The sequence below is a fragment of the Castanea sativa genome, chromosome 7 (genome assembly GCF_040712315.1).
Source record: "Castanea sativa cultivar Marrone di Chiusa Pesio chromosome 7, ASM4071231v1".
Classification (NCBI taxonomy): Eukaryota; Viridiplantae; Streptophyta; class Magnoliopsida; order Fagales; family Fagaceae; genus Castanea; species Castanea sativa.
In genome coordinates this window covers 38,294,256-38,365,712 of record NC_134019.1, presented here as the reverse complement: position 1 = coordinate 38,365,712, position 71,457 = coordinate 38,294,256, and the positions used below count along the sequence as shown (strand labels likewise).

At 35.2% G+C, this 71,457-nt stretch overlaps 6 protein-coding genes across 10 annotated transcripts in view; all 6 read left to right on the top strand.

Moving 5' to 3' along the window:
* Positions 1–22,725: 22,725 nt before the first annotated feature.
* On the top strand, positions 22,726–28,363 carry LOC142642661 (uncharacterized). Of its 2 annotated transcripts, none has more exons than XM_075817058.1 (11): positions 22,726–22,873; positions 23,142–23,233; positions 24,374–24,479; positions 24,985–25,083; positions 25,199–25,264; positions 25,432–25,548; positions 26,081–26,155; positions 26,643–26,745; positions 27,531–27,578; positions 27,697–27,818; positions 27,933–28,363. In XM_075817058.1, the coding sequence occupies exons 1-11, from the start codon at positions 22,802–22,804 to the stop codon at positions 28,029–28,031; spliced, it is 999 nt and encodes a 332-aa protein (XP_075673173.1). In that variant the 5' UTR covers positions 22,726–22,801; the 3' UTR covers positions 28,032–28,363. The 2 variants fall into 2 exon arrangements, with proteins under 2 accessions (XP_075673173.1, XP_075673172.1); XM_075817057.1 differs by having other exon boundaries at positions 27,507–27,578.
* A 1,139-nt stretch (positions 28,364–29,502) lies between these two features.
* LOC142642859 (F-box/LRR-repeat protein At4g14103-like) lies at positions 29,503–31,377 on the top strand. Its single transcript, XM_075817294.1, has 2 exons — positions 29,503–30,639; positions 30,741–31,377. The coding sequence occupies exons 1-2, from the start codon at positions 29,635–29,637 to the stop codon at positions 31,176–31,178; spliced, it is 1,443 nt and encodes a 480-aa protein (XP_075673409.1). The 5' UTR covers positions 29,503–29,634; the 3' UTR covers positions 31,179–31,377.
* A 3,814-nt stretch (positions 31,378–35,191) lies between these two features.
* On the top strand, positions 35,192–43,760 carry LOC142642094 (coatomer subunit alpha-1). Of its 4 annotated transcripts, none has more exons than XR_012845583.1 (5): positions 35,192–35,374; positions 35,693–35,963; positions 38,276–38,770; positions 39,257–42,305; positions 43,525–43,760. XR_012845583.1 is itself a non-coding variant. In XM_075816449.1 (4 exons), exons 2-4 carry the CDS (start codon positions 35,756–35,758, stop codon positions 42,208–42,210), a joined length of 3,657 nt encoding a protein of 1,218 aa, XP_075672564.1. In that variant the 5' UTR covers positions 35,192–35,374; positions 35,693–35,755; the 3' UTR covers positions 42,211–42,607. The 4 variants fall into 4 exon arrangements, 1 of the variants encoding a protein (XP_075672564.1); XR_012845584.1 differs by having other exon boundaries at positions 35,233–35,374; positions 35,668–35,963; XR_012845585.1 differs by having other exon boundaries at positions 35,239–35,374; positions 35,724–35,963.
* Positions 43,761–46,902: 3,142 nt separating this feature from the next.
* LOC142642285 (uncharacterized) lies at positions 46,903–47,874 on the top strand. The gene has a single exon (XM_075816628.1). The coding sequence runs from the start codon at positions 47,037–47,039 to the stop codon at positions 47,661–47,663; it is 627 nt and encodes a 208-aa protein (XP_075672743.1). The 5' UTR covers positions 46,903–47,036; the 3' UTR covers positions 47,664–47,874.
* An 11,567-nt stretch (positions 47,875–59,441) lies between these two features.
* Positions 59,442–61,160, top strand: LOC142644711 (protein SHI RELATED SEQUENCE 3). Its single transcript, XM_075819285.1, has 2 exons — positions 59,442–60,256; positions 60,517–61,160. Exons 1-2 carry the CDS (start codon positions 59,995–59,997, stop codon positions 60,876–60,878), a joined length of 624 nt encoding a protein of 207 aa, XP_075675400.1. The 5' UTR covers positions 59,442–59,994; the 3' UTR covers positions 60,879–61,160.
* Positions 61,161–68,381: 7,221 nt separating this feature from the next.
* LOC142642181 (DNA replication licensing factor MCM4) overlaps positions 68,382–71,457 on the top strand; it is a 5,945-nt gene continuing 2,869 nt past the window's right edge. The window contains exons 1-9 of the mRNA XM_075816536.1: positions 68,382–68,495; positions 68,590–69,288; positions 69,365–69,493; positions 69,603–69,684; positions 70,412–70,544; positions 70,631–70,702; positions 70,790–70,912; positions 71,001–71,114; positions 71,233–71,445. Coding sequence (XP_075672651.1) covers positions 68,462–68,495; positions 68,590–69,288; positions 69,365–69,493; positions 69,603–69,684; positions 70,412–70,544; positions 70,631–70,702; positions 70,790–70,912; positions 71,001–71,114; positions 71,233–71,445 — 1,599 coding nt within the window. The 5' untranslated portion in view covers positions 68,382–68,461. The remainder of the gene's footprint in view (positions 68,496–68,589; positions 69,289–69,364; positions 69,494–69,602; positions 69,685–70,411; positions 70,545–70,630; positions 70,703–70,789; positions 70,913–71,000; positions 71,115–71,232; positions 71,446–71,457) is intronic.

Here is a 71,457-nt window from a genome sequence, read left to right as displayed (position 1 = left end):
TTCTAACCATATAGTTAAATTTTAGAAAATTACTAAGAATATTACAAATTTAACTATATATTACTGCGCACTCTTGGTACGGTGGTCACTTTATAAATATAAATGCTTGTGGGGTGTAGAGGGTAAAGGCGGGGTTCAAGTCTTCAAGAAGGAGTTTCAAATACATATACATTTAGATTATGTTAGAGTAAAAATTCTATCTTGTATATAAAAATAAAAATAAAAACAAATTTAACTACATACTATAGTTTTTTATAAATTGATGTATTATTAATAAGTAAAAAGAGTGATTCAAATATTTGTTTACTATATTGTTTACATGGTACCAATTATAATTTTCTCACATCAATTTATAAATTATTTATAGTAGAATTTTTGTAATAATTTAGCATTTTCTTAAATTTAACGTACCTTTTTCTTATTAGAAACTAGATTGTTATAATGATTTATTTTTACATTTTTTTTAGGTACAAGCAAATTGTATTTTAATTTATCTACATGCAATCAATTATTAACCAATTACTCAAAGGAGATTGTCAGTTTTTTTTTGGGCTGAATAAAGGAGATTGATAGTTAATTCATAATTAACAGTCCCGACTCCCAACTATGTTGTTTTGCAGTAAAGCCAGATTGAAGGCTTTGCTAGGGAAAGTTCACTCTGACATTTTTAAACACAACCTCTTTATTACTACTTTCAGTATTTGTTTGTGATGAGTAATGACCTTATGTCGGTATAAATCACCCGCTTTTTATTTATTTATTTATTTATTATTGTACTTGCATTTCAACCGTTTAAAATACAAATAATTTTTAATTTTTAATTTTTAGCTACTCTTGAAACAGTAAATGTTATTCGCTTATCTCACCATCATAACAAGGTTTACTTATTAAATTTATGATGGAGTCTACCATAAACGTGAAAAAAGTGAGTACCATTTTGTTATATTTCAAGAATATGTAAGTATTTTTCTTGAAACACATGTTGAAATAATTACTTTTAAACACAAATTAGAAAGAATCAATTTAACCAAGAGCCTTGTAACTTGAGGGTCTAGAGAGGTAAGAGTTCAAACTGTCTAGTTAGTAGTATATCTTTAAAAAAAAAAAAATTAATTTCTATTTGTGAGAGTAATAAAGTGATTCCAAAATGCTAGTAATACTTTTCCTTCTCAATAAAAGAGGTTGGCCTTATTATTCTACTCTTGGTGACCAGAATCTACCTTAAAATTCAAGAAATTTGAATAAGTGTGCTTTTGTTTTATAGGTCGGTCCTAGGTCATGATATCAAATCAATCAATTTGAAATAATATAAATTGTGCCGCGTCTTTGGCGTGCTTGAGAATCATTTGAGTAAGCAAGCTGGAAAACAACTACAAAATAATTGGATTTTGAGGTGTTGGATACATAAGTGATTGGAAATATCAAAGGTTCAATAACATTATTATGTAGCAAAAAACTATTGGTTTATTTTGTTGAGTCTATTTTCACCCCCTAAAAGGTAATGTACAAGATTCTAAAAAAAAAAAAAAAAGAAGTAATTTTCAATTATTTAAGGGATATCAAGGTACAACTGATTATTTTTTCCTAGTAACACAATAAACAAAATAAATTAAATTGATAAAAATAAGTAAATCTAAACATGTGAAAGCAAGTACTAACAATAAGAGGACACAAACTTTGAAAATAGAGGAAGACGAAGATAACGGCTAGTTATCAAAGGCTAGTTCTTGATACGATACCGTTTTCACTTAGACAAAACGGTGTCACTTAATTTAATGAGAAACTGAGACAAAACGGTGTCAATTTGTTAAATGAGAAACGAGGTCGTTTTTGTACAGTGTCTTCTTCATTAGTCATCGTTCCAGAATGGCTCTATTTCTTCAAGAGACTAACACTCCAACCGTATCTCTATGGGCAGTTGAGCCACAACTGCCTTCCAACTGTCACTCCTAGTTTTACGGAGCATAATGTGGATCTTGTTAGTTAGTCTGTTATAACAGTTTAGTCTCTAGAAGTTTCTCAGTGTAGAGTAATTATGCTATATATATGAGATGTGGGTCATTGTAAAGTTAAGCTTGTCATTAATACACAAGAGTATTTTCTTTACAAAACTGCTCTCTCATTCTCTCTCCCTCTCACCCTTTGACTCTGTTTGTTGTCTTTTCCGCCATTGTTGTACGTTTTGCAAGCTTCAATTTTTATTCATGGTATCATAGCTAAGATCCATGGCTTCCACAACACCAACTGATGCAACTCAATTTGTACACACAACTCCAATTCAACAAACTACCATACCCTCTACTTCTGCACCTTCAACCTCTACATCTTCAACTACCATGCAATCACCATTACTGCTACTTTCTAATATGTCAAACCTTATGTCAATCAAACTTGACTACACCAACTACATCCCATGGAGGCATCAGTTACTCACCATACTAGAGGCTTACTCATTGATTGAACACATTGATGGCACAGCACTGAAGCCATCACCTTTTGCACTTGATACTGATGGAAATGCAACCTCTGTTGCTAATCCTGAATTTCAAGCTTGGAAGATCAAGGATAGGGCACTCCTTTCCCTGATCAATTCAACCCTTACTCCACAAGTCTTCCCACTGGTTGTTGGTATCACCAGCTCAAGGGAAGTATGGAACACTTTAGAACAAAGGTTCACTTCCACATCACGAGCTAACATTCTAAATCTCAAGCTTGAACTGCAAAGTATCAAGAAAGGTAATGAATCTGTGAATTCATTCCTCCAGAAGATCAAAGTTGCTCGTGATAAACTCCTTGCTGTTGGAGTGATTGTTGACAATGAAAAACTGATCCGCATTGTGCTAAGAGGACTTCCTAGAGAATTTGCACATTTTTGTTCTGCAATTCGTACTAGGAGTGAACCAATCACTTATGAGCAACTAGCTATTATGTTACAGAGTGAAGAACATGCTATGACTGACCACATGGATTCAGTTTCTCACAATCTTGCTATGTTTGCTTCCAATGGAAAGGCAAATGGCAGTACATCAAACCAGTCACAGAATCATGGTTCAAGTCGAGGAAGAGGAAGAAACAATGCTAACAGAGGAAGAGGTGGAGGCAGGTTCAATCATGGTGGAAATCAACAGCATTTTTCACCATAGGCCTCTCACAATTTCTCTTCTCAGTCTCACAATTTCTCTCCTCGGTATCTGACCTCTCAGAATTTTCCTCAACACAACTCTTCTCAAGGATTTAAGCATGAAAGGCCATCATGCCAAATCTGTGGAAAGTCAGGATATCAAGCTTTGGATTGTTTTCACAGGATGGATTTTGCTTATCAAGGCAAAAATCCTCCATTAAAACTTGCTGCTATGGCCAGTGCTTCCAATGCAACTATCACCAACAATCAAGATCCATGGCTTGCTGATTCAGGTACATCTGACCATATCACTGCCAATCTCAATAATCTCTCAGTTCAGTCTCAGTACAAGGGGCCAGAACATGAACTGTTGGGAATGGTCAATCCTTGCCAATTAACCACATAGGTAACACTACCTTACACACAAAATATCATGATTTTACTCTAAAAAATGTCCTTCATGTTCCTAGGATTGCCTTGAACCTACTTTATGTGCACAAATTTTGCCTACATAATAATTGTTCTTGCTACTTTGATGCTAATCAAATCAAAATTCAGGATATTCCTACGGGGAAACTCCTTTACAAGGGCTTGAGTGAGAATGGAGTCTATCCTATCTACTCCAAGCACTTCAAGCACTTTAACAAGTCACCTCCTCCTTTCAATTCTGGTTCATCTCCACAAAAGAGTCATTCTTCAGCTAGTACTTCCTTTCTGTCTAGTTTTCATGTAAATAAGTCAAATAAATGGTTGTTGTGGCACCATAGACTAGGACATCCTAGTGATGCTGTTTTGAACGCAGCTCTATCTTCTATTGGTCATGCTTGTATTTCCAATGCCAATAAAATCTTTCCTCATTGTAAACATTGCTTGAGTGGCAAAATGCATCAGTTTTCTTTTCCTATCTCTGAATTTCAAGCCTCAAAACCTCTTGAATTGGTGCACTCAGATGTTTGGGGTCCTACTCCTGTTACATCTTCCAATGATTTTCAATATTATGTCTTGTTTGTTGATGACTACTCAAAATTTACTTGACTTTACCTTCTTAAACATAAATCTGATGTTTTTGATATTTTCAAGTTCTTTAAATCCACTGTGGAAAATCAGTTAGACTCTAAAATCAAAATCTTGAGAACTGATAATGGTGGTGAGTTTACTTCCAATGCATTTAAGCTTTTTTGTTTAACTCATGGTATTGTCCATCAGTTCTCATGTCCTCACACTTCTCAGCAGAATGGAGTGGCTGAGAGGAAGTATAGACACATAGTGGAGTGTGCACTCACTATGTTATCTCACTCTCAGTTACCTCCATCTTACTAGTCTTATGCTGTGTCCACAGCTGTCCATCTCATTAACAGACTTCCTACTCCCAATCTTAAAAATTCCACTCCTTGGGAGGTTTTGTTTAAGTCCAAACTTGACCTTACCCACTTACGAACCTTTGGTTGCATCTGTTTTCCCTTAATGAGACCATATAATGCACATAAACTTTTACCTCACACTACTTCCTGTATCTTCCTTGGTTATCCTGTTCATACCAAAGGGTATATCTGCCAAGATCCTTTTACTTCTCGGATCTATATCTCAAGAAATGTTCACTTCAATGAAAGTGAATTTCTTTCTCCCCAACCTTTATCCACTGGTCCATCTGCTAACTCCAATTTACACCCTACTCCTTCACCTCAAATTCCCATACCTCTTGTAATACCTCAGTCTACCTCCCAGTCTCCTATGCCCTTAAATGCCCTCTCATCATCTTTATCTGACCAGTCTGCTCCTCCTACTACTTTACCTGCACAGTCTCCATCTACTCAATTTTCATCTCCTTGCACACCTGTTTCTGCTCCTTTATATGATCTGTCCCCATCACCTTTATCTGCTCCTTCTGCTCCTATGCCACATCTTACATCATCCCATCCTACCATTCCCACAGTAGCACAGCCCCAGGCCCCTATTACTGTGAACAATCATCCCATGATCACCAGGTCTAAGGTTGGCATTTTTAGACCCAAGGCTCTTGCTACTATGACTGATGCAGCACCTCATGCCTCTATTTCTAAATCCAAAGTGCAGTGTAGTACCAAACCTACTAAGGCTAGCTCCATTTCTAAACCTGACTACACCCTTACTGAGCCTCCTTCCTACAAAATTGCTGTCCAATTTCCTCAATGGTGCTCAGCAATGGATGATGAGTTTGCAGCACTTAAGAGGCAAGGCACTTGGATTTTGTTACCCTTTTCTCCCACTCACAATTTGGTTGGTTGCAAGTGGGTGTTTAGACTAAAGCATAACAGTGATGGGGTTGATTTTGGGGAAACTTTTAGCCCTGTTATTAAACCTCCTACTGTCAGAATCATCCTTTCCTTGGCTGTTCAGTTCAATTGGCCCCTCAGACAGCTTGATGTGAGTAATGCATTCCTTCATGGCTATCTTCAAGAGGATGTTTATATGGTTCAACCACCTGGTTATGTGGATCTAGCACATCCCAATCATGTTTGTAAACTTCTCAAATCTCTTTATGGCCTTAAACAGGCTCCTAGAGCTTGGTTTGAGAGATTTTCCACTCAACTGCTACATATTGGCTTTCAAGCATCACTTGTTGATTCCTCTTTATTTATTCTCAGACAAGGGCATCGAGTGGTCTACCTTCTTGTCTATGTTGATGACATAGTTATGACTGGGAATGATCCTCATTTCTTATCTGCTTTGATCACTCAGCTCAGCACAACTTTGGAACTTAAGGACTTGGGTCCTCTTTCTTACTTTCTTGGCATTCAAATCTCACGGACTTCCAAGGGTTTGTTCTTATCTCAGGCAAAGTATGCTCAGGATTTATTACTCAAGGTCAATATGGTGTCTTCCAAACCAGCTCGCACTCCTTGTGCTCCTAATTCCAGATTGATACCTACTGAGGGTTCCCTCTTATCTAATCCTCATGAATACAGAAGCTTAGTTGGTTCACTCCATTATTTGACCTTCACCAGACCTGACCTCAGCTTTGCCGTCAGCAAGTATGCCAATTTATGTCTGCTCCTACTGATGTTTATTTAGTTGCTGCTAAACGGATCCTCCGGTATGTTAATGGGACATTGAATCAAGGTGTTTTCCTTCAACCTGGTTCTTTGTCTCTCTCAGCCTTCTCTGATTCAGATTGGGCCGGCGATCCCTTTGACAGGCGATCAATTACTAGCTATATAGTTTACTTGGGTTATAATTCCATTACCTAGTGTGCCAAGAAACAAGAGACTGTGTCCAGATCTTCCACAGAGGCTGAGTACAGGGCCTTAGCCACCACTGCTGCTGAACTCTCTTGGCTTCGCCAAGTGTTGAAAGACTTGGGTATTTTTCTTTCTTTTCCACCCAAGCTTTGGTGTGATAATGTTTCTGCCCTTGCTATTGCCTCCAATCCAGTTTTTCATGCTCGTACAAAGCATGTGGAGGTGGATTACCATTTCGTTCGTGAGAAGGTTCTTCGCAAAGATCTTCTGGTCAAGTACATCTCCACTGGTGATCAGCTTGCTGATGTCTTTACTAAGAGCTTGTCCACCTCTCGTTTCATTTTTCTCAGGTCCAAAATCATGGTGTCTCTTGACCCCATGGTTTTGAGGGGGGATGTGAAAGCAAGTACTAACAATCAGAGGACACAAACTTTGAAAATAGAGGAAGACGAAGATAACGGCTAGTTATCAACGGCTAGTTCTTGATACAATACCGTTTTCACTTAGACAAAACGGTGTCGCTTAGTTTAATGAGAAACTGAGACAAAACGGTGTCAATTTGTTAAATGAGAAACGAGGTCGTTTTGGTACTGTGTCTTCTTCATTAGTCATCGTTCCAGAATGACTCTGTTTCTTCAAGAGACTAACACTCCAACTATATCTCTATGGGCAGTTGAGCCACAACTTCCTTCCAACTGTCACTCCTAGTTTTACGGAGCATAATGTGGATCTTGTTAGTTAGCCTGTTATAATAGTTTAGTCTCTAGAAGTTTCTCAGTGTAGAGTAATTATGCTATTTATATGAGATGTGGGTCATTGTAAGTGAAGCTTGTTATTAATACACAGAAGTATTTTCTTTACAAAACTACTCTCTCACTCTCTCACTCTCTCTCCCTCTCACCCTTTTACTCTGTTTGTTGTCTTTTCCGCCATTGTTGTACGTTTTGCAAGCTTCAATTTTTCTTCAAAACACACATAATTCTTTTTTCTTCTTTGCTAAGACAAAAATCTTAGGATTCATATCTATGGGTGATGACAATAAAGAAATCTCGTTAAAAAATAGAGGAGATTATAGGACATATGTTGATGTTCTAATAGATTAAGTTCAAGAGACTTAACTCAAAATATAATAATATTTGTGCTGCTTAAAACGTATATAAATTATATGTTCTTGTAGTTATTCTTTATTTTCTAACAAGGCTCATGGATTCTTGGCGTGGTAATGTCTTAATGTAGAAATCATGTTTTCCTTATCATTTTTGAAGCAATTGCTTAAAAGAATTATTCCCACCCTTCAACTTAAATATCTTCATTTGCAATAACAAGATTATAAAGAAAGAAAAGTAAAAAAAAAAAAAATATGTATATATATAATTGTATTATATTTTATATTAAAGGTAACATGGATAGTGAAGTATAAAAGAATTAGATGTTGATATACTTGTACATTTACTTACTAATCTTTCCTCTTTCAATCTCATGTTAGATTCTCTATTGAATGATTGCAAGAACTTGATTAAAGCCTTTCTTAACTGCACAATGACTCATATCTTTAGGGAAGTGAATAAATGTGCTGATAAACTTGCTAAAATGGGAGCAATTCATTATTTTGTGTGAACCACTGCCTGTGGTGGATAATCTGTTAACTTTTGATAAAACTGAACTCTTTTGTAATAGATTGGTTGTTGCGTAATGTTATATTATCAGTATGTCTAACCAAAAAAAAAAAAAAAATCGTATTTTAAGATTTTTTTTTTTTTTGGCTGAATTAAGAATTTTTTTTTCTTTTTGCTGAATTAAGAATTTTTACTTATAGAAAGCGGAAACGTATACATGTTACATCCCAAGAGAAGAGAAAAATATTTAGAAATATATATATATATATATATATATTTTGAAAATAATATTTAGAAATATTTAAATTGGTGCATAGGGTATTTTGAAGAATCGTACCTAATAAATAAGGGAGCATTGAAGTTGATGAAAGCTACTTTTTAGTCAAAATTTACGGTTCCGACTCTTGAAATTTATATGAATGAATTGTACTCTAAATGTCTGTGCCATGTTTAGTTTAGACAAGGAAAATCTTGTAACAATTATTACTTCGTGTTAGGTTTATTTTGTTTAAAAAATAAATTATACTGTATAAAATTCAGCTGCAAATTAAAAATAATAATATTTAATATCTTTAATGGATTTTTCAAAGTTGTAATGATTTCGGCACATAGTTTTTGGATGTGAATAACGTGATTCTCGTTTTAAGAGGAGTGAGTCATAAGTAGTACCTCAAATGTTGCACCAAGCTAAATAAAAATGATTTATTGCCGAAAGGTTTTTTCTTTTGGTTTGTTAGGGGAAATTATAGTGCATATGGTTAAGTGTACAAATAGTACACAACTGTAAGTTACAAGAGAACTCTTGATTTTCAATCACGAATTTAAAGTCGAGTTTATTTACAAATTGTAGCTTTAAAGTCGAGTTTATTTATAAATTGTAGCTTTTATAGTCGAGTTCACTTGTAAATTGTAACTTTTATGTACTATGAACACATTAGGGCAGTGATATACTCATATATTGATATTATATTAAGATGATGTGATATATTTTGTAATTTTAGATTATGATAATGTTAGAAAAAATTAAATAAACTAAAAACCTTAATATTACATTATCGTAATGTACATCATAACGAATCAAATACCCCTATTTGTTTTTTTTTTTTTGGAATAAATTATTGTGATATTGGTTCTTATTCAATTGTACAAGTTGATTTGGAATGAATGAAAAGATCATAGGATCTTGGGGTAAAAAAAAAAAAAAAAAAGGATTTGTGAACGAAAGATTGAAAGGAACGTGGAGGTAAATTGCATGATATCAAATAATTCATTTTATCTAGCAAAAGCTTGGTGGCTATTCCTTGTATCATTCATTATTCGTTGACTAATGCACGTTCAAATGAAAAATGTGAAAGCAAGAAAATTGAGAGAGATTTTGATTTGAAGAATCAGGGATGGCCGCCAAAGCTAAACGACAAATAACACTTTTTCAGACCTCGATATGCTTGCTCTTTTTTTTTTTTTTTTGGAGAAGGATATATGATTGATCTTTTTTGGAATAAAAAAAAAAATAAAAGATATGCAAGTTGTCAGCACAGCACAAAAAAGGTAATAAGCAGATAAGAAAGGAACGTTTCAACCATTTTAAATTATTTTATTTTTGTGTATACTGTATAGTTTCGATACTTCTCACATGGATGGGGCTTTGAAGCATATAAAGTAATGATGAAAGCCTCACAAATTAATTGTTTAGAAAAATCATGTGATAAGTAAAGACCATTTCTTCCCAACACTAGTGGGTGGGTGATAGGTGTGTGTTTGAGAAAAGACCATGTGTGAGGAACACATAATTTCATATTTGGACAAAAGTTGGGTGGTGATTAGTATGTGTGTGACTGGCTCTAGGGGTGAGAGAGGATAGGGGGGGTTGTGGAGCAAGCAAGCAAACCAAGGTTGCTTAAGCAATTGCAATAGTTATCAATTTGAAGATTTATAGTTTGTAGTATTGTATAGATGGATTTTGTTAGAAAAGGGTTTAAGTGCAGTGATTAAGATCCATTTAATACTTTATTAAATGAGAAAAGTTAATGAATACTCTAATAAAGGTAGTGGTGGCTCCAAGAGTTTTTTTTTTCAAGTAATTGTTAAGAAACATGAATTAAAAAAAAAAAAAAAGAATTTCATATATTGATAACAATAACTTCTCAAAAAAGAAAAGAAAAGAAGCAAATACATAAAGGTTATAAATAAGCTTTTATTATCAATGTTGCAAGTTATATCTCTTTTAAATTTTAGTTCAATGATTTTTTTAAAACCTTTTTGTTTGAAGTGACCTAATAAATTGTTAAGGTGATCAAAGTTAAACTTTGTTAAGCCTTCAAAATTTAAGGGTGGTCACAATTTTTTTAGGGTAGAAAAATCATAAATTTTTTAAATTTTATATATAATAATTATTCTTTTTAGGTCAGGTGACCACCCTGCCTTCAATGTGGAGTCACCCCTAGGGTATTAGTTTAGAAAATATTTTTAAAAACTTTTTATGGAAAAAATTAATTTTTCTCATAGCTTTTTATAAATTCCATGAAAGTGGTATCAAAACTTTCATAAAATGATATATTAACAAATGCTTTAAGGACACTTGTTAACTATACCCTTCTTTCTATTATGCCAAAAGTCTTATAACTCAACTAATAGCTATTGATGTTTCTAATGAAGATGTTTAATGTTCAAATTCTCCTTCTTAATTATTGAATTATATTTGCACAAAGTTGGTTGGTGATTAGTACGTGTGTCTCTAATTCTAGGAGTGATTGGATTGAGGCAGGAGCAAGCAAACAAGCAAACCAAATTGCTTGAGCAATTGCAATAGTTACCTATTTGAAGATTTGTAGATTTTAATATTGTATATATTGATATTCTTTATGTTCTGCCAAAAGTCTTGCAATTCAATTAATATATATTAATGTTTCTAACGAAGACGTTCAATGTTCAAACTCATCTTCTAAACTATTGAATTATAAATTTATTTATTTATTAGAGATCATAAACACTTTCTTACAGGTGTATGGGTTAATATGGTTAGGCCTAAATAAGGTCATTCATGAGAAGGGCCCCGAAAATCAAACACTAGAATGTTGGCGCTTGGCACTAGTGTACTTTTAATCCATGAAACTGAAAAGTTGTGGCATCAACTTTTGGGGTTGAGCGGGTTTGAATGATATACACTTGATAATATTTAGTGGGTTCCAGTTAACTCAACCGGTAAAATCTTTAATGATTGTGTAAGAGATTTGAAGTTCGATCTCTGTTTATGTTAAAAATTGATTAATATCTTGATCTAATGATAAATAGTTATTATTAATAGTGAATGCCATAGGCGGAAGCTTTCTTGAAAAAAAAAAAAAAAAATTGATAGTGTTTAAAGGGTTACGAGTCGAACAACCCTTTAAACACTCAACCGTATATATAAATGTCTTCGATGAAAATTGAAAGGTAATTCGGCGCGCAGTTGACCGCTGAGCAGTGTTGCGTTAGGGCAATAAAAGATGTGTACGTATGTAATCAATGCGTGCATGCGACAATAACACTCTAAACAATGTGGTTAGCTCTGCTCTCTTAGCTCTAACACAAAGAATAACAATAAATAAAAGGGGTACACTATAGTTTTTGGGGTCCAAAAATCAATGATGATGTTGGTTCATGAATATTTAAGATTGAAATACCAATAGAATAAAATTTCTTCAGCAAACTAGTCAATGGGAAGCCCCATGGGTTGGTGATCGAATTGGTGATACATCCAAAATCACCTTTTTAGCTGCTAGTCGTTTAATCAATAATAATGTCAGCCTAAAAGCTTAGAAACAAATCTTGGTATTATATATGTAACATGCGCTTCAAGTCTCCGTCAATCCCGAACTTTCTCCATCCAAACTAGTTGTAAAACTTACATTCTTTCTGCATTGTATACCAACATGGACCAGCCACCAAAAACCTGTTCGGCTGGTTTGTTTGTGTATAGGGGAATGAACTGGATTATTGTTATAAATTTTGTTTTTTTAGGTGAGGGAGAAGGGTTCGAGGGAATTTTAATAGGAATGAGGGGAGTGGTTACACTTATAGTAAAACAACAATAAAATTCAATTATGCCCTTAAGGTATAAACTTTTATATATGGAGAGAAAGTGAGAGAGAGAGAGAAGTTCAAGTTACACCTAGTGTAATTTCATAAAAATTACATCTTTTTTAAGATCATAAATTTCTCTTTAATCTAACGATTAGAAAACACTCTAGCTAATGTCATAATTATTTCCTAGAAATCAGTGGTTGACATTAACTCTTCCTATTAAAAAGTAGAAAAAAGAAAAGAAAAGAATATCAATTATCTTCAGTACTTATTAAAAAAGACCACCGTATACCCTTAGTGTAATGATCATTCCACAAATATAATTATGTCATAATTATTCCCTAGAAATCAGTGGTTGACATTAACTCTACGTATTAAAGAGTAGGAAAAAAAAAAAAGAATACCAGTTACCTTCAGTACTTTTTAAAAAGAACCACCGCATACCCTTGGTGCAATGGTCACTCTACAAGTATAACTGCTTGTAGGGTGTGGGGGACAAGGGCTGGGGTTCAAGTACTTTTTTAAAAAGGAATCTCCTTTTGTTTTAAAGAGAGACTGCCACATCACCCACTAACTAAATAAAATGTAGGGATTAAAACCCATTACCACTTGCCATTATATATTTAAACCAAAATGATATGTCAAGTTAAAAAAGTACTGGAGGTAAGCCAAAAAAAAAAACACACAGCATTGAACTCTCCCATCTCCATAGTCATCATTTTCTCCTTTCTTTGTCACGTAGGGGTCATCAATGGGCCGAGTCGGGCCGGCCTGACCCATTTTTACTTGGCCCATGGGCACAATGGGCTGGGCATAATGGGCTATTAATTAGTTAACGGGCCAGGTCGGGCTGAGCCGAAAGAGAAAACCTCATCCCATGACCCTGCATATGGGTAATGCCCATTTTGTCTTTAGTGAGGTGGGCTATCGGGTTGAGCCTAATGGGCTACCCATGGGCTTGTGTTAGCATATTATTTTATTATTTTTATAAGGAAAGAATCAATTTTTTATAAGGAAAGAATCAATTTTTTATAAGGGAATAATCAATCTATTTTTTTAAAGGAAAGAATTAAAAATTTTAATACTTAATTAAAAAAATTTTTACATTCAAATCTATTTAATTTTTATTATGTTGATGAAAACCTATTTAATTTTTTTTATTAAGGCTTTAAATAGTTTTTATTTTATCTTTAATAAAAAAAAAAGTCAAATGGTTAATTCAAATTTGCTAGACTACTAGAAAAATATATATTTAGTAAACTAAGTTTAACACAATTACTATGAGTATCTTAGTGGTTGAGGGAGTTCTCTTAAGAAATTCCTTTATAATATCTCAAAATCAATCCTTCATACACTTTCTATATATTTTTGTTATGAATTATGAGTTATTGGACTGGGCCAACGGGTTGGGCAACGGGTTGGGCTACTGGGCTAGCCCACCAGGTACCCATGGGCATAAAAACTAGCCCATGGCCTGACCTATTGGGCTAGTGGGCTACCCATGAGCCTTAATAACAACGGGTCAGGCCGCCCATTAGCCCGTTGGGTCGTCGGGTTTTTGGGTCGGGCTATGGGCCGTGGGCTACTTGATGACCCTTACTGTCACACGTCTTTTTGCTTCTAAGTCTCAACTATTGATTTCTAACTCCATTGTTTCAAGGTACTGGAATTAGTGCTATAACAACATTTTCTTAAGAATCACTCATGGCGAAAGTCAAGATTACTTTAGAGAACAATTGTTGTGGCTGAGTTTTTTCTAAAACCCTCATGACCAATTTCGTTTGAGGCCTACCAAAATAATAGGTCTACGGGTGAAAATGGTTAGAAAAAAAGAAAAAATCATGGCTGAGTCTTTCTAAAACACCCTACGTGATAATGTAATTATGTCTTTCACTTACCTTATCATAATTATTATTTTGAAATTTTCATTTCAAAAAGTAAGGATTACAATGTCAAAAAAGCTGTAGGAATAGACTTGGCCAAGATTGGTTTTGCAATATGAGAAGCCAGATCTACGGGGAAAACTCTTCAATTCAATGAAGCTATTTATGAAAGAGGCTAATGATGAAAAAATAAATCGGCCACAAAGAGTCTTTGCAGCAAGATAGGTAACCAATCTTACTTGGTGGTGCTCAACATAATACCTGGTGGCTCCCTAGAATCATCTATACTCTAGGAGAGAGAGAGAGAGAGAGAGAGAGAGAGAGAGATAGAGAGAGAGAGAGAGAGAGAGAGAGAGAGAGAGAGAGAGAGAGCATGTGTGTGTGTGTATGACACATTTTTGGCAAGGAGAGACTGGTATAGAATGTCATAAATTTAATAAATGAGATGTTGATCACAATATCAGTATTAATGAGTCATTTTTTTTTACTGTTAGATCAACTTAAATCTAATAGTTTATAAATATGTAACTCTAAAGAGTAAAAAACATATTTTCTTGTGTTTATGTTTTTGTTTGTGTTAATTTTATTTAAAGAATATGTTCAAATAATAATTCAAAATTTTATATACCCATTACACTTTCAGTTTTTCATGTTAAGTCTGTAAGGTCACAATTTGCATCCAAACCCACAGTGTGAAGAAGATAGGCCTAAAAAGCCCAATACAATGAAATTTATAGAGAGTGAGCTTGAAATCTAGATTTTAGTGATGTTAGATAACTAAGATGATGAGCTCAATCACAACATTACACGCAAGGAACTGTTTATATAAAATAATTTTATCTTCGAACACAAGCCGATGATGATTTGTAATAACTCTTTTAAAGATAGATTACAAATAAGGATGGTGATGTATACAATGTTTTCTCTCTCTTTCTCTCCCCTTTCTTCTGAGCGTCCTCCTTTCCTTTTATATCATCCACCTTTTTCTAACCCTCTTCCATGTATGGATCAGATTTCTGATTTGGATACTTGTCTCTTCTCCCGCCCCTCAAATATTTAGAGGCAATTATAAGGCTGAACTCTGATACTCAGGCATCACTTCTCCATTAATGTGGCTAGAGAAACAGTTGCAGTGCATTCAATGCGATGGCGGTGGTAACATTTTTATCTTAGATATTTTTCACTGCCCTTCTTCTTATCCTCCATATCTACCATGTATACCCTTATCTATAGGATCTTCTAGAATATTACCTGTGGATGCTAACCAGCTCTTCTCCTACCTCGACTTTACGTAGCCGAGGACATACTCTTCCTCGGACACCTTCTTGGATATACCTGATCAGATATCACTTTTTTAGCTATTAGTATTGCTTATTGGGTTGATATTTTCACATCCTCGGACCATTCAATGTCCTCGGATTGGGCCTTTAGCCCAACGAACACTCTTGGCCCAACTCAACACATATTCTTGGGCCCATTGACCCTACAGAGTCTCTTTTATATTATATATAATAATAAATAGTAAGCAATAGTTCATCAAACTACTAATAAAAGGAAATAATAATAAATAAAACTTGAATATAAAACTCATTTAAGTACAAAAATGAATTGTAATTATGAAATTTTAATTTGCGATACAAAGTATTTTTTTTACTAGAAATTTTATTTGTGAAGTAAAAAGAAATTTTTTTAAGAATGAAATTTATGATATTAAGTTAGATTACATACCATTTTACAAAGCCAACACAGTAGTTTTGGACATCTCTTCAATAGAAAAACTTGGAGAAACTTTAGCTTAAACCTATCTTGAGTATCCCAGTATCATTTTCCAAAATATTAATAGTCTGAACATAAGAAGTGATACAAGATGTCATTTCGTATATATGACTTAGAATGATTAGAGAACTTAAAAACCAATAACAGAATTATGAATCATTTATTATAAATGTAATGAGAAATATTGTGTATAAGAGGTTATAAATATTACAATATTAAACTAAATATCTGATCCATCTGCCTCTTAAATAATGAAGGAGCAGAAAAATTAGCAATCTTTAAGATCAACCTTGAATTTACGCTGTAACACCTTCTTGAACATAGCCCGTGCCAATTCAGGATAGAACTAGATGGGGGCCAAGGGGGCCCATGCCCCCTTAGTCTTAAGAAAATATTTTATATATATATATATTATACAATTTTACATTTGGGCTCCTCTTTCAAAAAACTCGGGCTCCCCCCTCCTACAATTTTACATTAATTTCAATATAATAGCATTTGTATTAGTTGTAAAATAGCATAAGGTTTCAAATTTATCCAATCAATTCCAAAATACACCCTATCAATCTATGTATCACTGTTCAAAATTACATTTGTACTACAATAATTGTGTAATTGCACAATTACTATAGCACAAATGTATTTTTGCAAATTTACACAATTATTATAATTGTAAGTGCACAATTGCGCCTGGACCCAAAAACACATGTGGGCTTAGGCCCAATGAGTCTTAAACAATGAAATTTGTAGAGTGTGGGCTCGTAATCTAGTTTAGTGATATTTGAAACTTGATGAACAGGCTAAAATATTACAGTGTTTGCGAATAAAAGACAAACAGGGCAAAATAAACCTCCTCGGACGTAAGCCAAGGACAAATTATATATTATTTTCCTTTTTTCTCTCAAAGGTCACAGTTCTTATTATTTGTCTCCCTCTTTTCTTTGCTCTCTTTTTCTCCTTAAATACTTCTTCTTCTTCCCTCTTTATTCACGTGTAACACAAATCACCCTATTAGACACCTGTCCCATCCACCACCCTCTGGAAGTCTTTAAATTATAGCAAGAAGGCTGACTTCTACTATTCAGGGGTCACTCCCCCATTAATGCGGCCAAGGAGGTAGGTGCAGGGTCTTTAATGTAGAGGTAGCAGCCTTTTTCTAAGATATTTCTCTCACACCGTTGCGTCTGGAGGGTGCTTAAATCCCCCTTTTAACCAACGGTTTTTCCGGAACTCTGCCTTGATCTTTTTGGCGAATCCCAGGGTCATCGTGGGTCTGTCCGAGAAGATATTCGTCCTCAGACGAATCCTTGGACTCTCGACTCATGGGCCGAGCTACAGTTCTAAGAGGCTTTTAGTCTAAAACAAACTAGCGCCCATCAACAAAGCCCAAGGCTCAAACACTTACTTAGGTCCTTTTAGCAAATCTTCAACAAGGATAATCCTAGGCAATCCTTGAGCCGAGGATGTCGCTAAGGTAGCCAAGGAGTCTGCATGTGTATTTCCACTTCTAGGGACGTGAGATAGGATAAAGGAATCGAATTTAGATTGTAAACGTTTGACCTGAGTCAAGTATGCTTGCATTCTAGGGTCCCTAGCCTCCATGGTCCCCATCACCTGACCGACCACTAACTAAAAATCCGAGCGCACATGAACTCCCTTTCCGCCCATCCTATGCACCATGTTCATACCGACCAAGACTGCTTTGTACTCGGCCTCATTATTAGTAGCCGAGAATGCCAACCTCAGAGATTTTTCAAAGACAATTCCATCAGGGGATACCAAGACAAGTCCGATGCCAGATCCTTTCTGGTTAACTGCCCCATCAACGTACACTTCCCAAGTGGGAGGTCCTATGCCCGTGATCACGCCAACTGATTTTTCATCCATGTGTGATTCCTTCACAGCTTCCTCCAACAATGGTTCCGCGAATTCCGCCATCAAATCTGCAAGAACCTAGCCTTTTATTGAGGTGCGCGGCATGTATTTGATATCATAAGCTCCCAAAATAGTTCCCCATTTAGCCACCCTTCCAGAGTAGTCAGCGCTGCGCAAAACTGACTTGAGAGGCAGTTGGGTCAAAACCACAACGGTGTGAGACTAGAAATAATGAGGAAGCCTTCGCGTGGCATGAACTATGGCTAAAAGTGCTTTCTCCAAAAGTAGGTAACGCACCTCGGCGTCATTCAGAGTTTTAATGACGTAGTAGACCGGTTTTTGCACCCCACTGTCGTCCCTTATGAGGACCAAGCTGACCGCATGAACGGCCACTGCCAGATATGCAAACAGGACCTCATCTACTTCAGGCCGAGACATAATAGGTGGCTGGGAAAGATATTCCTTAAGTTGTTGGAAGGCTACAACGCACTCCTCGGACCATTGGAACCCCCTCCACTTATTCAAAAGTTGGAAGAAAGGCTTGCATTGGTTAGCTGACCGAGAGATGAACCTGCTAAGAGCAGCAATCATTCCGGTCAATTTCTGAACTTCTTTCGGATTTCGAGGTGGCTGTAAGGTCTGAATAGCTCTGACTTGTGCTGGATTCATCTCTATACCTCTGTGAGTAACCATGTAACCCAAGAACTTCCCAGAACTCACACCAAAAGAACACTTCGAGGCGTTAAGACGCAACTTGTACTTTCTAAGTACCTGAAAGGTGTCGTCTAAATCCTTCACGTGTGCAGATATCGTCTTACTCTTCACTACCATGTCATCCACGTATATCTCAATGGTCTTTCTAAGCTGCAACTCAAACATTCTGGTCATCATCCTTTGGTAAGCAGCCCCAGCATTCTTCAATCCGAACGGCATCACTTTATAGTGATAATTCCCTGTTGGAGTAATAAAGGCAGTTTTCTCCTAATCTTCTGCTGCCAGTGGGATTTGGTGATAACCCTGGAAGGCATTCAAAAAGCTCATCCGAGGATGTCCAACGGTGGCATCCACTAGCTGGTCGATGCGCGGCATCGGGAATGAGTCTTTTGGGCAGGCTTTGTTTAAATCTGTGAAGTCCACATATACTCACCATTTCCCACTTTTCTTTTTGACCACAACCGTGTGCGCCAGCCACTCCGGATAGAAAACTTCCTTAATAGCCCCAGCCCTCTTGAGCTTAAGCACCTCTTCCTTAACGGCTTTAGAGTGCTCCCTGGAGGAACGCCGAGGGGGCTGCCTTCTAGGAGGAATAGCAGGATTGACATTCAAATGATGACAAATGAAGCTTGGGTCAACCCCCAGAGCCTCATAGGGGTCTTGGGCAAAAACATCGATGTTGCTCTTTAGAAACTCCACCAATTCCATCTTCTCCTGGTGTGGTAAACATACCCCAACTTGGAAGAACCTTTCGGGATCATCCGATATCAAAAACTTCTCAAGGTCTTCGCATATGGCCTCCTCTGCTATCACCACGTCGGGCGCATCTAGAGTCGTTAATTGCTATAAGTCTTTCACAGCCGAGGTCGAGGACTGCGGTTCGGTCTGATGCAGCACTGCGGCCGATATGCATTGCCTGGCCATCAATTGGCTGCCGAGAATCTCTTCAATGCACTCCCCCGAAGGGAACTTAACCTTAACATGCAAGGTGGAGGAAATGGCTCCCAGAGCGTGCAGCCAGGGCCGGGCAAGGATGGCTGTGTACCACGATAAAATCCACCTCAACCGTCTCGGAGCTAAATTGCACGGGCAACCGAATCTGTCCCTTTGGTGTAACGGCTTTCCCTTCAAAACTTATTAACGGCGAGTCATAAGGGGTGAGGTCCTCTAATTTCAACTTTAGCCCCTTAAATAAGTCAGGATACATGATATCCGCACCGCTACCTTGATCAATCATTACCCTTCTCACATTATAATTCCCTATCCTCAAAGTAACCACTAGGGCGTCGTCATGGGGTTGGATGGTCCCAACCTTATCTTCCTCTGAAAATCCCAAGACGGGCACATTTAGCTTCAATCTCTTCGGCTTGGAGCCCCCCTCCTCAGCTTGGGAGTCCGAAACTGCCATCACCCTAGTAGGACATGAGCCAGTCCTACCAGGCGCAGCGAAGATAACGTTGATCGTTCCCAAAGGAGGCCGAGATGAGTCATTCCTCTGATTATTTGAGCTAGACTGACTGCGCTGCCTGCTAGGTTGGTACAAGTGCTGCTTTAACTTTCCTTCGCTAACAAGCTGTTTCAAGTGATTTTAGAGGGTCCGACGGTTCTCAGTAGTATGACCCACGTCCTGATGGTATTGACAAAAGAGATTCTGATTCCTCTTGGCAGGATCCCCCGCCATCTTACTGGGCCATTTGAAGTAGGGTTCCTTACGGACCTTCTCCAATAGCTGGTGCACCGGTTCTCGGAATACAGTATTAACAGTCTGAGGTGCCGCCGAGCCAGACTACCCGGAGTAATCTCTTCTCGGCTTGTTGTTGTGATACCTGTCCGACCTGAAATCCCTTCTCTCCTGCAGGATAACCTTTGCCTTACCCTTCCCCTGCTGCTGGTCTTCCTCGACCCTTTTATATTCGTCAATACGGTCCATGAGGCGACGTACACTCCGTACGGGTTTTTTGGTCAAGGACTTCCTTAAGTCATGATCAGTTGGAAGGCCCACTTTAAAAGTATTGATCGCCACCTCATCAAAATCACCATCTATCTCATTAAACATTTCCCAATACCCGTCGGAGTATGCTTTCAACGTCTCGCCCTCCTTCATAGCCATAGACAACAGTGAATCCAACGGTCGAGGAACTCTGTTACATGTAATGAACCGTGACGCGAATGCTCTAGTCAGTTCCCCGAACGAACTTATAGACCCTGATTTTAGACCGTTGAACCACCTCATAGCAACAGGTCCCAAGCTAGAAGGGAAGACTTTGCACATCAAGGTCTCATTGTGAGAATGCACAGCCATTCTCTGGTTAAAGTGGCTCACATGTTCCACCAAGTTGGTCCGGCCATTATAAATGGTGAAGGTGGGCTGGGTGAACCTCCTGGGGAGCCTTCCATTCTCAATCCTGCGTGAGAATGGAGATTTGGAGAGCTGGTGCAACGCCCAGCTCATTGCATCGTTCCCTAAGCCCCTGGAGGGGAGCTTTCTGCTCCTATGACCTGATAGGTCATCCTCTTCGCAAGAGGATGTTCTGCTGGGGAGCGACCATGACCTCGAACTGTAACTACTTCCCTGGGATTTCCCGGAAGAGGTACTGGATGAGGGTGAAGCACGCCTCCGCCTGACGCGACGTAGCTTCTTCTTAAGGTGATCGATCTTCTTCTACATGGCTTTAGCACCATCTTCATGGGTGGTACTGGCCCCTCCACTGTGAGTATGACTCGTTCTAGGATACTCGGTGTGAATGCTACCCTCTCGATCCCTCTGGCGCTCAAGACTCTCGAAAAGATCCTCAGGTTGCGATCCCTGAGATTCTGCATGGTATGAGCCTAAGCCTGCCATGGTGTTCAAGTTCTCCCACGCTAGATTTTCCACAGACAGCGCCAATTGTAAGTGCACAATTGCGCCTGGACCCAAAAACACATGTGGGCTCAGGCCCAATGAGCCTTAAACAATGAAATTTGTAGACTGTGGGCTCGTAATCTAGTTTAGTGATATTTGAAACTTGATGAACATGCTAAAATATTACAGTGTTTGCGAATAAAAGACAAACGGGGCAAAATAAACCTCCTCGGACGTAAGCCGAGGACAAATTATATATTATTTTCCTTTTTTTCTCTCAAAGGTCACAATTCTTAACATTTGTCTCCCTCTTTTCTTTGCCCTCTTTTTCTCCTTAAATACTTCTTCTTCTTCCCTCTTTATCCACGTGTAACACAAATCACCCTATTAGACACCTGTCCCATCCACCACCCTCTGGAAATCTTTAAATTATAGCAAGAAGGCTGACTTCTACTATTCAAGGGTCACTCCCCCATTAATGCGGCCACGGAGGTAAGTGCAGGGTCTTTAATGTGGAGGTAGCAGCCTTTTTCTAAGATATTTCTCTCACACCGTTGCGTCTGGAGGGTGCTTAAATCCCCCTTTTAACCAACGGTTTTTCCGGAACTCTGTCTTGATCTTTTTGGCGAATCCCAGGGTCATCGTGGGTCTGTCTGAGGAGATATTCGTCCTCAGACGAATCCTCGGACTCTCGACTCATGGGCCGAGCTACAGTTCTAAGAGGCTTTTAGTCTAAAACAAACTAGCACCCATCAACAAAGCCCAAGGCCCAAACACTTACTTAGGTCTTTTTAGTCCCCACAATAATATTAATGTATTTTCATACAATGATATATATATTGATTTTGGTGTATTTTGGGGTTGATTGGACAAATTTACATAATTACTGTAGTTGTGTAAATGAATGTTTTAGAAATTATTTAGATTAAGGGCAGTGACTTTGGTTGAGGAAGAAATAGTATTCTAATGAAATGTAGTGTAAAATAAATAATCAAATGTAAGATATTTTGAAAAGTGAGTATATAAAATTTTTTTTAAAAGGTTATAATGCTAAAATAGACATAAATTTTTGCATGAGATAATGCAAATATTCTAATATAGTAAGAAACAATGATGTTTTGTATCTAATATAGTAGATGCTTCTCCTCAAAACACATGACATACCTATAAAACTATAATGGACAAAACTTAGGAATAGTATTTTAGGTTCTCCTCTTAAGATTCAGCCATGTGGCAACTTAATTAAAAAATACACTTTCATCCCATGAAAAGAAATTCACATGGTAGAATTTTAACAAGAAAAATTAAGAAACAACGTTTAAGTACTATACCTAAGTCTTGCTCAACTATAACTACTCCATGATATTTCTTCTCCCAGTTAAGCCCACTCTCGAATGTAAGCAATGGCATTAGTACCCATATAGTCTCTTGCTATATAATGGGCCTGTATTTTTTTCCCCAGCTTATTAGTTCTCGCTTGGCATAGATTTTTCTCCTACACCAGTCTTGGTGGAAACAAGGCCCAGGTTTGGCCCAATAAAATTTTATTTGGACTGATCCATCAATTAAAAATAAAAAAAATCAATAAAATAAAAAAAACTCAAAAAGATTTGGTTGCAAAAACTTGAACGGTCACTACTCATTTTCAGTGACCTCTCTCTCTCTCTCTCTCCCGCCATCTTAGTCCGTAAAAAATGGCTGCATTCTTTGCCACGTCATCACCCCCATCTCTTCTTAGCTTCTCTCATTCCCACCACCATAACCAGGTACTCCCTTTTTTTTTTTCTTTTTTTTTTAATTCCAAACCCTAATTAATTAATCGTATTATTTTCCGTTTGGTCGCTGAGAAAATGTGGAGAGAAAATATATGAGTTCTAAAACTAAATGGACTTGTTGGAGACTTGGAGTCAATAATTTTACTTTATTTTATTCATAAAACTTGTAATTTCTCAAAGATAAACTGCTCTGTGTTATGGATAATCTTCAATTTTATATATATATAAATATAAAATTTTTGATTGCTTTGTGGTGTAGAGTTTATTGTTGCAAAGTTGGAAAGTTGGGGCTTTTAGATTGCGGTGGCTTACGCCGTTTTCTTCTAACACTTTGATAATTTGGAAGAGGAGGTACTTTTCTTTTAATAAATAAATATTATCTGATAATGTTTTTGTGGTACCAAGTAATTTTTCTGTGACTTGTTGGGAGTGTCTTTGACTTGGTGAATTATGCTGTGTCAATGGTCTTGAGGCATATATGAAAGAAAATAATGGAAGAAAAAAAATGTGAGATTTTCATATTTTGGGTTGTAGTAAGAATGGTTGGTAATGCAAGAACTTTTTGGAACTATTAATAGCTTAAGCGGAGTGGATTAAGTTATGTTGTTGATGAAACTTGTTTATCCTAGTGATTGCTACATATTTACTATTGAGTTCTCTCCGTATTAAAATGTATTGAGCTTTTAAAACCCAAAAAAAAAAAAAAATGTAACATTTGGTAACCCACCAAAAAGAGCACTATGATCTTTGTAAAGCTCTACAAGAAAAGTTGAAATTTGGAGTTTTTAGAAAAACGAATCTACATTATAATTTGCCAAATGCTCAAAATTCTAAAGAGTTTTCCAGTTAAAACTTTATATCATAAGAGCTTTACTTCCGACAACACTACGAAAAGGACACATAATAGTCTGACCCTACGCTAACACTGACTAACCTTAGGGTTACAATAGTATAGTTAGGACAGCATTTACAATTAGGACTAGGATTCCTAGTATAATTGGACTAGGATTTTACAATGGGCTTGGACTTGGATCAATATCTCTAACAGACTTGGTGATTTATGCTATGCAATGGTCTCAAGGCATATAAGAAATTATAGTGGAAGAAAAAACAGTGGGCATTTTTCCTATTTTGGATTTATGATAAGCATGCTTGGTAATATAAGAATTTTTAGAACTATTAATAGCTTAAGTAGAGTAGATTAAGTTATGTTATAGATATAACTTGTTTATTGAGTTCATTTGGGAAAAAGAGTGTTCCCTAGATGGGTATTTTAATTAGAAAATTAAGTGGAATGCTACCCTTTAGTCTTTTGAATTACTGCAGCTCTCTCTGCATCAATCATTCGAGACCAATATGTGTGATTTATCTGTGTTTGCCTATGCAGAAATGATTAGTTCAAGTTTTATAGTCCCGCAGATGTAGTATTCTTTTTATCTGATTGGTGAAATTATTGGTATTTAAATTGCGTGTTTGCATCTAATAAAACAGGAGAAATTTGATCTATGCAGCCAGTCAAGGTGCTGAGGAAGCTTTCAAAAAGACCGTTGAAGTGGATAGGCTGATAGATACACTGAGGGATGCAAATCCAAATGAAGTAAGTACATGGTGTTTTCCAGGGGAAAATAAAAGATGGTGCTGGTGCTAATCTCTTTTTTTTTTTTGGCTGTTTCTCTTCCTTTTTGCTAAAATATCTATTTTAAATTTAATTTCAGTAAATTTGGCTTTGGTTTGCTGTTCTCCTATTATTGTGATAAGATAAAAAATTATTCTTGTCTTGTGAGTTGTTGGATGAGAACTGCTTTATTTCATATTAAAGGATCAATGATTATTACCATACAAGGCAATGCTTTTACTCATATAGATGACAAAGTATCTTGGACATTTCACTCATGGAGTTTCTAATGTTATAAATCAAGCAAGAAACTCTTTCCACAATGTTTCCACATGAATTTTTTCAATTTTTCTTCCGAAGTGTGGGATCTATTTTGATTAAATGTGGCTCTCCATTTACTTGAAGCTGCAAATATCTTTTATTTGGTTCCACTATTAATCTATTTTAATAAACTTATTTTTGGCTATTTTTTTTGTTCTGTGAACAGCTTCAGAAGCTTGTTGTTGAAAATGTCCTTGCTTTCAATGAAGGTTTTTGGATACGCCTTGCAGCAAGAACTGATACCTGCAAATCAGAGGATGATAAAGCATGCCTTTTTACTTAGTTAATTCTAATTTTTAATGAAATTCTGATGTTTGACTTATTTCAGATCCCTGCTTTGCACAAAAACACATTGACACATAATTTTTGTCATTTCGCAGAAAGATTATGAAGAATTGGCTATATCTGTAATGAGCATAGTGGATTGCCTTGTCCATAAGACTAAGGTACTGTTCTCTTTGTCTCTGTCCCTCTCTCTCATCAATGAAATTCTATTTGATTTCCCTGAATGCTTCAGATATATCACTTTATTCTCTCCTCCCCCCCCTCCCCTTCTCTTTTCCTCTTCTTAGTAGTTCTCTCATAATATTTTCCCCATATCTTTCTCCTGCAGGAAAAAATTGAGTCATCCACTGATGTTCTCAAGGAGATACTAAAACCAGTGGTTGATGAGGTGGAAGAGGTTCGCTGGCCTCCTAGAGATCCCGAGGCCCTCAAATTGATGGAGAAAGTAAACCTTTTCTTAAATTTGGTTTTAAATTGATTTTCATTGTTCTGTTGGGTACTCTATGATTCATGGAGAAGTTTTTCTCAGTACCCTTTTCATGTGCTCCTTGCACTGAGAAGTTTTTTTCAGTACCCTTCATTGTCACATGAAAAGTAAACCTTTTCATGTGACAATGAAGTTCTTATTAACCAAGCTTGTGAATCACTGCCCTTCACCTATAGATCTTCGTCTACATGAAAACTTCATTTCAACCATCATAGTTTTCATTGACACTGATGGCTATTTAGAAGAATGGAAATAATGCCATATAGCCCTGAATGGAGTGATAGAAAGAAAAGAAGCAAATAAGAACTTTGAGATGGTAGCTTCAGCTGCTTTGTTGTTTAGATGAGTTACCTATTTGCTTGGACAGCTGTGCTGAAGTACATGTAGATTAGTTAATATTTGTTTTAATTTTGCTAGTGCAAATTTAGACTATTGTAAATCTCTCTGATTTGTATTTATGTAACTTATCATTACGTCTTGTGATTTTTAGGAGATAAACCAAAGGGAACAAGAAGGGCAACTAGATGAAGGCTTTCTTTCAGAGGTCAATGCACAGCTACGGCAAGTGAGTCTGTCTTTTTCTTTTATCTTTGCCTGCATTGGTAGCAAAAGACCATTGAGCTACAACTACTGCCAGTAAATTATATTTTACTCAATCTGAATGGTAGTCAGACACCATAACTTAAATGTGAGCATGTTTTCAATCAAACAACATTGCCATATTTTTGTAGTAAAAAGTTATACCCTGTCTTCTTGCATAATTCCAGGTCTAATTGTTTTGGGCATCAAGCATCAAACTAGCTATACAATCTTTCTATACATGTACAAAGGCATACTGGTGCATGTATGTTGAAGTTAATTTTTATAATGTGACTGACTGTTACCTATGAAAAAAAAATGTGACTGACTGTCATCAATATTCGTAAATTTCATATTACATATGGTAATGCTTGGATTTTCATAAATCTTTCTTTCAACATTGTTCAGATGCTAGTCCTTATTTGAGATAGTAAACGATTAAGTTACTAAAATATATCATGGATCACCTGTAGGCAAAAGAAGATGTGGATAAGCCAGGGCTGGAGGCTATGTTGCAAAAGGTTTTGCAACTTTATGCTTCCAGAGTTCTCTCCAAACGTAGTTATGCAAAGAAAGGTATTACCCTTTCTGAGTTTAGATGTAATGTCATGCAAACAATCTGATTTTGTGGTGATGGAAATACTAAAAGCTAAATCACCTAAATATTAGACAATATCTGGGATTATAAATGGAAAATGGAAACTTTTAAGTTTTATGGTTCTTTTAAAAAAAAAATTAAAAAGACTAGGTTACACAAAGCCTTACATAGGTCGAATGATGCTTTGTTGGCCTTTCACAGCATTAAGAATTTAAGATGAATACATTTGACCTTGCCCTATATTGTGTCTGTACTTATTGTCATCTATTGTGTTCACAACCAGTCCGAAGCCCGGAAAAAGGAGGGTTTCTGTAGGTTGACAGCCAACAAAAAATTTAATCTCTATTATGAAAAAACATTTGACTGTGTTTCATACATATTATATATTTATATTGGTGGATTTAATTAAGAGAGATGCTACGTCCACAACATATTTACAACATTTTCACAACAAACCATATGTGGTTAGTTATTATTGGTTTAAATTTAAATTTAACACTAAGATTACTATATTGCTCCAACAATAACAACCAGTAACAATCTGCCACTTAAGATTTGTTGTAAAAATGTTGTGGACATATTATTTCTCTTAATTTAAATTCATTATTATTTATGAATATAGCTTCATGGGATAAAATCCCCTAGTATAATACCCTTTTAAAAATTCTTTATGAATAAATTTTATAGTCATTTTCTTTTGGCTTGCTTTTGCTTATAAAGTTTTGATATAGAGACCCAGCCCCTAGTGATATTTCTGGTGCAGGAGAAGAAGTTTTGAAGGCTGAGCAGTTTCTCGAAGCCATAATAAAAGGTTCCTATTACCTACTGATACATTACACTTTACTAAGTAGAATTTGTCATGTTACTAGTTCTGATAAAGAGAGAAGCTTGTTGATCTGCATTACTAATAGACCTTATATGGGTGGCAGCTCCAGAGGAAGAATGGAACAAGCTTTTGATCAATGGAATGACTGTTGGCAAAGGGGACATTTCACCAGATGAGTTTTACGCTGTCATTAAAAAACGAATTGAGCGGACTTTGATCCGAACGGTAAGACACCTTTGTCCTTGAATTGTCAGACAATTTTATGCTAGTCACTTCTGATTTAGCTGATTTTGTTCCTTCTTTTCTCTTTTTGATGGTATCCACTTCAAACTGTTGCAGGAGGGAGGATCTTACCAGCAGCGTGTTCTTACGGAGTATTTGAAAGGCATCCAATCAAGAGCGGAGGAGATTGTCCAAGTACTTAAGGGCAAGCCATAGTGGAAGTTGCCTAGAATTGAAGATGATTTGGTACCATAAGGTATCAGTACTGCAGAAAATGTGATCTGTAGTGTATACTGTGAATCAGAGAGTGAAGAAAAGAATACCTCAGAGAAGTTAAGGAATTTTGTTGTGGATACAAATTTCTAGACAACAACTCCTATACGAGTTACGAGACAGTGAACTTTGCTTTTAGCACCTGAGTATATCCGTTTGTTGCAACATTATTCATGTAGCGCTGATCATTCTTTTCTTAATCAGTATGTGTATACAATAATGTACAACCCGTAGATGCATACTAATTGCATTACCACAAAAACGTGCTTCTGTAAGATTTCCATGTATTTGGTTTTGGTATGACCCCCTTAACATAGTGGAGTATACTGGGTTTGGCTTGGGTTTAGAGTTTCAGTGCACTGGCCCTCACATGTCCAAAATTGACAACGTGTCCAGACTGCGTCCTATCTAGTGCACTGGAGCATTGAACAGAAGTTCTACCTGAGTATAGCCATATCTTCTTCTTCTTCTTTTTTTAATTAAAAAACCAAGTATAGCCACATCTAATTGAATGCAAATCTTCTATTCAACGTTTATACTATTGTAAAGTTAGGAGTTTTGACATTATTTAAGTATATATATTGACTCATAATGATGATAACGTGACACTTTTATTTAACTTAAATTGCTAGCTACGTAAGTTATATAAACACTTTTTATTATAAATGTATCTCACACACATTAATGTTTATATTAATATGCATGTAGGTCTCGTTAGTGAAACACTATAAGGTGAAAAATCTATTGTACCTTTTAAAAAAAATAGTATGCGAACAAAATTGAATTATGTTACAAACTTTATTAATTTTATTGCTACTTTTGAAACTCCAAGAATCAAATAAAAAAATGGGAGAAATTTTGAGGACAAAAAATTATGTTTATCCCTTGTTTGTGTTTCGTTTTCTATAACTTTGTAACAAAAGTAATCAATTATTTCTTAAAACAAAACCTATAAGGTGAACCAAACACCTTTTGGAATTCCGGATCGGATCTTACTCTAAACGACATCGTTCCAGTATGCGAAATGCTGGGCATTTCCTCATTCTGATCGTTGTACTTGTAGTTATACGGCAAAATTTGCCAAATAATATAATATTGGGAAAATTTTAGGCAGATGGCATGCGTTCAAAGTTTATTAGTTAGTTGGACTGTTTTTTAGAAATCGAGTACAGCAAAATCGACTTCCAGCCAAAATCGAGTTTACTATACTCGACTTCCTTTTTTATCCATCTTAGAGCTAATTTTCGATAGGAAGTCGAGTATATTAAACTCGATTTTGGCAATTTTGGCTGAAAGTCAATTTTACTGTACTCGATTTTTAAAAAAGAGTCCAACTAACTAATAAAGTTTGAACGCATGCCATCCGTCTAAATTTTTTTCAGAATTATGCTGTTTGGCAAATTTTGCCTAGTTATACTGATACACTCACTGTAGCCAGATTCCAATTCCAAAGTTGAAAGTTAAAACTTCACTCAAAAATCAAAATTCCACACACTGAAATCGGAAGCAGATTGGAGATTTGGAGCTTGGGGTAGCATACATTAACATGAATGGCCAGAGGAGAGAAACAGAGTTCGATGAGAGAGACAGAACTGAAAGTGAAAGTGAAAGAGCAGAGAATTGCATATCTTCTGCTCGACGAAATGCCAGAGACGTTATCAGCACTCTACCGGACTCTCTACTTTGCCACATCCTCTCCTTTCTCCCAACCCCAGACGCCATTCGCACAAGCATTTTGTCGAGCAGGTGGAGGCCCCTCTGGACTCTCGTCCCAATCCTCTATTTTAACCATCAAGATATCCCCCAAATCACTCACCCTTTAGAGGATATAGTGTCCAGTATCTTCACTCTTCGCAATGCCGATGCCGGTCCCGATCCCGCGCCCATACACAAGTTGCGCATCTTTTTGTTCAAATGTTGTGTTCCAACCCATCTCGAAACATGGGTCGCCGCCTCCATTCGGCTTTGTTTGCAAGAGCTTGAACTAAACCTACAATTCTCTAAAACTTCGGAGCTGCCCCGTAGTATCTTCTTTTCTACAACATTAGCGGTTCTGAAATTGAATGGTGACATTCTTCTGAATCCTCCTCCTAGTTCTGCATTATTGCCGAGTCTCAAGATTATGAAACTTGAATCTGTTAGCTATGCAAACCGCGACTCTCTCTCCACACTCCTCGCTGCCTGCCCGTTCCTTCGAGATTTGACCCTCAAACTGTCTCCTTATGGTTTGAGAAACTATATGGACAAGAATGCCGGCATGGCCGGTGTCAATGCCATTATACTTATACCTACGCTCAAAAGATTACATTTTCATTGGCCTATTGTATGTTGGCCGTACAAAGTCCACATAAACACCCCAGCTCTCGAGTACTTCCATTTCACCGGTGTTTTGAACGAGGACTTTGTGTTGGAAAAACTCCCCAATGTGGTTGAATCTGTCGTTGAGGTCGAGAAATGGCGACGGGATGAAGATTATGCAAAGAAAGTATGGGACTTCATGGGACAATTCTGTAATGTTATATCCATGGAATTGATCACAAAAACCGCAGAGGTAATTGCAAGCTACTTTTTTTTTCATGCAAAATACTACTTAATAATATTGTCAAGAGTGAATTGTGACTTTGCCCAATTGTCATTGTCGTTTTCGTGCAGATCCTTTCCCATGCTTCTAATCGTGATGATATTCCCATGTTTCATAATTTGTCTTCCTTGAGTTTTTCTTTTTTTTGTTTTATCGAGTGGCATGCAATACAAGTCTTGCTTCATCGGGCTCCAAAGCTACAAACACTTGTCGTCAAGCCATGGCAAAATAATATGCAACGTGTTATCAGAACTGATGGTTACTTGAAGGAGCCACTCACTGTTCCTGAATGCCTGTCGTCACACCTTACAACCTTTCATTATAACCAATTTTCAGGAGATGGGGTTGAGATGGAATTTGTTAGACAGCTCCTAATGGTGGCAGGAGTGTTAAAGACTATGAGAATCACTGTTACAAGTACTCTAGATTCAGAGGTGAAGCTTCAAGTTCACGAGAAATTAAGCGAGTACCAAAGGAGCTCTCAGTCTTGTCAAATTGCATTTGACTAAGGATATTTCTATTTGCAGTCTCTCTCTCTCTCTCTCTACTTGTGTTTTCTTTTGAAAAAAAAAATGCATAGAATATATAGTGCTTGCTTCCACTAACATTTATATAATGTGGATATCTCATTCAGCTTATAATTCTGAACTTTGTTGATGTTGGAGCGAGTCCAACTGTAATGGTGGGAACTCAATTTGGCTTTGAGGGTTATTGATGGTGGTGGAGCAGGATTCTCTTTTGTTAAGATTTCAATCTATATCTATCTAGTTGCTTTTTAGTTTGAGCGGTTTGGTGGGAAAAATTTAGTTTCCCAAGCCTGTAGCACGTGCTTCTCTTTTATTTTAAAGTTTTGTTCCTAATGGTCTCAAAGGTGGAACAGCTTTTGTGGCCTTTGTGGATGTCTCTACTGATGGCTTCTATTGTTACTTTGTTTACAGCCTTTACCCTATTCTTGTGTCTGGAGACTTTGTGCTCTAGCTTCTCTATAAGTTTAATCACTACAGTCTTTGTTGCAAATATGTTTCTTCAAATGATATGGGGTCTTTTCATGAATCATTTCATGATTCTCAATTATATGATTCAAATAATGTGGCATTTGGTTCATTCCTGCTTTGATTTAAATCTTGTGGCATGGTTATATGCATATCTTATTAGGTCCATGTTTGTGTAATTCATTTTCCATCTTTTCTATGTTGGGGTTTATTCTCAAGCTACAGAGGAAAAATGCTTGAAGGTTTAATTTGTATTTTCCATCTGCTTTAGTTATGCTATTTTTGTTAAGCATGTTTTCAATTTGGGATCCCCCACCGCACCCAATATGGCATATACTTGCTGATTTTAGACAAAATGAGGGTTAGAGACACACACATATACAGTTAGACCATACTGTATCAGAGTGTTAGGATCTTTGTGTAGTGCTTGAGTAGTGCAGTGGCTACTGTAATTAGTGAATTTGCTGAATTACTGCTGCAAGGAAGCATGTTGCTACTGGGTTAGTGCTATTATGAAGGCTTATGTGTCATGATGAGGGTCTAGAATGCTTGTAGGAGTGCAAGTGCTGTAGCCGATTACCAGGTTCAATTCTAGGAATAACAGAAGAATCACTTGGTTGTTATAAGTGGTTTCTACTGCTGTTACTTACTGTGAAGTTAATTACTGCTCCCACATGTTTAGCATGTGCCTAAATTCTAATTGAGCATGTGAGAAATCAGTTGTAGGGTGATTAATCTGCTAGGAGTTAGTTGTTAGTAACAGAATTAGTGAGTAAGCAATTGTAATAGAAGCATGTACCCAAGTAACCTATTATATTATTTAGCTCATTCTTGTCATAATCATCTTGAGAAATAACAAGTCATTTGCTTCTTAACCTCTAGTCCTCTAATTCCTCCTCTAATTCTGTTACGAAGGGCAAGGAGTCCTAGTTCTCTATGAAAACCACTATAGTGTTACTAAAAGATAAGAACCAAGTTGAGCATTTGATGCATGAAATTGTTAGGATTTCGGCTAAATTGACGTAGTTATCATTTTATGGACAAATTTATTCTTTAATACTTATTAAGGTAGGCTATAATTTACCCACTTATGGTTTTGATTCTATTATAAATTAGTCCCACAAATTTTCTAATTGCTACATTTTGAGACCCTAAAAACTTTATTGAGCCATATGCACAACACATGACAAAAAATTTCATTTTGGATGGAACACTACAATTTTCATTTCAACCCAAATCTTAAGGATTATATTTAAAACTTGACATTTTGAAATTTTAAAACCAAACCATGTAAATAAATTGTTTACCCTTTATTATTATTGATGATATACAGATATAGCTTATTGATAGTCCAAATTCGTTGATGGACAACTACAAAAAGTTAAAGAAATTTATAGAGATCCGTTGGGGTTGCACCGACGGGGGATGTTCCAATGCTTAAGTTACTAAGGGTGGGCTCAATCATGCTGACATGGCCTATTGGAAACTTCTTGCTGGTCCTTCTACAAAAATAAGATAAAATACAAAGAGCGTGAGAAGTCCTTGGCGGGGCAAGCTCTCTTGAGTCTTGAATGGGAAATTACAAAAGTCTATTGGTTTTCCAAATGAAAATATGTCCAAGTCAACCTAAATCCCCACCAAAATTCCTAGATCCAATACCACTTAATTACAACATAATCCCTAAAACGTGGTGTAATTCAAATTCAAATCCTATACTATTGACATGTTATGAAAAAATTCCACTCCCCTAGTAGCATAAAAAAGGGAGGAAGACCTTTAGGAAAAGGTAGAACAAATAGCCCTACTTAATTATCCTTCTCCACTCTCAAAAAACTCTTTCTTGATTTAAGTATTAGAGAGTCCCTTGTTTACACATCCATGGATTTATGACATCTTGTTTTACATTTTGCAAATGTATAAGATCAATGTTAGACCATCAATCAACCTCTCATCAATTATAATAATTTTTGGTTGAAGGGGGAACATTGACACTAATATATTTACTACAAACTCTTCTAAGACCGCCTGAATACATTAGGGTATTATGTGCAACTAGTTGGTGGTGGAAACCTTTAGGGAGGATGTGGCAAGATAATATTATGACCGCACATGTTAGGTCTGACACTGCTAAAAGTTGATGCAACCTAAGTCTTGCATAAAGAAAAGAAAGCACTCTAATGTTTAAGTTAGTTCCATACTTAACAATAGAAAAAAAGAGTGTGAAAAATAGTAAAATATAAAGTGCCCTAGAACTTGCTTTTATATATATATATATATATATATATATATATATATATATAGTCGTTGCCAAAAGTCCTCCTCCTTAAATAGTTGAATAAGTGGCTTAAGTCAATATTGAATTTGTTGGTGAAAGCATGAAAGTGTCTTATTATTTAGCAGGACTCCCCACACAACTCATCTTACAAGGTGTATATAAAATGCATAGAAGTTGATTTCTCCTGTATATATGTTGCACTCGTTGTTTCTCATACGCATGAACTTAGAAAAGAGCAGGTGGATGCCTCTGTTGAACTTAGCCAAAGCATATTCAACTCACAGCCTTTTGGACAAGACTCATCAATAGGATTGGAATGCACAAGTTGGTATGCGACACACTCAGTCTGAGACTGAATTGATATGCCTTCTAAATTTTGGTCAAATTTTTTTTTTTTTTCAAATAAGATTCATTATCATGCTTAACCCAGGTCATCTTAGAAAGTGTGTGTGTGAACTTGGTGATTATAAATGCCTTATAAATTTTGGCACTTACCCTGTTACCCCTAACTCCCAAGAATTTTTCACGTATAAAGTGACTGTCACACTAAAAATGTATGGTGATAATTTTAGAAAAGTTAATACCATATTTTTTTGAGAAAGTTTCAAATCTATATTGTTTGCTCTTGATGATAACCTTTATTAATCACAAATCTCATATTTAACCGTCAGAAAATTTAGCAATTGAACTAACTGAATCCTACTTTGATACCGTTTGTATAAGAAATATAAAAAATTATAAAAAGTTATTTTTTCCATAAAAAGTTATTTTTTCCATAAAAAATTATTAAAAATATTTCTAAAACTACCTTGAAGGCTTGAACCATCCTTTAAATTTTCCCAAAATAAAATATCATTGACGTAATTTTCACAAATCTAGACCGTTAATTGACTTCTTAGTTCTTATAATATTGCTTAAGGTTCAAGTCTAGCTTACGAACTACTATGCCAACACACCCCATAGCATCACAACCATCAAAATCAAAATCCAACGGCCATCATTTACCATCAACATAATAACCCACACCAAACAACCCACCATACCGAAATCACCAGGAATATTTCTGATTCCCTTCCGTACCCTCAATAAATTTCTCATATTCCCTCTCTCTCCCTCTTTTCATTTCTGTCTCTCCCTCACACACAGTCACTTATCAAGCAATATTAAAATAATATTAATAATTAATAAAAAAAAACCACTCAACGAGGCTCAGATTTAAGAGAGAACTGAAAAAACCCTCTCTCTCTTACTTCCCGATCTACCTCTCTCTCTCTCTCTAAAACTTTCTCTGTGAAAATTTTCTCTCTCTCTCTCTCTCTCTCTCTCTCTCTCTATATGCACCTATACATACATGTGTATAAGCGAATCTGGTAGTGTCAGTGATTGTGGATGCGATAGTAGCTCCTTTTGATCGTTTCCTATACTGATCAGATCTGTGGTAAAATTTTTATGCGCTTTTTTCTTTTTCTTTTTTCAATTTTTGAATCGAAATCTAAGGTATTCGTAGATCTGTTTTCAATTCGCATCATTAGGTTTTTTGTTTTGATTTTCGTTTTGCTGCACAATTAGCTTTCTGTTTGGTTGTTAAGAAATTGTAGGAAAGAAAAAACAAAAAACGCCGCGAAATTTTTTAATCTCGCGGTTTTTGAAATTCGATTATTAGATTTTAATTTTATTGGCTGTGTGTTATGTAATTTGTGAATTCGGATTTGGATTTTGATCTGGTAGTAGATTGTGGCAATTTGTGTGTGTGTAGGGTTTTCTTGATGCGATTTGGTTGTGGACAGTGATTGAAATTGGGTCACGGTGATTGGAGAAGATGTTGACGAAGTTCGAGACGAAGAGTAATAGAGTGAAGGGACTGAGTTTCCACAGTAAGAGGCCATGGATCCTCGCCAGTCTTCACAGTGGTGTGATCCAGCTATGGGACTACCGGATGGGGACTCTGATTGATAGGTTTGACGAGCATGATGGACCGGTTCGTGGCGTTCATTTCCACAAATCTCAGCCACTATTTGTGTCTGGAGGTATCTAAATTGTACCTGCCTTAGGCTTAGTTTTGATACGGACTTGCGAATCTTATTGCCATTCATGTTATTGTTGATTGATTTGTGGATTATGATTGTGATGAGTAAGTGTAGGTTGTATGTCATCAATTGAAAATATGAAATTTAGAATGCCTTTGGTTTGTAATCAGCTAATCATTGAATTTGTGTAGATCTAGTGTAGTATGTGCCGTTAGGGCACCAAGAGAATTGCATAAATAAGAAAGGAAATGAAAATATGAATTTGGAGGATTTGGAATGACGGGATTCGGATTATAAGTCTCTTTTTTTTTATTGAGAAGTTTCACATAAACCCAATGGGTTTTGAACACATAGCCTCACCCTCCACCTACACTTATGAGAGAGTAAGTGCCATTTGAGCCACGCTTAGTGGCATAAATCTCTGATTTCATTGTATAAATTTTAGCACCATATATTTATTAAGGTTTGAAGTTGTGGGGTATTTGGGGTCTTACACAATGTATTTCAATTCCTGCTTTCTACAATTTGTTAGCTGTTAGCTTTAGCTCTTGTGCTTTATGTATTTTCATCATGTCGAGAGTGTTCATCATCATGAACATGATGTTCATTTTTCAATAAAAGTTCTATTAGCTATAAAAAAAAAAACCGGTTTGAAGTTGTGGGGGTAAAAAGTGATGAAGGAAAGATAATATATTAATCACTCTGCTTCAATAAAATAATTCAAAGAATAATTCTGAAATAAGACCTGCTTAATTATTCAGTAGCCTTTTTGAGCATGTTTCATGCATGCTTATAGGAGCTTTTTTTTCCCCTTTGTTAATATGTTCAACTAATTTTGTAAATTCCAGTATGTTAACATTATTTTTTTAAGAACAAAATTTTCACTTATAACCAAACTGGCTTCGGTACATTATAGAGTTAGCTTTAGATATAAAAAAAAATAAAGAATTTAAAGATTGTGTCTCTCAATCTAGCAAACATATTAAATATAAATCTTGTACTATGAATTATGAAAGACATGTAAACTATTATGTTGAAAAATGGTTTTTTAGCTATGAGAAGTTGCGTCCAAGATTTCCTCTACCCAAGAATCATAAAACATTTTTTTTGTAAATATAAATTAACAAATAAATTATACACTATTGCTACATAGTCAGTAATTACCACATTTATTTTTCCTTTCCTTTTCTTTTGTTACTGGTAATTACACATACACTTGCTGGATCTTAAACCCACAACCTCGCCCTCTACCTTCCTATTACAAAAGGAGGAGGTGTCATTTGTGCTAGAGCTCATTAGCTCTTTTTCTTTTTCTTTTTTGGTTTAAATTGCTCCCCTAACTATATAATTAGAGGAGTGTATGATTTTCCACTTGCTGTAATACTTCTTTTAAAAGTCTCTGCCATCTTAAAATATGTAACCTGGGTTATCTAATATTGGATAATCTCAACAATCTATGATCATAGTCCTTTCAAGCAACTGATAAGAATAAGTTTGATTTTTCTATTTTTACCTCACAATTTAGCACTTTTTTGAACTGTTTAATTGGGGCATCTCAAGAAATAGAAAGATTACACCAAACTCTGGGAATCTCCTTCTATTAGTTATAGATAATAAAAAATTAATGCTAGGAATACTTATTCTTCATAAGATTTTACTAACTTAAAAGTTTGTATATCCATACCTTGTTCAAGTTAATAATTGAGATTTCTCCTTATTTCTTATATCCAGTTGCACCTTATTTCATATGCCTTTTGAGTTTTACTATAGCAGAAAACATTTACTATAAGTGATCCAAATGGTTGCTTTGGGGTATTGGAATCAGTTGATTACAGCAAATTAATTCTCCAAGTCCAAACCGATGAAGAATCTTATAATATGGTTGACTTGTTTAAAGCAATGCTTCTTCTCTTTTATGAGCAGTCAAACAGGGTGGATACACAATTTCCTGAACAGTTTAAACTAACTTTACTAGTTTTACACTTAGATTATTACCTTTGGTTCAAGAATCTTTGGTTTTAAATAAAATTTCTGAATTAATGCTGATTTGATTTTTTAGTTGAATTTTTAGCAAATTTGGGAAATTTTTTGTGGCTCCCAATAGAACTGACAAACAATGGAATCTTATTGAATAAACCTGTTAGAGTTTGATTCCTGTGTGTAACTATGGGGGACAGGGGCTCCTCATGGAGTAAATGTAGCTAGTTCTGGGAGAGAGAGGAGTGCAGTACATGTAGTAGTAAAGTTATTTCCAAGGTGAAGGGGTTCTGATGCACTGTGTATGCACCAATGAAGTTGTTGACTTTTTTCAGGGGATGATTACAAGATTAAAGTTTGGAACTACAAGTTGCACAGATGCCTTTTCACTCTTCTTGGACACCTGGATTATATCCGTACAGTGCAGTTTCACCATGAGTACCCATGGATTGTGAGTGCTAGTGATGATCAGACCATTCGCATTTGGAATTGGCAGTCACGCACTTGTATATCTGTGTTGACGGGACACAATCACTATGTTATGTGTGCATCATTCCACCCCAAAGAAGACCTAGTTGTGTCAGCCTCCCTAGATCAGACTGTTCGTGTTTGGGATATCGGTGCTCTCAGAAAGAAGACAGTTTCCCCTGCAGATGACATCTTGCGGCTGAGTCAGATGAACACTGATCTTTTTGGTGGTGTTGATGCTGTTGTTAAGTATGTCTTGGAAGGTCATGACCGTGGGGTGAACTGGGCTGCGTTTCATCCCAGTCTGCCTCTGATTGTCTCAGGAGCTGATGATCGCCAAGTCAAATTATGGCGAATGAATGGTAACACTTTCTTTCCATTTCCTTTATACTATCCATACAGTTTTTTTTTAGTTCTTTTTGGGAATTGACCAAGTTTTGTTGTAATTATTGATTTCTGTTTAGAGTAAACACTGTAGTAGTATCATGGGTTTTAGAAAAATCCTTAAATTTTTTTCTTTAAAAATTCCCGTCTGTTGAGTATGAATTGTTGCGAGGTGGCCTGCAATTGGAACAACCTTGTTTCTAGTCTAGTTTGGTAGGCTTAAAATTAGAAGCTTCTTGTGCCTAAGGGGGAAAGAAATGGGAAACTCATAAATTATCCTTTATCCTTGCTATCATACTATTATTAGTATATACACATCTTTTTTATTTTTGGTGTATCTCTTGAATACTTCCCTTGTACATGGATTGTGCCCCTTTGTGCTTTTAATGAATTTTGTTCACTTATAAAAAAGAGAAATTTTGTATGCACCCTGTTGGTAAGGTAATTGTTCATTTTGTTTTCAGATACAAAGGCTTGGGAAGTGGACACATTGAGAGGGCACATGAATAATGTTTCATGTGTCATGTTCCATGCCAAACAGGACATAATTGTATCCAACTCAGAGGATAGAAGTATACGTGTGTGGGATGTAACAAAGAGAACTGGAGTTCAAACTTTCCGTCGTGAGCATGATCGATTCTGGATTCTTGCATCTCACCCTGAGATGAATCTATTGGCTGCTGGTCATGACAGTGGTATGATTGTCTTCAAGTTGGAGAGAGAACGGCCTGCCTTTGCAGTAAGTGGTGATTCTCTATTCTATACCAAAGATCGCTTTTTGCGATTCTATGAGTTTTCAGCTCAAAAGGATACACAAGTAATGCCAATTCGGCGGCCTGGTTCCACTAGCTTGAATCAGAGTCCAAGGACTCTTTCCTATAGTCCCACTGAAAATGCTGTTCTAATCTGCTCGGATGTTGATGGGGGATCTTATGAGTTGTATTTCATACCCAAAGATAGCATTGGTAGGGGTGATAGTCTGCAAGAAGCAAAGAGAGGTCCTGGGGGATCAGCTGTCTTTGTGGCCCGGAATAGGTTCGCCGTGCTTGAGAAGAGCAACAATCAAGTCTTGGTGAAGAATCTGAAAAATGAGATTGTTAAAAAGAGTGCCCTTCCTATAGCTGCAGATGCAATCTTTTATGCTGGAACAGGTAACTTGCTTTGTAGGGCTGAGGATAGAGTGGTTATTTTTGATCTCCAGCAGAGGCTTGTTCTTGGTGAACTTCAAACCCCTTTTGTCAAATATGTTGTTTGGTCTCATGACATGGAGAGTGTTGCTTTACTCAGCAAGCATGCCATTATCATTGCTAGCAAGAAACTTGTTCACCAATGCACTCTTCATGAGACAATCCGTGTAAAGAGTGGTGCCTGGGATGATAATGGTGTTTTTATTTATACGACTCTAAATCACATTAAGTACTGCCTCTCAAATGGAGATAGTGGGATAATCAGAACTCTTGATGTCCCAATATACATTACAAAGGTATCTGGCAATACTATCTTTTGCTTGGATCGTGATGGAAAAAACAGGTCTATAGTTATTGATGCGACAGAATATATTTTCAAGCTGTCCCTTTTGAAGAAGAGATATGACCATGTTATGAGCATGATAAGGAACTCACAGCTTTGTGGGGAGGCTGTGATTGCTTATCTTCAACAGAAGGGCTTCCCAGATGTTGCTCTCCATTTTGTGAAAGATGAGAGAACTAGATTCAATTTGGCTATAGAAAGTGGGAATATCCAAATTGCGGTTGCATCAGCTACAGCAATTGATGAGAAAGACTACTGGTATAGATTGGGGGTGGAGGCTCTTCGCCAGGGTAATGCAGGTATTGTGGAATATGCCTACCAGAGGACCAAAAATTTTGAGAGGCTGTCTTTTCTTTATCTAATAACTGGTAATAATGAAAAGCTGTCCAAGATGATGAAAATTGCTGAAGTCAAGAATGATGTCATGGGTCAGTTTCATAATGCCCTATATCTGGGTGATGTCAGAGAACGTGTTAAGATCTTGGAAAATGTTGGCCACTTGCCGCTTGCTTACATTACAGCTTCAACTCATGGGCTACAGGATGTTGCTGAACGTCTAGCAGCTAAGTTGGGGGATAATGTTCCCTCTTTGCCAGAGGGGAAAACAGCCTCCCTTCTGATGCCCAGAGCCCCAGTTATGTGTAGTGGTGATTGGCCCCTTCTGAGAGTTATGAAAGGAATATTTGAAGGAGGGCTGGATAATATTGGTAGGGGAGCTGCAGATGAAGAGGATGAGGCTGCTGATGGTGATTGGGGTGAGGAGTTGGACATGGTTGATGTTGATGGCTTGCAGAATGGGGATGTTACGGCAATTCTGGAAGATGGCGAAGTGACTGCAGAGAATGAGGAAGAGGCAGGATGGGAACTTGAAGATTTGGAGCTCCCCCCTGAAGCAGACACTCCAAGGGCATCTGTCAATGCTCGCTCTTCGGTTTTTGTGGCCCCAACTCCTGGCATGCCTGTAAGCCAAATTTGGGTCCAGAGGTCATCACTTGCTGCTGAACATGCAGCTGCTGGAAATTTTGATACTGCAATGCGATTACTGAGCAGGCAACTTGGAATCAGAAACTTTACTCCATTGAGATCCATGTTTCTTGATCTTCATACTGGCAGTCATAGCTATTTACGTGCATTTTCATCTGCTCCAGTGATATCATTGGCAGTTGAACGAGGATGGAATGAGTCTGCTAGCCCAAATGTTAGGGGTCCACCAGCACTTGTGTTCAGTTTTTCTCAGTTGGAGGAGAAGCTTAAGGCAGGTTACAAGGCCACAACGACTGGAAAATTCACAGAGGCACTTCGACTTTTTATTAGCATTCTCCATACTATTCCTCTTATTGTTGTTGAGTCAAGGAGGGAAGTTGATGAAGTCAAGGAGTTGATCATTATAGTGAAAGAATATGTTTTGGGTTTGCAAATTGAGCTTAAGAGGAGGGAAGTCAAGGATGATCCAGTACGTCAGCAAGAGCTTGCTGCCTATTTCACTCACTGCAACCTTCAAATGCCTCACTTAAGGCTTGCCTTGCAAAATGCAATGACTGTTTGCTTCAAGGCAAAGAACCTTGCCACTGCAGCTAACTTTGCCAGGCGGCTTCTAGAAACCAACCCAACCCTAGAGAGCCAAGCAAGGACAGCCAGGCAAGTGCTGCAGGCTGCAGAGAGGAATATGACAGATTCTGCCCAGTTGAACTATGATTTCAGAAACCCATTTGTGACTTGTGGGGCAACATATGTGCCAATTTACCGAGGACAGAAGGATGTCTCTTGCCCATACTGTAGTTCCCGGTTTGTGCCAAGTCAGGAAGGGCAGCTCTGTACTGTTTGTGATCTTGCAGTGGTTGGTGCAGATGCTTCAGGGTTGCTCTGCTCTCCTTCCCAGATACGATGATCAAGCAGCTAGACCAGGAGCATTTTTTGATCTTTTTTCCGCATCCTTTGGCAGCAGAAGCAACCATGTTGTTTGATTCACATCTGTAGGTAAAGGTAAGAAATACTAAAGAAGGAGTTCAGTTCCTAATGAATTGCTTTTGTTCTTTCCTCATCAAGCCTTTCTTATATTTCTTCCCCTTTGTTTAGTTAATTGTGATTTTTAAATGTAATAAAAAAATTTCAGAAATTTTGACTTGGGCTATTCTTGTTGGTTGTTCATAGAATTAGATACTGTTCATGGGCAGGACCATTTACATGTCAATGTATAATGATGCCATTTGGCAAATTTCTTCTTTTTTGTATGAATTGGGGTTTAATTGGTTATTAGTAAAGTATTATTGTGCCAGTTCAAATAATTGATTCTTTTCTATCTTATTTGAATTACAAGGGCTGCAAGTAGTGTAATGTTCTTTTGGGAGAACCTATAATTTGACGTTTTTCTCCCCTTTGCCTTTAATAATTGATTATGAAGATTTTGTGCTGTATGGGGGATAAGGGACAGAAGAAAGGAGGGTGGGGATAAAATAGGTTGTGTGTTTAGTTGGGTGGGGGAATTGCTGTGTTGTTTAGTTTATGGTTCTTATTTGATCCTGGATGAGCTCAATCGTAACTTTTAAATATGTCACTTTGAATTGGAAAATTTATTGTAAGAATTTGATAGTCCCCTCAGTGCATTGGTATTATGCTGATACTTAAAAGTTGTAAGGAATGTTGTACAATCCCAAGTGAAAGAAAAAAGTTATTTGTTGAGAAATTAATAAGATCATTTTTTCATATATCTTGCTCCTGATTGATCAGGAGTGCTAAGAGTTAAAGAAAAACTTGCAGTCAATGAGCTTTAGCTCAATTGGAATCTCCTCCCTTTTAAGTTTAAAGGGAAGAGTAAGATCATGGGTGCAAAGACCTATTGCGGTGCGTAACTTACCAACGGAAAAAAAGATCAAAAAGTTGCTGTTGAACCTAGATATGGTGTGTAACTTAAAAATTACATATATATAAAAATAAAATAAAAAAGAATAAAAGATTGCTGTTGAACCTATAGATACTGATGTTAATAGATTTTTACTTACAAATGGGATCTAGATTAATATTTTAAGCTCTCCTTTACAGAAATCCAAATATCAAAGTCTTGAACTTATTTTGTTTCTTACCTTTTTTACTTATCTAGAAAGATTGTTTCTTTTTCTTGGATCAATCATTTAGGTGTACCAGATTAAACTTTCTTCTTATTATTTTTTTCTTGTTGACCTTGTTTTGTTTGTCTATCGTGCAGTTCATGTCTAAAGCTGAATTAGTTTTCCACCAAGGCATGGGATCATGCTTCTGCTGCCTAAAAGTAAAGTTTGGAGAATGAAATAAATTCATCCTTATGTTATCTTTGAGAGTTATATCCTAGGTCTTCTATTTCTGGTTTTGTTTTCTTTAATTTTAGAGATAGTGGAACGATTGTAATATTATTTGTAAGCAACTGATGATTTTTATAAGAAGAATGGCATGTCTTTTCTCTCAGATCTCAATTGCTGCTCCTCTTGCCTCTGCTTCTTGTTTGCCACACAGTGTAGTCTCAACTTGATTTTGATGGCCATCAATGGATGTTGGTGTATGGCTGCAATCTATATTCATTGCTTTCCATCAAATTATCGACAATTTATGAATATCTGATCACAAATGAGAAATGGGTTTTTGTATTATTATTATTATTATTATTATTTTTTATGGGTGTTGTAATTGAAATCATTATGTTTTGCTTGATAGCATTGTGTACTAAATTACTAATTGAAAGTGGAATGGGTGGCAACAATTTTCTGGGTTTATGTACTTGGTTAATGAGCGATACTATAGCAAGTTTGCTATTTGATGTAGAAATCCAATACATCATCCTTGAATCAAATTCTAGCCTCACTCAAAGGTGAGGGTCAACAGAGTGCAAATCATGGTATCTTTTTGTGTTCTAAAAGTAAAATCTCACTTTGCTTTGTGATTGAACAAAACCATTTAACAATTGCAACATGAGGCAAAGGGGTTATTATACTTATCCGTATGCTAATATGGTTGCAATATGAGAGAAAGAGGAAATAAATTCCTTTGTAGTTATTGTCACATATTTTCAGCGTCCGTTTGGCAAAATTATTTTTGCCAACTTATTTTACTATTCAGCTTATTTTTGTTACTATTTATAAGTCTCACTGCACTTTTTAGTACTATTTATGAGTCTCACTGTTCTATTTCAGCTAACTTTTACTTTTATCTATCGTATTTTCAGTAAAAAAAATTTTAGTTTTAGCAAAATAAACGGATCCCAAATAGACCCTCAATGTGTGGTTTATTCCCGGGACATTAGTTTAAAAAATGTGAATACGTAATAATGACACTTTGTAATGGTGTTTGGAGTGTGAACAACCATCATTTCTCCTTTCTTTTCTTTTTTTCTTTTTCAATTTTAGGGAGGGATGGGGAAGACTGATCAAACCCACTGACACAAAGATTGGAGAGGGGCAGGTGCAATTTTAATTCAAACATGGGCTTGATTTGCACTCCATGTCTGATAAATATTTACCATCCGGAAAAAGGAAAAATCAGAGTTTTTGTCTAAAGAAATGCTTTCGTAGAGGCCTTTGACTGGTTGTGGGCGAAGCCCGATCAGATTTACCCATTTGCAAAATTAATAGTTATCTTAATTTATTCCCAAGTGAGTTTTCATTTTTGCCAAACCTTTCAAAGCCAAAGAGAAGAGTCATAATCAACTTCCTTCTTGGCAATTCGGATTCTTATCATTTATCAAGGACCTCCAGCCATATGAATATTAATGTCCAATGAAAAAATAAATGATATAAGAAATTCTACACAATATTTACGTGACGATGACAGTTTTTTTGTGGCAGTATACGGTATACTGTATTATCCAATCATATATAATCCATCTCCAAGCCACAAAATAGAAGGGTCAAACTCGAAATTTCAGCTAATCTTTAATTACTAAAGCTTGGTTCAGATTTCCTTTTTTTTTTTTTTTTTTTTTTTTTTTTTTTTTTTTTTTTTTTCAGCTGCCTGTTTCTGCTTTTATGGACAAGTCACTGTGTGTGCACAGTGTGTTTACTGTTTACGCATTATTTATGTACTGTGCATGCATTGTTTACGCAATTTTTAACAATTTTTTTTATTAAAAATAGGCTCTGCAATACTATTCACACATTTAAAAATTATTTTGTTACAGTGTTTTTAGCTTTCAGTTTTTAGTTGTATCTAAACGGACCATAATTAGCTAATAATTATCAATTAATCTTATCAAGTTAACTAAAAAAATATCTTATCAAATAATCCATCGGAGAGACTTGCTGTAAAAAAATTCCTAAAAATTCATTATACTAAATACATATTGATAAAAATGGGTTAAAATCATCCACCCTAATTTATAGCTCTATTTGTTTGTATTATCCACTTTAAATATTGAAATTTTGCAATCAAACACGAAACTTCATAAATTTATATAAATTTATACTAGTAATATTTACTTCAACATCTAAATTAGTGTAAAAAAAATTCTTCTAAAAAAAATTAGTGTAAAAATTTTACATTTTAGTGGGCAATAGTACACGGTTCATCCTTTTTTTTTTTATGGGGTCCTAAATTTTAAGGGCATTAAAAATGTGTCCCATACTATGGGTGCATTTGCAACTTTCAACAGCTAGAGCTATAAGTATTCATAATGCACATCATTAATTCGGATAGTGTGAAAATATGGCTAATTATCTCAAATCAAAGTATTGATGGTAAAATCCTTAGATATAATATGGATTAAAGTATATTTCTGGCCTTTAAAATTTGTGATTGTTTTCATTTCGCCTTTTTGTATTTTAAAATTTTCATTTTAACTCTTTATATTTTATTTTTTTTAAATACCCTACCGTCCATTTTAAATAATAATTTAACTGTCCATAATATTTCTCACAATAATGAAATTCTTATATTTTGTAACATATCAAAGCTAATATTATACAAAATAGATAAAAATGCAGGGAATAGTTAAATTACAAAAATAAAAAATAAAGCTTTATATATATATTGTTTGTTTGGTTTACGTCAGATGCGTTTTGCGTTTCAGGCCTTTTTTTTTTTTCAATATTTTCCTTGTGAATAGTAGTCCAAAAAATAATTTTTTATTGTTTTTAATTTTCAGTTTTCAGCAAAATAAACTGTATCTAAACAGACCCATATACAAGATAAAAATTTTACTCTAATCTAATCTAAGTGTATATATATGTGCAGCTCCTTCTAGGAGTCCCTCAGGGAGATTTGAACACCGTTCAAAGATATCGATAAAAAAAATAGTAATGCTAATATAAAAAAAATAAATTAAAACTTGAAGAATAAAGTGAAAATTTTGAAAAAGGATCAAAAACAAAACCTTAAACCTTAAGAAGTGAAAAGGCATCATTATTTATCTACTATTCCACACTTTAATTTATGATAGATAATAACTTCCATTAATTCATACGCGGTTAAAGTGAGCCATCCTGTAAAGCTACTCTCAAAATAACACGTTGCGAGCCACCATTGGTGGAATACACGTACTGTCCCTTTCTAATTAAGCGACACCTCATTCACTACGTGCTCAGCAAGGTCCAAGCCTAAGCAAGCATTTTCCATATAAAAAGTACACAAACCCACATCACATCAAAGTAGAAACTCACCAAACCCAAAAAACAAAACGTTTCTTCCAAGCAAAGAGAAAAAAAAAAAAAAAAAAAAAAACTTGTCGTCAGTCAAAGATTTATTGAGAAGAGAATGGCGAAATTTTCTAGGGCATCATCATCATCATCATCATCAACATCAGCACTGTCCATGGAAATGGAGTTTCTCGTGGCTGAGGATCTGGATTTTGTACAAGTGGAGGAACAAGGTTTGTCGCACTGGGAATTCGTGAACGTTTCTGATGCTGACGACTCGGAGAAAGAGAATTCAGAGAGAGTAGAATCGGAGGAAGATAAAGAAGAGAGAATTGGAGATGGGTTTGATTCGTTAGGGTTTGAAAAGGACGAAACAATGGTGACCACCACCACTACCACCACCCATCATGTAGATCTTGATGATGATGATGATCATCATCATCATGGTCATGGTCATGGTCATGATTATGATGTGGGTTTGAAATTCCAAGGTGGGAATCGGAGTTATGGGTATGGTTATGATGATGAGGAGGAGAATGATGGTGATGAGGATGATGGTGAGGATGACTTTGATGATGAGTTAGTGCCATGGGATGTGAGTGGCAAGTTTGGGAGACAGAGGATGAGGAAGTTAGGGAAAAGGGCGTTTCCGAAGATGTATAATTCGAAGAGGTCACCGTACCTGTTTGTGAGGCCAGGTTGCGTGCGCGGCAAGCATGGTATGGGAATGAAGCACAATTGCTAGGTTAGGTTGAAGATAATGAAAAATTGGTAGTGATTTGGAGATGGGTATTATCTGTTAGATTTGTTTTTAGGTTTTTAATTACTTTCTATGGGGTTTGGGGGTTAAAAATTGTTCTTGGGGAGCTTAGTATATGTGGCTGTTATGTTAACTGCTTTGTTATCTTTCAATTGTCTATAAAAAAAAAAATATATCATCTACTCTTTAGTGGAAATCGGTGCTTAATATGGTGGTTGTTATATTAACTCACCTGTTATCTTTCATTTGTCTATATAGATGCTTTATTTTTGGTTGTTTGTTTTTATTTAATGGTAATTGTTGTTGTTTTTGTGGGGGGATTGGGTTGGGGTTGGGTTGGTTTGGAACATTTAGGAGAAATTTTGGGGGAAATGGGGATGGGAAATTGAAGATTTGGAAGGGTGAAGGGAAACCCATTTTTGATCTTTTGTGGTATTTGGCAATTGCTTCTTTGCTGTTTGCTTTCTTGTAGATAGATATGGTTAAAGAAATGGGGATTCAGATGTTTGTGGAATAAAGTTGTGGGAGACTTGGGAGAGATTATGTATTTGTTGGTTGGATTTCGTTTTTTTTTTGTTTTTTGGGGGGGGGGGGGGGGAGTCTAAGCACTTCAATTGATAAAAGTAACGGAGAGTATGACTTCAAATAAATAGAATGGCCGACCTTAAATAGTCTAGGCTTGGCTGTTGTTGATTATTTCTAGTGTTTGAAGGGGAAAAAGGGGGGAAAGAAAGACACTGATTTATATTGGATAGCTTGGTATTTTGACTTTTTCATCGGTTCTATGGTTGTTATTATATTATATTGTTCTATTTATAGAAGTTCTTAGAAGGCTGTTATTGTAACAATTTTTCTGGATTCTTGTTGAGTTGAAGTTGAAGCTGTGCTGGGAAGGAAAGACAGACAATTGATTGGATGATTGTTGTTTGGTCTAAGAAGTGGCCAATAGTATGTGGGTTGAAAGGGTTTTGGCTTATTTTAATCGCTTCAGTATATACTTGTGTCACACTTGATCTTTGTGTAGTTTTAAAAAGAAATGTTAGGAGAAATGATAGGGGATTAAGATGGTAAGGTATGCTGTTTATCAAGCTATATTACACAGTTTACAATGGTGTGTATAAGTGGTTTCGTACCATATTCAAGTGCCCCTTAATGATAATCATTTGGATTGTGTATGGGTACTCTGGTGTCTTTCAATTAAGAAGGTAACGTATTGTTTACTTTCAACAAATAGAATGGTGAAAGGAATATATGTGGCTGACATGATATTTCTGTTTAGGATTCCATAGCTGACCTTAAAATTTTGGTGCTAAGGTTTGGTTGTTGTGGCTGTATATTTCTTTAAACCCTGTTCTATGTCTGCAGGTTTGTTTGTTCCTGAATGTTTATAAAGAATTCAGTGAACCTGGGGTTATTATGGCCCATTTTTATTTCAGAAAGTGCGAGGAAAAAGATAAGGGAATTGCTGTATTGCTCGAATGCTAATTAGGTTCCCTGCCGAAGTAGTTTAAAACTTCATTCTTTCAGTGATACAGAGGCAACATTTTGGAATTGACATGTTAATTTTTCTGATTCTCGAAAGCCCTTTAATTTCCTGATACATTGGCTTCAAATTTAATTTTTGCCAAGAATGTTTTCAATTGAGACGTTCATGGTACAAATCTCTCCTCATTATAATTATCAAATTATTCCCCACACCTAAAAAAAATATTTAAATTTCTGAGTGTGACATTTTTGTAAATAATCAAGTTGTGGATTGCACTGCCTCTTCAATTTGCAGGCAATATCAACCTTACCCCTTCAATATCACTACCTCCTACACCTAATGCATCTTACACTGTTGGCATCACGTTTAACACTTTTATGCCATACTTCCTGATCCACACTGTTAATGCCACTACTGAAAGAAAGATAATATTTGTGAATGCGTCTGTGAAGATTGTTCAGCTAGTGAAGTAGTCAAAATTGTGTGTTATCTATGTGCTTCGTTTGGGTTCATCTCCCAATCCCCCCCACCATCACTTCTGGGCCACGTATAAAAAAACCGCATCAATTTAGTCTGGGATGCAGGCCAAGATGGGCTTTGTGGTTCTACTTAAGCACTAACTGAAACAGTCTTAAGCAGTACACTGTCAAAATTTGGCCATTATTTGCCATTCACTCGTACATGTCCTATAGGACTTCATAAATTCTAGAAGGGAAGAAGATGCAATCATCCAATGCTGAAGATAATTATTGGCCACATCAATTAGAGTACTTTTAGGGTGTTTTGTTTTTCATGGATGATGGATGCCATGAGGCCCATGACTGTCGTATTACTGGCTTACTGTCCTCAAAATGAAGACATCTTTAGGCTATATTGACAGTGCCACGGACTGGATGACGTATTTGATACACGACTCAAGAAGGAATTTGGTATAAAATAATATTTGAATTCAATAAATGAGTTACAGGTACATCAAATAATTATCTCATTAACAATGTGAGATTTGATACATGACTTGAGAAGGTATTTGGTATAAAATAATACCGCGTTAATGTTTGAATTCAATAAATAAGTAACATGTATACCAAATAATTATCCCATTAACAATGTGAGAGTAGTAGTGGAATGCTAATATGATTATTTTGATTAGGGTCATGCTAACGAATGCCCTTAGGGCATTGGTTAACAATCTATTTTAGGAAAATTTTTACATCACTTTTATGGGAAATGAAAAAAGTTGTCAAAAAATTAATTGTTTTTCTTTCTTTCCCCATAAAAACTTTATTTAAATAGATTATTAAACAATGCTCTAAGGGCATTCGTTAACATTTCCTTTTCGATTATTAGATTTTGTTATGGTGTATGGTAGGGTTGTCCAGACTCGCCTGTCGCTCGACAACCCGGCCAGACCGCCCGACGCCGACCCGATTCCGACCCAAACCGAAGGTCTAGTTGGTCAGCGGCGGGTTACCGTTCTCAAAAACCGACGAAGGCGGGTCGAGTGGCGGGTTTGCATCTCCAAAACCCGAGCAACCCGAACCCGACCGAAGCTATAAAAAAATCCTGCCAAAACAAGCCAGATACAGCGAGATCTCGACCAGATACGACTAGATCTGGTGGGATTTAGCCAGATCAAGCCAAATTTCAACAATTTCTAGTGAAAAAAATAAAAAAATGCAGATTTTAGGAAAAATATATATAGTTTCCGCGAATGTTTTCCAGGTTCCGGCGATATTTTTCCAATTCCCAGCAAGTTTTTTGAAGTTTTCGGCGAAAATTCCAGATTCCGGCGACGATTTTTTTGCAGATTTCGACTCATTTTTTAATTCTGGCAATCGATCCAACTCGACCGACGTTCACCATCACCCGAAACCGAACCGACCGATTTTTCCGGCGGTCGGTTTCGGGTTACTCTGCCCTCCACCCACCGCCGACGGGTCGAGTCCAGGTTAGGTCGGAAACCGACCCGACCCGTGGACAACCTTAGTGTATGGTATTATTTGATACATGCCACTTTTGCACCGACAAGCGTACCCGTGACCGAGTCTCAATGTGTTTCAAGAATCAAAACACTGCCAAAGCCCAAATAGCTTTTTCTTTCTTTGAGAGCAAGGCCCAAATGGCTTTTTCACCATATCTTTAGATTTTAGACTCACTAGCCTCCATGTGTGTGCTCAGAGCGCACGTGTTAACAATTTGTTTAACAACACAGTGGTAAAATATAACCAAGGCATTTCGTGTATTTCTATGTTTATATTCATACTTCAAAGAAAAAAGAAATTTTCAAAAAAGATTAAAAGAAAAATTCTATTAGTAATGCAGCATTAGTTTTGAAAATATATAAAATAACAACCATAAATCTTTAATTAATTTTTTTTATCGATCATAAATTCTCAACAAATTAGTCATGATGGGTTACATGTATTATTTTCTTTCATTTTATTTTATCTAAAGTCATACTTTCTGTTATTTCGATATGAAAATTTATGAAATGAAAATTAGGTACGCTTATTTATATAAGATTAGGCCGAAGATCAGTGAAGTCAATCGGTTATTTCAAAAAATGTCCGATTAATATGTGCTTTAAAATTATTTATTTTTGAAAATATTTTATGAAAAATTAAAAAAAGTTGTAAAACTTTTTCAATTTCTAAAAAATCTTTTTCTAAAAATAGTATACTATTGTGTACCTTTCTTTTCAGGCACACGTTAGTAAAATCTTATTAATATTACTGTTTTGAAATTTTGAGCTAAAAAGGCCATGTGATGTGTCTACAAAAAAGTAGGTTACGTGGATCTTGATTCTATCAATAGGTTTTGTACGCAGGGAGCAAGTTATCTGCAACTTAAGCTCACCTATTGGATGATGTTCAGAAAATTTTTACTGCTGTATCGTTTTTGTAAATTTTACTTTTGTTTCTAAGGGCTGGTTTGGCAGCATAATTTTAATACATTTTAAATAACATTATACATATTTTTACACATATTTTTACTCACACATAGATTAAAAATACTCAAACAACATAATCCAAAATACTTTTCCAAACATTTCCAGAAAATTTTTACTGCTGTATCGTTTTTGTAAATCTTCCAACAGGGTTTCTGCAAGTTTGCTTTCATGCTATAACTCATCCACTGACGTATTGCTTTGGTTGGACTTGAAGGAAACACCTTCAACTTTTAATGCTGCTTTAGTAGCTGTTTTATTTATCCTAATCAACTTTGATAAATAAAACTTTCTTACTTTATTAATCAAGTCTTCAAGTACAAAGACGAATCAAGCTCAAATCTTTAAGTTTTCATGTAAAAAGAAAAAAGTTGATATAGATTTTATCTAAACGAGAATTTTAAAAAAATAATTTTCACAAAGATATAATGCTATATATAAGCTGAGTCAAGCCACATGTTTAGATTTTGTAATTTTATGAAACCCATTACAAGCAACAAGTGCAAAGCTCAAATTGTTTATTCTAGAGCCTTGAGTCGAGCCACATGCTTAGATTTTGTAGGTTTTATCAAACCCATAACATGTAACAAGCAAGGGAAATTTGTTTATTCTAAAGGGCTATGATCGCAAGTTAGTTCATAAACAAAATAACATTCTTTAACTTAGCTTGTTTATAAAACAAAGCTTTAAAATCAAGCTCAAAACATAGACCCACAAGGAGAGCCAACCAAATTCACTATATTACAACCATTTTCGATCAAATTTAATAAAAATAAACTAAACTCTCACAAACATATACTAACTCACAAACCACATATATACAAACTCAGGATACCCAATTAACTCTCTCACACAAAAATAGATAAATACTCAAATTATGCTTTGAAGAAACTTACTTCATGCTTTTCTAAAGCTCTTCACCTCTTTTTATGTGGGAGGACATTTGGGAAAAAATCACCAAAAATTTTGCAACAATAATCATTAATTATACTACTAGATAAAACTTTTTTATGGATAAATTAAGATTGCTCAATTTCTTGTTCAATAAGAAACTTTTATTCCATAGTCCGTTCTACGGAAAAGACTTTTCTCACACACCAAAAAAAAAAAAAAAAAAATTTTTTCCATACCAAGAAAATCTAACCAAGTCATGTTATGGAAAAATCTATTTTTGGCACACCAAGAAAAAAAAGTAAAAAACCTCATCTAACCAAATTAAGAAAAAAGTTAAGATTTCTATCCTTTTTACATTTCCGCAATACGTGTAAAAATTTTGGTCAATAAATGCATTTGTAAGAAATGTCAACATCTTTCAGTGGGAAAGATGGATTTTTAGGCTCTTCAGATTTCATCCATAGATGATCAGTTGATCCGTCAACATACTAGCTAGCTGATCAGCTGTGCACTTGTACTATCAATTGCCATAATCACTAATTCTTGATTTCGTTTATCCTTTTTTTTGTTTTGGGTTTTTTTTTTTTTTTGTTTAAGTTCAACCCCAACATTTGATTTTTATTAAATTTATTAGGCTGCGTTAAAGTGCCCGTTAACAATATGTATTTTGATATTTTTTTATTAATTTTTTAAACTTTTTGACAATTTTTCAATTTTTGACAATTTTTTTATTTTCTCTTGAAAATTTTGTTGACAACTTTTATTTATTTATTGAGTGAAACAAAAAAATGAAAACGTTAATAAATACTGCACAGTACTGGTTAATATTTTCCAAATTTATTTGCTTCGACAGTAGCACTTGATTTTAATATTTGTACAAGAAACCTTTATTATATTAAAAGAAGATTTTTCATGAATTCAGCAAAAAGGTGGATTTCGATAAGTTAAGGAAGTGAATATGGTTATGGATCGTGCTAATTTGCATGGGTTCTATCACTAATGACTGAATAGGCAATTTTTTTTTAAACTTTTTAGTGCTGTACCTCTCTCAATTAATGTACGGCCTAGGCAAAAATGTGAAGGGCTCGAGACATTTAACTTGTAAGCAACAGTTTCAATTAAAAAATGTAGTTTAAATATTATAATTGTGTTTTTGAGAGCAAATATGAACTCTGTTTAAGACATTCTTTCATGATTTTTTTTCTTTTTCTTTTTTCTAGAGAGAATAAATAAAGTTTAGCACATTCCTCAAAGAGAATAATTCACTAAATCTTTACAAATAATTCTCACATAATCTTTTGGATAATCATGAAACTAAACTTTTTGTTTTTTTGTTTTATATATTATATATGTCCTAGTTTAGATAAATGATTAATTTTTTTAGTGGTGAGTACTGTCTAGTGTCTACTGAGAATGCACATGTACAATATTAACCTTTGAATCTTCTATATATTTAGTGTTAATTAACCCTGCGTTTAGACCTTATCATTTATATGTATAATTGGAATAAGATGCTTTAGTGTCTAGCTTGTGTTTTGCCAAAATATTAACCCCATTACATGGTTTAAAAATTCTTTAAACAAAAATAAAATAGTAACGTGTAACTTGGCTCCATTTTATATAAATGAGGGTGAATGTTGCAACAAATTTGATTTCATTTTTTTTGCCAAATTCAAAATCTAAGTAGTAATTTAAAAATGGGATAATTACAGTAATTAAACCCACCTGTAGTATGGTTTATTTTCACTTTGTTTACCTGTGATTCAATTATTTACACTTTACCCACATGTGGTAGCTTCCGTTAGGACTCTGTTACCCATCTTTTCTTTTGCCGTTAGAAAAACAAATTTTTAAGAAAAAATGAACATAACAAAAATAAAAAAAAGTTAGGGTTTTTGATTGCTAAATAACTACTACAAGAATAAATTGGAGGAATACAAATCAAATATAAATAAAAAAATCCAATAGCTTCCAGACCCATCTCCTTCATTTATTTATTATTTTTTCTCCCTTTTCATCTCTATTTCTTTGACTTCTCCCTCTCTTCAAACCCAACCCACTCAAGGCATTACCCACAATCCACCATCAACCAAAAACAACGTCATCGTAGTCGGTGGCTGCAGCGAAAATTTCAATTTCAATTTCGTTCCTCTCCGTCGAGTTCGAAGATTGCGTTGTGGACAAGATGGCTTGGCGAAAGGGTGACTGGGAGAGAGATGGGTCGGCGAGAATGAACAAAGATGGCTGACCGAATAGAGAGCTTGGGTGAGTGTGAGTAGCTAGTTGAGGAAGACGAATGAATCTGACCAATGTAGGACGATTTCCCTTAGTTTGTTTGGTCCAACAAGATAAAAGGAAACTAATTCCCAACTTTTCAATCAAACCCCTTTATCATACCAAAACTTAATTCACAATCCAACACAAGAAAACCCTTTGGAAAATTCACCTAAACCCACCATTAACAAACCCCCAAAACCAAATCCAACATAGAACCCAATCTCATTTTCAAATTGAAAGTAGCAGGAGAGAATCAAAGAGTTTCAAATGAGTTCCAACAAAAGCGAGAGAAAGAACCAAGGTCATTAATGGTGGCGGTGAACAGAGCAATGACAAATTAATATTGTAGCAGTGCAAGTTCTAGCTTTGGCCATGGGTTCCTTCACGTTGAGTTTGGCTCCAACTGTGACTTCGATTAGCCTCTTTCTCTCTGCTATCTTATTTTCTTTACTGTGGGTGTAGTGGGTCTATGTTTGTGTTGCTAGGTGTGGTGGGTCTGGGTTTTGAAGAGGGGTTTGCTTTGGTTTTGGTTTGAGATTTGAGAGAGAACTAAGGTGAAGCCGTGTATGATTTTTGTGAATAACTGAAAATGACTGAAAGGATTTTTGTGAAATTAGAGTAGAGCACTTTTAAGTGTGGGATTTTTGTAAATGTTTTTTAGGATTTGTGAGAATATGAAAATTTTATTTGGATTGATTGGCTCAAGATTGTTCATACCAAGAGGAAGTGTGTTCTTGAACCCAAGCTACAAAACCCCCCTCTTTGATCTTGTTTGTTTGAGTTTTTTCCGTTATTTTTTGTTTTTAGAGGAGAGAGACATAAAAGTGAAGATAAAATACATTTTTATCCATGATTTTAATAGAGATGGGTAACAGATTAAAGTTCAGGTGGGTAAAGTATAAAGTTTTAAACTACTGGTATGCAAAGTGAAAACGGGTCATACCACAAATGGGTTTACTGTAATTATCACTTTAAAAATCCTTTAAATGTATGCAAGGTGAGTAAAGAGACTAGTGGTTAATTACTAAGATAAATGTATATAAGTAGTGGAGCTATTTTTGAATCCTAATGTGTTTGGATTTTGGATGAGCTTATTTTCATCAAAAATTTTTGTTTTTGTTTTTTTTTAGGGTTTGTGCAACACAATACATTAAAAAAGGTGATGTTTAAAAATGTAGTATTTTACATTCTATTTTTAAAAGAAAATTAGCTCATTCAAATGAATGAAATTGAGCAAAGTTATATGAAGCTATATTCCTCAAAATGATCCCTTAATTTCCTTCTCACAATTAAATTGTCAATATAATCTTTATTTTCTTAATTAAAGGTTTAAGGATTTATATCTATCTCCTTCAGATTTACTACATTAACATTAAGAACACTAACTTGTGTTTAGGAGAAGAATTTTAAATTTTCTTAAAAGTTAAAAAAAAGAAGGATTTAATTGATGCAAATTCAACAATATCACTCTTATAAATTTAAGTTTTCATTGTTTAAATAAGTATCTATAAAAATTAAGAATTACAATGATGACAAGGATGGTGGTAAATAAGTGTAGTAGTGGTAGTGATGGTGGTAAACGCGGGGGTAGTGATTATGGGGGATGATGGTCATAACTAAGGTTGAAGTGGTGGTAGTAATTAACGATTGTGGTGGTTGTGAGGGATGGTGCTGCTGATATTAGTGCTAAAGGTGATGGTGATGGCTTCATAATGGTGTTGGCCGGTGGTAGTGGCGAAGACAACTCGTTGTGTTGGCCGGTGGTGGTGTTAACAAATATAATAAATTGTATGAAATGATAATATTGGTAGAGTTTGTATAATGACACGTTCCCTCCATGTTGGCTTAAAAATCCAAAATTGAAAATCTAATAAAACGTTTAAATTTGTTTTTTTTTAATTAAAACTAACAAGTCTACCATTTGGTAGATTTAATATTTCGAAATAATTTGTTAGTAGAATTTAAATTTCATAAGCTTTAGCTGCCAATATGCTTAGAATTAGAATTTGTATAATATTTCAGATTTTAAACATATTTTAAATGTAATTTTAATTGTGACCATTATGGATATCAATTTTATTTTAAAGATTTTTTTATGCTAAAATTAATTCTATGTAGCTAGTTTTAAAGGGGTGGGGGGGGGGGGGGGGCGGGGGAAGAGAGAAGCAATGACCCTCTTGCATATTTATCATCAAATTGTGGACCTTTTTCTCTGCGTTTCACACCTGGAATTGTTGGAGTTATAGCTTTTGTTTTACACAGCTAATAAGTCATTGTTGGAGTTATAGCTTTTGTTTTACACAAATGGCCAATAAGTCTCATCCATTTTTATTATTATTGTAAGATATACACATAGAATAGAATGAAAAAAAAATCATATTATGTTCATGAATCATACAATATATAGATATGTGGATAACATATGAATCTTACATACTACACAATACATATACATGATTGAGCCCAATAAACTAACATTAGACTTGGTTAAAATTTATGTTTTGGCTTGAATAGAATAAGTTATTAGACTTGTTTTCAACACAAAATTATTAAGTTACTAGATTGATTCCAATAAATTAATATGTTTCATGAGTTTTTTTTTACTTCTTTCTCTCCTACAAAATTTGAACGACATACTTGACACTTTACTTTCACATTTACAATTTTTTTTAATATGAATAAGGTATTAAATGATGACATAACTATTTTTTGATTTGTTATTATTGTTACAAGTCAAAAAAGTTAGAATACATATAAGAAATATAAAGAAAAAAGTTATTGAAAAAAAAGAAAAAGAAGAGATAGTAAATGTTGACAATGATAAATAAAATGTCAATGAAGAAATAAATTTTGCAAGATGATGAAAACAATGATGACATTGACCTAATTAGATTATGTTGATTAGGCAAGATGATAATTCTAATGAGAAATAAATTATTATTTTGGCATAAATATTATGTATTATCACTTTTAAGTTTGATTAATTTGAATATAGATATTATACAGATATTTTAATTTGATTTTATATTTAGTTAGTTTTGTTAAACATTATTATATAAGTGCTGATTAAATTAGTCATTAGTTGAACAAATTAAAGCACTAGAAGTTGGAGATGCAAAAAAAAAAAAAAACATATTTTATATTTTCAAATACCATTTTATCTATTTTATCAACTAAATTTATAACTTACCTTACATCTCAGTTTTTATTTTTACATATAACCCAATAAAATAATATAAAATACATAATAAAATAATAAAAAATATGATATATGTAAGAAGAGGGAGAGTGTGTGAGAGATTAAAATATTATATATATTTTTTACAACCCAATGAATAATAAAATTATATATATACAATCTTATTGTAACAAGGATGGAAATTTTTTTTATCTACTACTATCATGCTTCTATGAGTAACAAACACACCTTTGCTTTAAAGATATCTTATTTTATAATTTATTATTTACAAGAATCTTTTTTTTTTTTTTGAGAAACATTTACAAGAATCTTGGCTTTAAAGGGATCTTATTTAAGAGCATGAAATAAGATGTTTCATACTTGGTGAATAAATTAATGTTTTGACAAGGACAACAGACAACTAAAAACAGCATAGGTTTTTTAGTTATTGGTATATATTTTTTTAATGAGCCAGGGTACCACAATAGCTGCGGGTAAAGTTAGAAAAATGGGCAGAGAAAATATACATGGGAGAGAAACAGTGGTAGTAAACTAGCGATCATGGGGAAGAAGTGCGCCAATGCGGGTCTTCCGGTGGTAAGGACGAATCTGTGAAAGCTGTCAGCAGTCTGAGACTCTCACTGTCACAGGTTAGTGATGTCTATATCAGGGGATGTACTATAATTGGTGGATACCACTGTGGCAATAGCAGTTAATTTTTACTTATCTTACTGTTTTGAACTTTAAAGATGATTGACATCCACAACACCCCAAGAACCAGTTGGTTCTTTTTTTTTTTTTTTTTACTTTTTTTTTAAATTTATTTTTTATTGAATATTTTTAAATTTATTTTTGAAGAGGTAAATATAGAAGTGTGTAAGTGACTGTGACTATGACCCCAAAAACAAAGTTGGTGGGAAACTCAGATACATAGGCATAGGTACAATTTTCCTACACCCCAACGAACACACAGACCCACAATCAATTGGACTGATATAATTATCAATGTGATCTGGATAACCTTTTCTTTTTGTTAGTTTTTTATTTGTTGTTGGTTGTTGATACTGTTCTTCTTCCTTTTTTTTAATGGTTTTTGATGCTTTGTAAGACCATGGGACTGTGGGGGGGTTTATTTTACTTACACATTACCAAAATTTGATGTTGATGATGATGATGATGATTGTGTTGGTTTTTTGGCGGCGTTGCAATGGTGTAATTCTACCTTTAACTCCTGAATGCTTTTGAACAAGGAATTCCTACTTGTTTACCACTTACAAGTGTCTTCAAAAGCTGGCGCATAACTAGCTCACTACTTGGAGGTAAAATGACCCACAAATCCAAAACTCAAGAATAACACACCACCACCACCAAGAACAACCCCATCCATTAACAAGAGCACCCAACAAAAGAAGACCCTTTTAGTTTTAGAGCTGCCTCACTTTTACAAAAGCAAGAATCAGAAAGAGACTACCAAAAAAAGATTGAAAGAGAATGTAAAGGGTGCTCTCAGTAGTGAGAAGTGAGAACAAGGAGGATGAGGCAGCAAGGAGGACTAATGGGGACTTCTAGATGCCAAGACTGTGGGAACCAAGCTAAGAAAGAGTGTGTGTACATGAGGTGCAGGACTTGCTGTAAGAACAAAGGTTTTCAGTGTGAAACTCACGTCAAGAGTACTTGGATCCCTTTGTATAGGAGGCGCCAGAGGCAGCAACATCAACAGCAACAGCTTGCAGCTGTTCTTCCACAGGAACTTCAGGGACATAGCCCTAAGAGGCACAGACCAATCCACTCTTCAGGTACTGTTCCCACACATCAATAAGATACACAAAGATTTATATGTGTGAGAAAGAGAAAGCAACCACCCAAAAAAAAAAAAAAAATCTTTTTCTAGTTATGAATGTGATCTTTTAGGTAACCCTAAAGAGACTCTTTTTCTCTACTCTACTGTTAGAATCTGATCCGTAAGAAACACAATCTGGGTTTTGTAATTTTGCTCTTATATATGCACTTAATATTATTGGTGGGTGTTTATTTATCTATTTAGTTATTTATTTAGGTTCAGAAGAGGCAAAATTTCCAGCTGAAGTGCAGTCAATGGCAACATTTCGTTGCATTCGTGTGAGCTCAATGGATGATGCAGATGATGAATATGCATTTCAAACTGCTGTGACCATTGGAGGCCATGTATTTAGGGGTGTTCTCTATGATCAAGGCCTTGAAAGTCGTCACACTAGTACTGTAGGTGAAAGCTCCTCCAGCCGTGCACATCAGCAACCTAATAATCTTCTCAATGCTGCTACACTTGCAACTCTCACTTCCGATTCAGCTTCCACAGAACCATTTCTTCCTCCTTCATATCCTTTTTCACTTAATGCTTTCATGCCTGGTATGCAATTTCTTCCACGCCCGAAAACTTAAGTGGAACTCAAAGGTTGAAATGCAGAGAGTTCGTTTCACAGTTAAGATTTTATTTCTAACAATTTAATGATCAGAAATTTGAGAAGGAAATGAATTAATAGAGGGGTATGAGCTTTGAAATACTCATTCAACCTCTTTGCTTTCCTATTTATATCTATATATCTCAACAAGTTAGCATATTTGTTCTTGTTCGAGTATATAGCCAGTGCTTAAATATATATGGAACTAAAAATAATTAGAAAGGAAAGTAAAGGAGCTCATTCTTGTTTTATATACTCGAATTCCAATGCCTGATTTATTTTTTTTGCTTCTCATTTGATATTTTAATTCTAGCCTGATCCAGATAGGTTATGTAGTTTGTCTTATTGTTCATTTCTTTATTGCATTGCCTTCTGAGTTTAGGTAAATTCTAGTTGTTGTTTATGAACTTTGAAGCTACCTTTTCCCATTTACCCGTTTCATTGCCGGCTTGAATCGATGTTAGGACAAAGCTACAAAGATTTGAAGGTTATTTATTTATAATATTCCACCCATGCATATGCATCAAGCCCAAAATGTTCCATAAATCACACACACAAAAACATTCAGAGGGAACATGATGCATGAAGGTGAGCAGGTGCTGCTTATCATCTACTTTTGTTTATTTCAGTTGTCAAGATAAAATGCAGAAAAAATTGAGAGGGTTCTACCTAATTTGAACCATTTCACTTGAAATGGATATAATTCCTTTCATGATTTTATTTAAAATATTTTTTAAATTTACTAATATACAGAATGATATTTTGTGTTAGGTGTATTTTAAGATTTGTAATATTTAATTTAAACCATGAAACAAACTAATTTCAAATAAAAAGGAACCTTTTCCAATCAATTTTTATAGGAAATATATATATATATTTATTTATTTTAAGATGAAGATGGAAATTTTTTTCATGATGCATTGTTATGTTTTCTTGCTTCTGGCTTGAGATGAGTTTGTTTTCCATGAATGAGTAAGAACACGTAGATAGACTATCTTCTCCCCATTTCATTTTCTAGTAATACATAGTACTTGATTGAATATTATAGTTTTTATTTTATTCTAGTTTAAGAAGTTGTGGGGAATAACTCTATATATTTATAAAGCAGAAGCTAACCCCTCAAGGTGAATATTTTAAGTATTACAAACAGGACTAGGTGCGCATCTTATGGATTTAGATGAAGATGGCTTTTTATAAGAAAGCAATATAGAAACCCCTTGCTTAATCTTTTATGCTAAAGAGACATAGACACTAGGTTGGGAAAAGATTGATACCCACAATGACACTACCACTGAATATATCCTTTGTACTTGAAAGATAGAGGCAGGTACAAAAGCCATTGTGCAGTGGTTCTATACTTATATCCAGCATTCGATGCATCTAGAATCGACTAGCCAAGAAATTCATAGACAATGGAATCTTACTCACTGTGAGCTTCCAAGTGATCACTTGCCTGCCAATTATGGTCGGGTAAAATCATTGATTTGAAAGTTGGAGAAAAGATTTCCATAGGAATAATATTATAGTTAACAATATAGATGGAGAAAAAGGAAATATGAGGTGGGGCATTCAATTTGTCTTTTTAACATGGGGGTAGTGATGTTTTTGGTTAAAATATATTAACAAACCTTGTCCAGAAAGCATAGCTTGCACTAAAATGCTGCATACATTGTACAATGACCAAAGGGAAGAGAAAGATGGGGCTTCTTTATGAATACCAATAAAAAGCAAGAAAGAAAAGAAAGATTTACACTTTTGAGTAGGGTTTTGATTTGATTTCTATGTTTATTATATTGGCATTGAAATCTTGAGGTTAGTATTAAAAAAAATGCGATTGTTGTCTCTTTCATTATTTAGTTTTCCATCAATGCTTTAAACTTACTACCAAGTCATCCATGAATTTCATTAGGATAAACATAGAAGAGTTAATTTAATTTTTGCATATAGTTCTGTGTTGGATATTGAGCACCAACTGTGAAAATCTATGTTAATTCCAAAGAGGATGTTTTGGCACTTCAACTAAGGCAAGGGTTTGACATTGAATTTCATAATTAGAATAAACATAGGAATACTTGTTTTATTTTTATTTTTATTTCCTGTATGTAGTTCTTTAAATTATATAGTGAATATATCATTGAGAAGGATTCTTTGGCACTTGGCACTTCAATTAAAATAGTGATTAAATATTTAAGAAAAGACATAAATAAATGAATGATTACTTCTTCTGAAATTGACAAACTTTTACATAACCACTGGCTATTGAGATGATAACTTTTAAGGATTTGATAGATCTCAATTAGCAAGAAAGGACTATACCTTTGATATGAGATTTCACTTTGTGACTGCTTATATAAAATAATGATTTTTTTTCCTTCTTGTTGCATATATCCATGAATTAACATTTATGTACTCTATTGTTATTTATTTATTTATTATTATTAATTTCAAATTCTAATTTTGAGACAACCACAATTTATCATTTATGACATAGCATCTACATCCAATAATAATTTTTGAATTGACAGGATGTGGTAAATTTTTTTTGGTGCTTTCAAAAAAAACAAAAAAAAGTTTTTTAACCCAAAGAAGCGTGAGCCTTTCATTTTTCACCAAATCTTTCACCAACTTCTGAAGCGAATGATTATGATTGATTGGTTTCATGACTTAATTTGGTTTGCAATGTTATTTTAATTTCTTGCTTACTCTTCCAATAGATGAAGTTTGCAGATTTGCATCGAATGTGGTGCTCCCAAAAAGGATGTTACAAAGGTTTCAAACCCTAGCCAAAAAGGAATAAAGAGAGTTGTAATGCCGATTAACTCATTTCAGTCTATGTCCATTTCTTAGTAATTTGAAAATTGCTGGTTTTCCAGCTCACTAGAAGTTTGGCTACAAACTAGTATCAACTTATGTTTGCATAGTTTTTCATGTTAAGGTCGCATAGAATATAAACCAAAAATCAGAGGGAATAAAAGTCTATAAATACTGCAAATTCTTATTAATTCCCAAGTTCAATTGATCAATGATCATACTTCTCATTTTATTAGAAGAAATTGTTTTGTCTCTTAAAACTAAGACTGTGTTACTTGCCAAAAATCAGAGGGAATAAAAGTCTATAAATATTGCAAATTCTTATTAATTCCCAAGTCCAATTGATCAATGATCATGCTTCTCATTTTAAAAGAATTAATTTTCTTGTCTCTTAAAACTATGGTTGTGTTACTTGCCTAAAAATCAGAGGAAATAAAAGTATATAAATGCAAATTTTTATTAATGCCCTAATCCAATTGATCGATGATCATGCTTCTCCTTTTATGGGAAGAAATTTTTTGCCTCTTAAAACTATGATTGTGCCACTTGCATCCTGGTATACCTTTTTCTTATAATCAGTTCCAAGTTAGGACAAAAAAAAATAAGTGTTGAATTGACGACCAGACATAAAATTTAATTATTGTATTATTAATAAATTACGAGGAAGTCATTATAGTAAAAGAGAAGTGGTCGTGGCAAACAAAAAGCTCTTGAAAAGCCATGCCTAGTTTCTTCATTTGATACACTTGCACTACCTAAAAGAAGTCAGAACTATTCTATTCTTCCATACAAATTGAATCATGAATATGGGCGACTTTTAAATCAAAGTCGATCTCCCTATATGTTTCTAAAATGTTTTTGGAAACACTCAAAATAGTGTTTAATGGAGCCAAAGTAATTTGGAAGCTAGTGAACATTTATGTCCCCACAATGATTAAGTGGTTGAAAAGTGATGAAAGGGATATGTTGCGAATGGGAAAGATTTAGGGGCCAACCCTATAGCTCTTTGTAATATCAACAACTGGCCTTGGTGAATAGGGTTTGAAACTTGTAATGTAATGCAAACAGATATTGTGGAAGACATAAAACGTATTGTCATGTAATGCTCATTGTCGCACAGATTGCTTACTTGGGAGCATTTCAAACAAATGATTTTACTTTTTACATTTTTCTTTGAGGAATGCAAAATGACCATACGGATTTCTGACTTGTGATGATGCTTGGTTAAGCAAAGGGTGAAGATCATGTACTGATAGAAACTGTTGACTACTTTGTTCTACCATGATCATTGATTCAGATCAGAATAAGTTGGTGAAACCAAACCCACTATTTGGCTCACAGTGAGTTTACGGCGACGGTTTTGGTGATGCACAGTTCACTCAACTGTGCGTTTATATCCAATTGCTTGCTTTTAAATTTTTAGTTTTTGATTTATTTAAGGAAGTTCTATTTTTTTTTGAGATGCATAATTCTAATCAATTCTCATTTAAAAGAGTTGGAGGGGGGTAACAACTATATAATACTACATGGAATTGGCTAATAAACTGTGGCACTCGAATGGTTTTATGCTTTCTAAAGTGAATATGCTATGGTTCAACCTACTTGAGGGAGCACCTATACTTTCCCATCCTTGTCTAGGCTCCTTTAAGTATCGGTTTCTCAAAGAGTAGAAAGGTATATCTATGGTCAAAATCACTTTATATGATGGTACTTAGGAATTTTATTTAACAAGGACAAAAATGAATGGCAGTGAATGGAAGAATAATAGAGAAATGTAACATTATTAATTAGTAGTTCATGTTGCATTTTTGTTAAATATATTGTAAGTTGCAATATTTAGAAATTGGATCAAACAAGAGTCCAATTGTGAAGGTAAGGAAAGGAAATTATGCATTAGTTCACTTGAGCGGGGTGTTAAGTGAAGCTCTTTATTTTAAATTCTATTGAGTCCCATTGTGAAAGTGAAGAAAGGTAATTCTACATTAGTTCACTTGAGCGAGTGTTAAGCGAAGTTCTTTGTTTGAAATTCTAATGAGTTGTCTCAAGCGAGGTTCAAGCAAGATTGACACGTGTTTTACTAACCAATTTAACATGATTTCATGCTAAATTGTTAAAATTGTTTTACTGCGTGGAATTGGCTAATAAACTATGGTACTAGAAAAGTTTTATGCTTTCTAAATAAGTATGTGTGGGTAGCGTAGGGGTACTGGTTCAACCTACTTGAGGGAGCACCAATGCTTTCCCATCCTTGTCTAGTCTTCTTTAAGTATTGGTTTCTCAAAGAGTTGAAAGGTATATATGGTCATAATCACTTTATATGATGGCACTTAGGAATTTCATTAAACAGGTAGGACAAAAATCAATGGGAGTGAATGGAAGAATAGAGAAATGTAACATTATTAATAGTTTATGCTGCATATTTGTTAAATATATTGTAAGTTGTAATTTTATAAATTGGATTGTACAAGATTTAAATTGTAAAAGTGAGGAGAGACGATTTTGCATTAGTTCGCTTGAGTGAGTGCTAACTGTTAAGCGATGCTCTTTGTCTGAAATTTTAATGAGTTGGCTTGAGTGAGTTTTAGGTGAACTTCTCTATTTAGAAATTTTGAAAAGCTGGCTCAAACAAGGTTCAAGCAAGATTGACACGCGTTTTATTGACTAATTTAACATGATTTCATGTGCCTAATGGTTAGAATTGTTTCCAACTATTTTTTTGAAAGGTTATAACTTCTGACTAGTGTCTTTCCATGGTGCCTACTCATTTGAAATCTAACTATATCTTTAAATAGAGGACAAGTTCAGTTATTTTCTGCAAGATAAATATTATTTTTGCAGAACAAATTATAAAAAGAAGCTCTTGAGTATTTTTAGAATTGTTATATCTAGATACTCAAGTTTTGTATCTAGATACAGTGACTACTGACTACAAACCTCAAAGCCTTCCCCAACGGTTTAGAAATGGAATGAGAACTTCTAATAATTTGTTTATGGAACTTCAAGCAAACCTTAAGAATAGGGGCGGAACCCCACTTATTAATGGGGGGCCTTCCTAATGTACTTCCTAATGTATATGTATTTTACATCAAGATTAAACCTTAAAATTAATAGTTGGTCCCTCCAAAAAAAATAAGAGCTAGCCCCTGCAAATAAAAAAATAGAAAAAAATAATTGAACAACTAATTGTTGTGTTTCAAAACATAGCTGGTAATTACAACAAACTATCCACCTTGTAACAAAGAATAGTACTTTTTTTTTTTATAAATGTTTTTTCCTCTCTTAATTGATAATTTCTGATTATTGAGTTCAAATAGTAAGTTTAAAAAAAAAGAAAAAGAAATTTTCTCTTGGAGTTATTTTATTTTATTTGGGCTAAGCCTTTTGTTGTTGTTGTTGTTGTTGTTAAGTTTCAAATTATTTGTTAATACTTGATTTAGACACAAACGTTAAATGAAAAAAGAAAAAGAAAAAGCTACACTAAGGATATTTAATGTTAGGGGGTGATAGTATATCAAAAATAATTTTCTCTTGGATAAATATACATATACATTTTTTCAATTTGGGACTAAGTTTTGTTGTTGTTATTAAGTTTCTAATTGTTTATAAATGCTTGATTTAGACTAATAATGTTGAATGAAAAAAGAAAAAGAAAATATTTAATGTTAAGGGCTGATAAACTCCAAAAATGAGAGATTTAAAAAATTACGATTAAATAATAATACATTCTTTTTTTTTCTTTTTTTTGTTGAGAAACTGGTACATTCTTGTATATATTGATTGCAAAATAGATAATTTGTGTATTCTCATATATATATATATATATATATATATATATAACCGAAACCTTTAAAACTCTCACAATTTTTCACGTTAGCACAATATTTAAATAAAATTATTATTTTAGTCCAAACTTAACTAGTAGTAAAACTCTATCCCTCTAACAAGTTCAACTTAAACTCAAACTCAAACATTGATAATCTATATAAAAATAAAAATTATGATAGGACTAAAAAAAAAAAAAAGACTCATGTTGATAATTGTGGCAAATAAAACATCTCTATTTTTTTGGAGAAAAATTAAAGATGCAACCTATGTCTTCTAGCCTAGAGAACGATAAAGTTGTATTTGGTATGTTATATATAAATTTGTAGAATTTGGTTTGGTTCTAAAGTAGAATTTGATTTGTTGATCTTAATTCTTCATCTTAAATGTTTTTTTATTTAGGTTCATGTGATTTTTTGTTTTTTTATTAAAAGCTATATTTTTGGTTAAAATTATTTGTTTGGATTAATTTCAATAATTTTTTTTTTTTCAGAATGTCTATTTACACCTTGTTTGTTAAAGATTATAACAATGATAATTTCCTTTCTATTCTATTCTATTCTATTATATATATACACAAACATTTTTGCCAAAAAGGAAATACATGGGAAACTAATGGGCCTAGTCCTGGGCCTGGGCCTGCTTTAAGGTTAACGGCCGATTAAGGCTCCATTGATTGGACTCCCAGCGTCTGCATATATTGTCCAAAAGACAAAAATAATCTAATCGGCCGAACAAATGTCAAACATCCAGGCCCTAGCTTTATGAAAAGGCCCAAATGTGTTAAAACCCATTCAACAAAGCCCACAAAAAATTTCTGGCGGGAAACTCACTCCCTCTTCCCGCCATTTCTTCTTCCTAACCAAAATCACTTTCCGTTCTCACCTTACAATCTTTCACTCACTCTCTCATTTCTCTCTCTCTCTAGCAATGGCTTCTGATTCCTCTCCCGCCAATTTCAACGGTAAACTCTCTCTCTCTCTCTCTCTCTAAATATGTGTTTGTATATGTATTTCATTGAATCTCAGTTGATGTCAATTTTGCCCCAATTTTCACAGGACCGACCTCTCCCGATGACTCCTACTCTAGCCCAATCGGCAACACCTTCTCATCCCCCGGCGACGCCAGGCGGCGGAGCCGGCGCCGATCCACCACTCCTTCGGCATTCGCAACGCCGCCGCCGAACCAATCCCGATTCGCCACCTCGGATGCGAACCCAGCCCTAACCCCCACCCCGTCTTCGCGCCGCGGCGGCCGGCGTGGAGGGAGAAGAGCTACTTCAACTACTCCGGTCAATGCCGCCGCCACTCCCACCTCCACCGACGACGCGCCGGCCTCCTCCGAGGGCGGCGAGGGCTACGACGCCGACGATGCTCGGCCGACGTTCGTTTGGGGGACGAACATAAGCGTCGAGGATGTGAACGAGGCGATTTATCGGTTTCTGAAGCATTTCCGGGACAGTTCCACGGCGTCTCAGTCGGAGGATGGGTTGCTCAGGGAAGGGAAGTATGAGATTGCGATCAAAAGAGTCATTGAAATCGAAGGCGAGTCGCTCGATGTCAATGCACGCGACGTGTTTGATTATGATCCTGATTTGTACACCAAGATGGTTAGGTACCCACTCGAAGTGCTTGCGATTTTCGACATTGTTTTGATGAACATGGTGGGGAGAATTAACCCCTTGTTTGAAAAGCACATTCAAACTCGGATTTTCAATCTCAAGAGCTCAACTTCAATGAGAAATCTTAACCCATCTGGTTAGTTTCTCTTTTTTGCTTCTTATACAATTTTTTAAACCCATATTTGTACTGATTTGGGTTGTGTTTTGATTAGATGTTGAGAGGATGGTATCTCTAAAGGGTATGATTATTCGAAGTAGCTCGATAATTCCCGAGATTCGGGAAGCAATATTTAGGTGCCTTGTGTGTGGTTACTACTCAGACCCTGTTGTTATAAATAGAGGTAATTTCAATTGGGGTGTTTGTGATTGTTGGTTTAATTTGTGTCAAAGTAATTGCTTTTTTGTTTAAATGAATGTATTTAGTAGCTGTTGACTAGTGAGTTTTATCAGGGCAAATAACTGAACCCAAGATATGCTTGAAGGAGGAGTGTCAAGCTAGGGACTCCATGACACTGGTTCACAACCGATGCAGGTAAACCATAGCTTGTAGACTGTAAGAGTATTGTAACCAACTCCTGCTTGTAACAAAATTTTCACTTATTTTATCTTTTGCTGATGTCTGTAGTTCATAGAAGATTCTTTATCAACAAATTATTTTTATATATTTTAATTTTTGTTGGGAAGGGATATTTGATGTTCATTGAAGACTCCAATTTTATTGTTGCTTGCTGTCAACATAGCTAGCATATATGAAACTGTACAGAATCTGATATTGTTTGAGGTGTTTAATTAGTCTGTCCATCTCTTGGGAACTCAACTTTCCAAACAGTGTAGGTCTCCCTCTTTGCTAGAATGCTCTGTATGGTTGTGGTTTCTTATATAAACCATTGAGTTCTATAGACTTTTGTGTGCGTGGTTTTAAGCTGACATTGAATCACTTACAATTAATCAATTGGAAGTGCGTGTAGCCCAACTGAAGATGAAGTTCAAATCCTTGTTTAAAGTTTAATAGTGGCTGAATAGAGTCCACATTTGAATTCCTTCATTCTAGTTTCAGGAAGCTTATGTCAGGTCAGTAGTTGGGTAACACCTTAATCCATATTCTAGTCTAATCAATCAAGCCAAAACACCCAAATATCTGTATGGAGAGTGAGACAAACTTTGTTAGGATAAAATGGCTTTCATGGACTTGGTAATTGAATGCTGTATTGTTTCAATTAAATGAAGTCATGATCAACTGGTTCTGCTTCCAATTTCAGGTTTACAGATAAGCAGATTGTGAAGCTTCAGGAAACACCTGATGAGATTCCTGAAGGAGGGACACCACACACAGTGAGCTTGTTGATGCATGACAAGTTGGTAGACACTGGAAAGCCAGGTGACAGAGTTGAGGTAAAACTACACTGTAACGTGTTGATCTCATGAAGAATCCTCACATCTTTGTATATCCGATTAATGAGTTCCTCTCTTTGCATTAGGTTACTGGGATTTACAGGGCTATGACTGTTAGAGTTGGACCAGCACAGAGGACTGTAAAGTCATTATTTAAGGCACGTGTACCACTTTGCCCTCTGTTAAATGTAATGGTTGTGAACGATTTTGTTTTGAGTATAACAATATTTTCCTTTTGATTACAGACTTATATTGATTGTCTTCATATAAAGAAAACCGACAAGTCAAGAATGCTGGCAGAGGATCCCATGGATGTTGACAACCCAACAGGCAGAAATGTGGAAGATATCTCTTTTGACGAAGAGAAGGTATGTCATTTTATACTTTTTTTTCTCTCCTCTGGAATAGGTTTAGTATCTATTGCCTTTTTCAGTGATATCCTTGTTCATGTTGAAGGTGGAGCAATTGAAAGAACTGTCAAAACTGCCTGATATATATGATAGACTAACCAGGTCGTTGGCACCAAACATCTGGGAGCTAGATGATGTGAAGAAAGGCCTTCTCTGTCAGGTAATTACATAGATTGACTCACTGATTCACAATTTCTTGTTGATAGATAAGCTAATTTTGTCATTTTTTCCTTGTTCTTGGTAATGTTTGTGATCCTATATAAGCTATTTTTGTGCAGCTTTTTGGTGGAAATGCTTTGAAGTTGGCATCTGGTGCTAGCTTCCGTGGAGACATCAATATCCTTCTTGTTGGTGATCCTGGAACCAGCAAGTCCCAGCTGCTGCAGTACATACACAAGCTATCACCCCGTGGCATTTACACCAGTGGGAGGGGAAGCTCTGCTGTTGGGTTGACTGCTTATGTTGCCAAAGATCCTGAAACAGGGGAAACTGTATGATCCTAT

Coding starts and splice junctions, on each gene's coding strand:
- LOC142642285 (XM_075816628.1), top strand. CDS start 47,037: ATGGCGAAATTTTCTAGGGCATCATCATCATCATCATCATCAACATCA.
- LOC142642859 (XM_075817294.1), top strand. CDS start 29,635: ATGAATGGCCAGAGGAGAGAAACAGAGTTCGATGAGAGAGACAGAACT. Junction 30,640..30,740: donor TGATCACAAAAACCGCAGAG/GTAATTGCAAGC, acceptor GTTTTCGTGCAG/ATCCTTTCCCATGCTTCTAA.
- LOC142642661 (XM_075817057.1), top strand. CDS start 22,802: ATGGCTGCATTCTTTGCCACGTCATCACCCCCATCTCTTCTTAGCTTC. Junction 25,265..25,431: donor GCCTTGTCCATAAGACTAAG/GTACTGTTCTCT, acceptor TTTCTCCTGCAG/GAAAAAATTGAGTCATCCAC. Junction 27,579..27,696: donor TCTCGAAGCCATAATAAAAG/GTTCCTATTACC, acceptor TATGGGTGGCAG/CTCCAGAGGAAGAATGGAAC.
- LOC142644711 (XM_075819285.1), top strand. CDS start 59,995: ATGAGGCAGCAAGGAGGACTAATGGGGACTTCTAGATGCCAAGACTGT. Junction 60,257..60,516: donor CAGACCAATCCACTCTTCAG/GTACTGTTCCCA, acceptor TTATTTATTTAG/GTTCAGAAGAGGCAAAATTT.
- LOC142642094 (XM_075816449.1), top strand. CDS start 35,756: ATGTTGACGAAGTTCGAGACGAAGAGTAATAGAGTGAAGGGACTGAGT. Junction 35,964..38,275: donor GCCACTATTTGTGTCTGGAG/GTATCTAAATTG, acceptor GACTTTTTTCAG/GGGATGATTACAAGATTAAA. Junction 38,771..39,256: donor CAAATTATGGCGAATGAATG/GTAACACTTTCT, acceptor TTTTGTTTTCAG/ATACAAAGGCTTGGGAAGTG.